The following is a 72089-nucleotide window of genomic DNA, read 5'->3' as shown; positions in this document are numbered from 1 at the left end:
AGAAAAAAATTAAACATGCTGTGAGTTAATCAAAACTTTTCCCCTCGGGCCGAAGAACGGAAGATCAAGTCAGATAATCAGCACACGGCGAACTGAAAATGAGAACGACACGATGCATTGCTGCACTCTGCTGGTCGGACGATGTGTGTTTTCGACACGACCTGTGCGTTTTCTTACAGGAAGCGGGTCGCGACCCAAACCCAAATTTCGGGAAACTGTGTGGTGCGGAGACTTGAGCGGGCACGGAAGCTACGAACTTCGAAAAGAGAGGACTTCATTAGCGACCAGCTCACGTTTGTGGGGGCACATTTCGGTTGTCCTGCGTCGCACAAGTAGCGTAATCCGACCCGTTAAAATATGATCAAGTATATTTCATGCCACGTTTTAATCCTAATTTAATTTATTGGCTGAATGTCGAAGCCACTGCTTATGTTGCAACACCAACAACGGGGTGCTCTAATATGAGGTTCTTGGGTCGGCGGAGAGCAGAAGTGCGCGCTGAATTTGTTGATTCCGGCAACAAACGATCATCGTCGTCGTTAATGGTATAAAGGATAAATTTTAAAATTGTTATTACGCCAGAAGCGCAAAATGCCACGATAATGTTGAACACAATAAGATGACGAAGGGAGTGCCGCACAGAAAAAAAATAAAACAAGTAGTGGAAATTCGACTGCGCGTGAAGAATGTAAATAATGAAACGGACCTAATCATCGAAAAGTCAACAGGCTTGGTATGAGTCTTACATTCGAATCAATATTGATTGCAACATTATAACAAGTTTATTGAATTTTACCTTCAAATCTATGTTCCGAATAAATATAATGGATCTGAATAACTAATAAGGTCTCTGCATTCCCACTGCATGTCAGTCCCGTTGGAGCTATAGACATCACAAATCCTTATCTGCCCTTGCAGCTCACAAGCCACTACGTCGGTTAAAAATATTCGGGAAGCCCTACTTGGATCGCATTTCGGGATAACGATCAGCTTGATGATGCTGATTACGGAATCTGACAAACTACCAAAAGATATGTTCTTGGAAAAATGGTTAAGAAACGCTAATTTGCTGCGTACAGAGTGAACAGTTGAGCAACCGCAACGTAACGAAGATAATGCTCACCGATCGTAACCCTATCCTGCCCAACAGCACAGCAGCAATCATACCGGCGAAATTTGGGCGTTAATTTGATTTACGACCTTTTTGGCGGATCGTAGCTCGTTGTCGCCATCGTCGTCGTTGTCATGCGATTTCCTTCCTCATTCCAGCGAGTTTCATGTGATGACACGCAAATCCCGTTGACCTCCTTGGGACGGGCTTTACGTCTTAATTCGCGGCGAAATTTATTTCGACAAATGTGTATAAATAACTCAGGTAGACAAACAGAGAAACTATACTACTAAATATGGAATAAAAATTGCGGCTTGTGAAACCATTGATTGTTCCTTCTGGTGATGACGTTATTTTTATTATAGTCACTAAATTCCTCGAATGTAACAAAACGTTTGATTCTTGTTGCGTTTCGGCTTGTGCCGATGTATACAGGTGCATATTGAATCTATCACAAATAATTATAAATACCACAAATCGAAGTCTATCATTGGTTAAAAAAGTCATTTTATACGTTACCTTATAATATGTAAAATACAATAAACCAAAGCGACCACGACGCGCTAACACAACACAAATTCCTCCTTCAAAGGTCACGCCTAACGCCTACATTTTAAATGTTTCATTTTAGTCAGCCTAAACGATTCCGAAGCAACTGTCGGATCTACTCGAGCATGACAGCATAGCTTTTGGATCCATAAACTGCAAAGCCCAGAATTCCTCAATAACCGCAAGCGCAATATTTCATTCTTGAACAAAACAAGAACTCTCTTCCCCGGTTTTCCGCACCATAGGCCACAGACGACACACACCACGATCGTGATCCAGCGTCATCCGCAGTGTCAATTTGAATCTCAATTTACACCTTCACCCACCTGTACGATGACTACAACACGGCTTCCAGTTCAAGAACGTCGCCATCGTCGTCGTCAACCCACACAGCACCCATCTAAGTCAAGTACCAAGCGCCAAGTTTAGCAGCGTGAGCTATTTCTCCTCTCGTCATGATGCTCTCTCTCTCGTCGACTTAGATGCTAAACGGCGGAAAATCGAGCAGTTTGGTTGTTTGAGGAGAACTTAGGATTGAGTTCAGTCTGCATGGCAAAATGTAAATACTAATTCACTATAAGTTGCAACTGTAAAAGTAGTTCTGGAATACAATCAAAATACAGTCGAATGTTTCTATAGGTATTACCCAGAGTTGGCGTGTTACGTATTGAATACATTAATTAGGAATACGTGACGAACGAGATATTCAATCTGTGAGACAGCTTGTCGAGCTTGGGTCAAAAAGATGTATTTATTTTAAACGACGAAAAACGGCCAATTTCTTCACCTCCGCTCAACTCTTAAGCGGTGCTTACCCATACCCGACCAATAATGCATAACAAAATTATAACAAGGAGAGTTATTTATTACAGAAAAATATTGTAACAAAATGTGTTATTTGGCTAGTTAGTTGTTAAAAAAAACAAAAATTAGATCAGGAATACCTCTAGCCGTAACACAATAAAAACAGAGGTTATTATAACAAACGTAATATAATTTGTCTGTACAAACATCTATTTTAAAGTTATTGCCTACATCACGGATAGAAATCTGGTACGCTACCGACGGATTTCCATCCATAATGTAAACAATTAAAACTCAAGAAAAATGAGCGAAAAAAGAGCTTTCAGAATGATTTACCACCGGCGGTGTGTCGTCTATCTCTTTCCGTCTTTCAGGAAATTGTTGTTGTGGTAGTGCAACACCGAGAAATAACACAACCAATGGATTTATGTAGTGGTTTGTTGCCAATTTGTGTTCCCCCTTAACATTGTTCCAGCTATGTATTAATATCGAGCGGGTTCAAGTTATATAGAAGGTGATTACCTCCGATTTTTTTCCAATATCTACAAAAAGTGTAGGCAATTATTTTGTGAAAATATACATAACTAATGTTGTTATAATTTTGATATGAAACAAAACTGGCCGAAGACACATTTTGATCGAATTATCTAATTATAACACACCTTGCTTTAAATATCAACATTTGATAGAATTGAGTTATAATTTTGTTATGCATTCCAGATCGGCTTGGGCCCCGCCAAGCTTAAAAGGCCTAAGGGGACGACAATCAAAATCAAAAATGTCGCTATGGTAAATGATCACAAAATATTCTCAAACTCACTGGTTCAAAAGTGATTCAGATTCAAGTGATCAGACTATTTCCTGGGTAATAAACGATTACGCAATCAATTGTTCGACTAGTATCCGAAGAGCTCTTTTCCGTTAATAACTAATACAGGTATCAGAACGTCGGCTCCAGAGGCACGGTTCCCTCAGTTTAGGAGATTTGTGCCATCGCCTCAACTACTGTCTGTTACATAATTTATTTGACGGATAAGGAAAAGAAGAAAAATGATAGAAGAAGAAATTCAAATTGGCAAGGAGTACGGAACAGGCTTCTGGGGAGGAATCCCTAGAAAGGTAATTTTTAACACGCTAAAGGCAAAACACAGAGTAGACCGTAAAAAACGTATACAGTGAAGTAGTTTTAGGGATTTTGTGTGAATTTGAAAAAAAAAATTTAAAAAACTATTCGAAGTCCGAAAACAATTGTATTTGATCCAGTGACATTTCCGATACTATTAAGTTTTTTGTTCGTCTAGGTCCGATAGCGCTCCAATCGGAGTTTCTACGAAAGGCCGAATAACGAAAGGCCGAATTACAGAAGGCCGAAAGCAAAAACGGACCGAAACCACAAAAGGCCGAATGAACACGGCAGAGCAACAATATTGACAGAAGCGAGCACGCGTATTGCTCTGCCGAGTTCATTCGGCCTTTTTTGATTCAAATACGCAATCTTCTATTGCAACGATTAGCTCCGTGTACTCTTAGTATGAGTTAGGTTAAGTATTATCGAAGTTTAATGTACCTCTGACTTTTTTCACAGAAAGCTAGGCAAGGTTATTACAAATGAGCCACGGGGTGTTTTAAAATATTTCACCGGCGATTTTTCGAAAAAGTAATTTTTATTGTTTTTATCTCCCATAGTCGGTATAAAAAGTCAATAGATAACTCAGCAATGGATGAATCAACGTAATTAACCCTCAAAATTAGAAATATAAACATTTGTAGTGTTTCTGCATAGAGAATCAATGTTTAAACAAATCAAAAATGGCAAAATTATCCTGGGTTTTGCAGACGAACTCGAGCTCATTGGAAACTATCGCAGAGGAATGGTGTATTCTTTTGTCTTACTGAAGATTGAAACGGTAAGAATAGACATAACCTTTCACTCTACCAATACGAAGTAGATTATTACGGATAGAAATAGAATAAGAGGATATGTAGGAGATGTGACTGGAGGTGTTAAGATTTTTTTTTACCTTGGAATGCTTGTGAAGTGGGACAATGATCCCTAGGAATATCGTGGTACTTATAATGATTTCATGGCGCAATTGAAGAGTAAATCGTTATCTTCAAGAACATTATAAAGCCATAATTATGACTTGGGATGTTTCCCGTAAAGTTGAAAGACGTATTATTGCTGCTGTTTTCTAAGATGTAAGTAACCATTTTACTGCCCATAAACGCATGAATAACCGCAGATATGGAGCAAATCAAATAATGACTGTCGAGCGTGTAGCAGCAGCTTAGCTTCCGTAGCATAAATGAAATTCGCTCTACATCAAACTTTAGATCAACCGGTAGCTATTTTTGAACATAAATCATGGAAATTATGAGAAGCTTTTGTGGTTTTCAAGCAAAATGTGATGTGTACCACAGAAACTATGAGACTGTGTATCAAGAGGAAAATATTATGAATCCTATAAAATATGACAGACTGGCAATGGGCTGGCTATCTAGTACGAATTTTGGAAGAAAAAAAAATGCAAATACAACATTGAGCAGAGAACTGGATAAAGGCTGGTAATTGATGATAATTGCTGGAAAAAGATTGTGATTTATGCAAAAATAAAAATAAAATGCAACATGATTTTTTGGCATGAATTATCATGTGATGTACATCAGACTGTACCATTTTGGTCCAAATTTGTCATAGTAAAGCCCATTTTTCGTCATTGCAAAAAAATAACGTGTGCAACTCTTTGCAAAACTCGATTTTTTCAGCACTCGTAGTATGTATCCAACTCGGCAAGCCTCGTTGGATGAAGGTACAACTCGTGCTGAAAAAATCAACTTTTTGCAACTAGTTGCACAAACTACTATTTTCAAAAAATCGCCGATGAAATATTTTCAAACACCCCGTGGCTCATTTCAAATGAACTTGCCTAACTTTCTAAGGAAAAAAAACCAGAGGTACATAAAACTTCGATAATAATCTACTTTTTTACACCGCGTTATCGTGAATTATAAAGCTTTTATCTAAAAACAAAATAATTGGAATAGTCGATTTTTCGATTTCAGAATTTGACTTTGACTTTGACTTTCAATACTAATGATGATGATGATTAGTTAAATACAGCAGTTTTCAACCTAGGGTATACGTACACCTGGGGGTACCTTTGCTAGCCTTTGCTAGCTTTGGTACCTCGGACAAAAATGCGTAATGGCGGATGTATTACAATTCCAATCAAAATTTATTGATAAACTGTAATGTTTTCAATTTCAAAACATTATTTATCTTGTATGCATGTCGATCAGTGAATCGAAGCCTGCCTTCCACAACTCGCTCAGTGCATGAAGGGCTGTGGACAACAGATCAAAAGCAAAAACACGTCGAATGAACAAGGCTCGAAAGCCTCCTTTCAATAGGTTTTTAAGACTCCTTTCAAGAGGTTCGGAAGCCTTCTTCCAAGAGGCTCGGGAGCCCCCTTTCAAGAGGTCCGGAAGCCTCCTTTCAAGAGGCCCGGAAGCCTCCTTTCAAGAGGCCTGGGAGCCTCCTTTTAAAAGGCTCGGGAGCCTCCTTTCAAGAGGCTCGGGAGCCTCCCTTCAAGAGGCCCGGAAGCCTCCTTTTAAGAGGTCCGGAAGCCTCCTTTCAAGGGTCCAGAGCCTTCTTTCAAGAGGCCCGAGCCTCCTTTCAAGAGGCCCAAAAGACTCCTTTCAAGAGGCCCAGAAGCCTCCTTTCAAGAGGCCGGAAGACTCCTTTCAAGAGGCCAGAAGCCTCCTTTCAAGAGGCCCAGAGCCTCCTTTCAAAAGGCCAGAAACCTCCTTTCAAGAGGCCCAGAAGCCTCCTCTCAAGAGGCTCGGAAGCCTCCTTTCTAGAGGCCCGGAAGCCTCCTTTCAAGAGGCCCGGAAGTCTCCTTTCTAGTGGCCAGAAAGCCTCCTTTCAAGAGGCCCGGAAGCCTCCTTTCAAGAGGCCAGAAAGCCTTCTTTCAAGAGGCCCGGAAGCCTCCTCCTAAGAGGCGCGGATGCCTTTTTTCAAGAGGCCTGGAAACCTCCTTTCAAGAGGCCACAAAGCCTCCTTTCAAGAGGCCCGGAAGCCTCCTTTCTAGAGGCCAGAAAGCCTCCTTTCAAGAGGCCCGGAAACCTCCTTTCAAGAGGCCACAAAGCCTCCTTTCAAGAGGCCCGGAAGCCTCCTTTCAAGAGGCTCAGAAGCCTCATTTCAAGGGGCTCAAGTGATTCGGAAGCGCCCCTTTCACGAGGCTCAGACTTCTTTCAAGAGGCTCAGAAGCCTCCCCTTCATATGGCTCAGAATTCATCTTACAAGAGGCTTTAAAGCGACATATCAAGATGCTCAGAGGACTTCTTTTAAGTGGCTCAAGCCGGCATTTAAGAGAATCGGAAGCCTTCATTCAAGTGGCTCAGAAGGCTCCAGTAGTCATGAAAATTCTGTAGGAAGCTTGATATATAAACTTACGGGCGATGAAAATTTCAGCCAACATAAATCCCGTTAGGTTTCAGGTCAATTTTTCAAATATTATGAGCTACGCTTTTTTTCATTTAGAGCAAAAATAGGGGTACCTCAATTAATGTAAAAGTTCGAAGGGTACCTCTCAAGAAAAAGGTTGAGTACCGCTGGTTTAATAGATCAGCAAAAGAAAACAAGAGACCATAGATTACTCCGTAACTTAAAAGTGCTAACCTAATATTTATATGTATACAGTGTTCAGCTACGTTCAACTGCAATGAAGATTGATTTTTATTCAATATACGGCAATATATCTGAATTCAAATTGGGCCTGTAAACATCATCATTCATCTTCGGTAGAGCATGCGGTAGAGCAGCGGTTCTCAACCTTTTTCTTGACAGGCTCCCAGGCTTTTAAGTAGGCTTCTAAACCTCTTGAAAGAATAATTCCGATCCCTTTGAAGGGAGGTTTCCGAGCCTCTTGAAAGGAGTTTCCGAATCTCTTGAAAGTTGGCTTCCATGCCTCTTGGTAAAAGGCTTCTGAGCCTCTTGAGGGAGGCTTCTGATCATCTTGAAGGAGGCTTCGAGCCTCTTTAATGGCAGTTTTTGAGCAACTTAAAGGAAGCTTTCTAGAATGTTGAAAGGACGCTTCTGAGACACTCAAAGTGCACTTCAAGCCTCTTGAAAGAAGAATTCCGAGCTTCTTGAAGGAGGTTCCCAGCCTCTTGAAAAGAAGGCTTCCGTCCCTCGTGAAACGAATCGTCTGGGCCTTTTGAAAGGAAGCTCCTGAGTTCCGGGCCTCTTGAAAGGAGGCTTCCGGGCCTCTTGAAAGGAGGCTTCCGGGCCTCTTGAAAGGAGGCTTCCGGGCCTCTTGGAAGGAGGGTGCCGGGCCCCGTGGAAGGAGGCTTCCGGGCCTCTTGAAAGGAGGCTTCCGGGCCTCTTGAAAGGAGGCTTCCGGGCCTCTTGAAAGGAGGCTTCCGGGCCTCTTGAAAGGAGGCTTCCGGGCCTCTTGAAAGGAGGCTTCCGGGCCTCTTGAAAGGAGGCTTCCGGGCCTCTTGAAAGGAGGCTTCCGGGCCTCTTGAAAGGAGGCTTCCGGGCCTCTTGAAAGGAGGCTTCCGGGCCTCTTGAAAGGAGGCTTCCGGGCCTCTTGAAAGGAGGCTTCGGGCCTCTTGAAAGGAGGCTTCCAGGGCCTCTTGAAAGGAGGCTTCAGGCCTCTTGAAAGGAGGCTTCCGGGCCTCTTGAAAGGAGGCTTCCGGGCCTCTTGAAGGAGGCTTCGGGCCTCTTGAAAGGAGGCTTCCGGGCCTCTTGAAAGGAGGCTTCGGGCCTCTTGAAAGGAGGCGTCCGGGCCTCTTGAAAGGAGGCTTCCGGGCCTCTTGAAAGGAGGCTTCAGGCCTCTTGAAAGGAGGCTTCCGGGCCTCTTGGAAGGAGGCTTCCGGGCCTCTTGAAAGGAGGCTTCCGGGCCTCTTGAAAGGAGGCTTCCGGGCCTCTTGAAAGGAGGCTTCCTGGGCCTCTTGAAAGGAGGCTTCCGGGCCTCTTGAAAGGAGGCTTCCGGGCCTCTTGAAAGGAGGCTTCCGGGCCTCTTGAAAGGAGGCTTCCGGGCCTCTTGAAAGGAGGCTTCCGGGCCTCTTGAAAGGAGGCTTCCGGGCCTCTTGAAGAGGGCTTCCGGGCCTCTTGAAGGGGGCTTCCGGGCCTCTTGTAAGGGGGCTTCCGGGCCTCTTGAAAGGAGGCTTCCGGGCCTCTTGAAAGGAGGCTTCCGGGCCTCTTGAAAGGAGGCTTCCGGGCCTCTTGAAAGGAGGCTTCCGGGCCTCTTGAAAGGAGGCTTCCGGGCCTCTTGAAAGGAGGCTTCCGGGCCTCTTGAAAGGAGGCTTCCGGGCCTCTTGAAGAGGCTTCCGGGCCTCTTGAAAGGAGGCTTCCGGGCCTCTTGAAAGGAGGCTTCCGGGCCTCTTGAAAGGAGGCTTCCAGGCCTCTTGAAAGGAGGCTTCCAGGCCTCTTGAAAGGAGGCTTCCGGGCCTCTTGAAAGGAGGCTTCCGGGCCTCTTGAAAGGAGGCTTCCGGGCCTCTTGAAAGGAGGCTTCGGGCCTCTTGAAAGGAGGCTCCCCGGTCTTTTGAAAGGAGGCTTACCGGCCGCTTGTAAGGAGGTTTCCGGGCCTCTTGAAAGAAGGCTTCCAGGCCTCTTGAAAGGAGGCTTCCAGGCCTCTTGAAAGGAGGCTTCCAGGCCTCTTGAAAGGAGGCTTCCGGGCCTCTTGAAAGGAGGCTTCCAGGCCTCTTGAAAGGAGGCTTCCGGGCCTCTTGAAAGGAGGCTTCCGGGCCTCTTGAAAGGAGGCTTCCGGGCCTCTTGAGAGGCTTCCAGGCCTATTCAAAGGAGGCTTCCGAGCCTTTTGAAAGGAGGCTTCCGAGCCTCTTGTAAAAAGGCTTCCGGACCTCTTGAAAATATTTTGGGCCTCTTAAAAAGGAGGCTTCCGAGCCTCTTTAAAGGAGGCTTTCGAGCCTATTGAAAGGAGGCTTCCGAGCTTCTTGAAAGGAGGCTTCCGAGCCTCTTGAAAGGAGGCTTCCGGGCCTCTTGAAAGGAGGCTTCCGGGCGTCTTGAAAGGAGGCTTCCGGGCGTCTTGAAAGAAGGCTTCCGGCCTCTTGAAAGGAGGCTTCCAGGCCTCTTGAAAGGAGGCTTCCAAGCCTCTTGAAAGGAGGCTTCCAGGCCTCTTGAAAGGAGGGTTCCAGGCCTCTTGAAAGGAAAAGAGGCTTCCGGGCCTCTTGAAAGGAGGCTTCTGGGCCTCTTGAAAGGAGGCTTCCGGGCCTCTTGAAAGGAGGCTTCCGGGCCTCTTGAAAGGAGGCTTCCGGGCCTCTTGAAAGGAGGCTTCCGGGCCTCTTGAAAGGAGGCTTCCGGGCCTCTTGAAAGGAGGCTTCCATGCCTCTTGAAAGGAGGCTTCGGATCATCTTGAAAGGAGGCTTCGGAGCCTCTTGAAAGGAGGTGTCCGGGCCTCTTGAAAGAAAACTTTCAGGCCTCTTGAAAAGAGGCTTCCGGGCCTCTTGAAAGTAAGCTTCCGGGCCTATTGAAATGATGCTTTCAGACTTCTTGAAATGAGGCTTCTGGGCCTCTTGAAAGGAGGCTTCCTGGCCTCTTGAAAGGAGGCTTCGGGCCTCTTGAAAGGAGGCTTCCGGGCCTCTTGAAAGGAGGCTTCGGGCCTCTTGAAAGGAGGCTTCCGGGCCTCTTGAAAGGAGGCTTCCGGGCCTCTTGAAAGGAGGCTTCGGGCCTCTTGAAAGGAGGCTTCCGGGCCTCTTGAAAGGAGGCTTCCGGGCCTCTTGAAAGGAGGCTTCCGGGCCTCTTGAAAGGAGGCTTCCGGGCCTCTTGAAAGGAGGCTTCCGGGCCTCTGGAAAGGAGGCCTCCGGGCCTCTTGAAGCGCGGCTGCAGTGCCTCTTGAAAGGAGGCTTCCGGGCCTCTTGAAAGGAGGCTTCCGGGCCTCTTGAAAGGAGGCTTCCGGGCCTCTTGAAAGGAGGCTTCCGGGCCTCTTGAAAGGAGGCTTCCGGGCCTCTTGAAAGGAGGAGTCCGGGCGTCTTGAAAGAGGCTTCCGGGCCTCTTGAAAGGAGGCTTCCAGGCCTCTTGAGAGGAGGCTTCCGGGCCTCTTGAAAAGAGGCTTCCAGACCTCTTGAAAGGAGGCTTCCAGGCCTCTTGAAAGGAGGCTTCAGGCCTCTTGAAAGGAGGCTTCGGGCCTCTTGAAAGGAGGCTTCAGGCCTCTTGAAAGGAGGCTTCAGGGCCTCTTGAAAGGAGGCTTCCGGGCCTCTTGAAGGAGGCTTCGGGCCTCTTGAAAGGAGGCTTCCGGGCCTCTTGAAAGGAGGTCTTCGGGCCTCTTGAAAGGGAGCTTCCGGGCCTCTTGAAAGGAGGCTTCCGGGCCTCTTGAAAGAGGCTTCCGGGCCTCTTGAAAGGAGGCTTCCGGGCCTCTTGAAAGGAGGCTTCCGGGCCTCTTGAAAGGAGGCTTCCAGGCCTCTTGAAAGGAGGCTTCCAGGCCTCTTGAAAGGAGGCTTCCGGGCCTCTTGAAAGGAGGCTTCCGGGCCTCTTGAAAGGAGGCTTCCAGGCCTCTTGAAAGGAGGCTTCCGGGCCTCTTGAAAGGAGGCTTCCGGGCCTCTTGAAAGGAGGCTTCCGGGCCTCTTGAAAGGAGGCTTCCAGGCCTCTTGAAAGGAGGCTTCGGGGCCTCTTGAAAGGAGGCTTCCGGGCCTCTTGAAAGGAGGCTTCCGGGCCTCTTGAAAGGAGGCTTCCGGGCCTCTTGAAAGGAGGCTTCCGGGCCTCTTGAAAGGAGGCTTCCGGGCCTCTTGAAAGGAGGCTTCAGATCCTCTTGAAGGAGGCTTCCGGGCCTCTTGAAAGGAGGCTTCCGGGCCTCTTGAAAGGAGGCTTCCGGGCCTCTTGAAAGGAGGCTTCCGGGCCTCTTGAAAGGAGGCTTCCGGGCCTCTTGAAAGGAGGCTTCCGGGCCTCTTGAAAGGAGGCTTCCGGGCCTCTTGAAAGGAGGCTTCCGGGCCTCTTGAAAGGAGGCTTCCGGGCCTCTTGAAAGGAGGCTTCCGGGCCTCTTGAAAGGAGGCTTCCGGGCCTCTTGAAAGGAGGCTTCCGGGCCTCTTGAAAGGAGGCTTCCGGGCCTCTTGAAAGGAGGCTTCCGGGCCTCTTGAAAGGAGGCTTCCGGGCCTCTTGAAAGGAGGCTTCCGGGCCTCTTGAAAGGAGGCTTCCGGGCCTCTTGAAAGGAGGCTTCCGGGCCTCTTGAAAGGAGGCTTCCGGGCCTCTTGAAAGGCGGCTTCCGGGCCTCTTGAAAGGAGGCTTCCGGGCCTCTTGAAAGGAGGCTTCCGGGCCTCTTGAAAGGAGGCTTCCGGGCCTCATTTCATAAAAAAAACTTAACTTAAGTCGAGTCAAGTACGAGACACTGAAGACGACCTTACTGTTGAGGTCGAAATACGTATCTGTCAAGGTACAATTAAGTGGTGGAATTAAATGGGATTGTACAAACTCGTCATATGACAAGTGAAGACATTCCACTAAAAAGCTCAAAATAATTTTCTTAAGATTTATTGATTGAAGAAGGGAAATCTTTTGAAAAGTACGAGTTTCCGGGAAAGGTTTTTCGGATAGCTTTTTCCGTGAAAATTAAAATTATGTGGTAAAGATAAAATTATGCGTGGAAGAGTTCGTGTTGCAAAGAATTTGATCAGTACCGTACGGGGATTTTGCACTATTACAGCATTAGAATGGTTCTGTAACAGGTGTGCAAGCAGTTACCGTTTTCATGTATTGGCAAAAGCTCTCGTTCCAACCAAATTTTAAGCAAAAATGGTTCCAATCCCTATTTTAAAATACCCGAGTAGACGAGGATTAGAAGTAAATCAATCGTGATTAGATTGCAAAATGAGATATGGGTCTGATTTATATGTAGGATATAAAAGCACAAAATATCAGACAACAATATACAAATTTGCTCTGAAATATCATGAGGTTATTAGTTAATGCTATTTGGAAGAAGTGATTAATATCTCGAGCTATTAGTTTGTTTTTATCCATAATACATCTTGATATTTAAATAACACTTCGGTGCGTTTTTTTTGTTAATATTTTTGCCTGTCCTTTTGAATCTTACATCAAAGTCCATATCATGTTTTATAATTCAGTTCTGTCCGGGTAAGGTAATGAAAAACATGAATAAGAATTGCATTGCAATTGTAAAAACTAAAATAACAGCCGTGGAATATATTACGATCCTTCCCGGTAAATGTGCTCAAAATATACATACCATTATTATCAAGCTGAGGTACACATAAAAAGCCATTTAACACACACTAATTCTTATGCGTTAAGTCCTCAGTGGCAGACCTCTCCTGCCACGCAAAACATGAAGCTAGATTTTGGTTCTGATATGCACTTTTAGAAAATACCCATAAATTACTACACTTTAGAGGAGGAATGGGGATTCAGATAAGTGTGATTTCCTATACACAATTTCGATATACTTCTAAAAAAAAAGTGTGACACAAATAGCTAATCATTGTGTTACATAATTATTGGATTTTCATTTTTCTTTTATATTATACTTCTTTTTGAATGATCGGATTGTCTTAAATCAAAACTTTTGGCGACAATATTTAGAAAACAAACATTATTTTATTGATTCAAAAGAATGTAAACGTTTATCTCCAGTGCTACACCTCAATGGATGAAAGCTTATTTTGTCGAATCATACCGTGGATTTCACAAGAAATGCTTGCTTCAGCAAAAAACGTGCTTATTAATTTTTGATTACAAAATCAGTTATGCCCAAATCATAAAGTAGTCCTGAAATACGACAAAGTAAAACTAAAACCTATGTTGTGCTTAATTAGTAGATTGTGAATGTCGAAAAAATATGAGACAGGTTTTTGCTCCATATTGCTGCAGGTAATGGAGGTACGTTAACTTATGCGATCAAATGATCATTTTTCCAAAAACAATTATTGTCATAACTCGAATGTTTCCGAACAAAACATGAATATTTTTTCATGGAGCATATGTATAATCGTACGAAGAATCCATATCCGCAAAAAAGTGTGTTTTGGTCATTTTGGCTTATACGTCAACTATGTGATCATGGGCAGTACTGCACTCAGTACTTGGTGGCGTGATGAAAAACGCATAAATAACGAGCTATAGCAAGTATACAAAAATGCAAATATTGGTAGGCAGATAAAATACGGCAGATTACAATAAGCTGGACATGTATGCCGGAATAAAGCTATGTTCAGCAGAGAACTTGAAGGAGGACGTCGACACCGCACTCGCTTGTTGTGTACAATCGAAGGAGACACGCGTACGTCCGGTGTTCAGGGAAACAGCCCAAGAACGAGAAACCTGGAGTATCACCAATAGCCTATCGCTTCGATCTACGGGTCTACGACTATCATAGGTAGATATACGTAGGTTCTGTTGCTGTTGCAGTTGCTTAGGAGTAGATAACCAGTCAACCTACAAATTTGTGCATCGGCTCTTTATTTGAAGTTATGTTTTCGACTACTCCGATTTAAATGTTTTAACAAATCAAAACAAATCCAATTTTAATTCATGGTTCGAGAATTGCAATGCAAATCGAACAGATGTTAATTCTAACAATGAGGAACTGCCTACGCATACTGACTTCCAAACACAACCAGCTATGCATAAATGTATCGTGACCTGCTACTATTAAAAGCTTACGATCACAACAGGAATGGGTATTGGTATAGTATAATGCACATACTAAATACCACGATCGCGATCGACAAAACGCTTGGAACGTATGCATGTAATGCACTAACCATAACAAGTTGCGCGTCAGTCTACTATCATCCACTCAACTCACTGTCACTACCAGCCGGCTTGTTTTGGTATTGATTGCGGTTACCACCAGCAAAGGGAGTAGTTAGCTCGCTGGAGCGTGAGGCGGTGAAGGATAAGAACACACGCGGTGGCACTATGACCGTAATGAATGAAGCGTAGAATTCCTTCGGCTCCGTGCCTCCCCCAGCCGGAGTTACAGCCCAACTGTGAACCACCTTGCCCGAAGGTAATAGCAAACCGAAACCGGCAAACGGACAATGAACGACGATCGCGAGCGCGAAACATATGTTTGCAAATGTGGCCACTAGTGCTAGATCTGGCCACCGCACCCGCTCCGAAATGGGACCATTTGGAGTAGATTGGCGTAATTTGCTCGAAACGATCCAATTTGGACGCCATAGCGCGTAACTACGAATCGTATGGAGCATCGCCACTATTATGAAGATTTCTTCGAATTGATCGGATTAAATCATCGTCGTCATCCATCGTGTCGTCGTCATCGATCGTTAAGGCCCAACAAAGCGAGCTGATTGATTGTGTGTGACCGCAATCGGACGAATAGTTAAAAATAATAGTTTTAACAATAAAAATTATTCGATCAAATGTCGACTCCGGTCCGTGTTATGATGTTCGGTCGGCCAATTTAATTATAACCGTGGCACGCGGAAAATCAATCAAAACTTTTCGCCGATCGCATCGCGTTTGTGAATGGGCGGTTGTAGATGGGCGTGAGAGCCTTGCAGCAGCTTTTCATTATAGACGCTGAATGAAAAAAAAAAACGAAGAAGAAATCGATGAGCGTGTACGAGGAGGTACGAAAACGAGGGCGCCACCGGATCGATCGATGGGGAGGAGATGTTTTTTTTTCATTTTGCAGATTTCCAAAGTCATCATGTAGTTTAGTTGATCAGTTGGTGATGATGTTAGCGTGAGTTTATTTCGGTAGGTATTTAGATATTCGTGAGTGGCATTTAAACGGTACAATTAAAACGAATCGATTATGCCAGGGTTAAGACAGGTGAACAATTATTTAGTTGAATTTTATTCGACGGTTAGTTATTAGTGATTAGTAACGATCGTAGGTCCCATGGGGTATTAAATAATGTGAAATATATGGCAAGATCTTTTCATGAGAAATTCGACAACATCTTGGGGTTAAAAACACTTATAATGAAAAGACATTACATAGGCCAGCATTTTTTATTTTGAAGAGTTTTATTTGTTTTCTACTGTTGTGTTTTTTCAAGAATAAACACGCATGTTAGCAACTTCCGAAATTGATGCTTCATTCATTTCTTCAGAGATTCGATTCAGTGAGATGGAGAATGGAACCCTGATTTTGTTGGAAAGCATCGAAACAATGAGTTACAATTATTGGTCATTATCGCCTCTTAATAAAGAGAAAATTTGATTTTTCTCACCTCTGTTCTTTTCCTGTGCAATTAATTGTTTTGGACAGAAACAAATCAATATTTCGGGCAAATTCTTTGAACTTTAATTTTATAAGACAGATGATTTATTAACTATGAAAATGCATACGTCAGGGCGAGGTTCTCCCTCATACAAAAAAGATCGTGGATCCAAGTCCAAGTCTGCTTTTCTGTCCCATTTCCTACTTTTTCTTTCTCAGGAAAAAAAATCAATGCATGTAAATTATGTGTGTTGATTCCGCAAAATGATAGGACCTTAATCACTGACAGTTACATTTTTATCAATCTTATGTTCACTTATATTTCATAAGAAAGGCATCGTAATCTCTGGATGAATTGATTTGGGTCCTATGACGTGTGTTCTGAGGAGGGTAAGAAAAATGTAATGCGAAAAAAAACCAACCTGAAAGTGAGAATGAAATACATTCGAAGGAGAACAAATTGTGAATAGGAGCAATTAATGGATAATTGCACACGGAAGGCGGTTCACACTTTTTTTCTTTTTCATCTTGCAATTTTGTTTAAACGGTTTTTGATGTGCTCCGCAGTTCACGGTTTGCCAAACTTTGGTCGTAGAATTGGATAATTATTGTTTACAAGCATATATGAAGATTGAAGGTACAGATACATATCATATTCGAAATCAGGTCATTTCCATCGGCATACAAGCTGAGTATACAACGAAGCCACAAATCGACCATCTGGAAAGCCACGAGCTTTTTTTGTACTCTTATTTTTTCAAGGGCACGGATCTATAGAACTATTACCCACACAGTATGAAACAATGATAGATCATAAGGTTGCTTCTTACAGTCAATCGATTTAAGATTTACCTAAAAAAAACAACTCTTATATTTTATAATTTTAAATTAGGAGAAAATACGGAAATACTATCCGTCAAAATGAAAGGCAAACATAATGAATATTTACCATGAAACAAATCTCAACTGGTAGACATTTGTATGCTCTTGCTTGATGATTCACAGATAGAAAAATCCACTGAAATTTACGCTAAAAATCATGCACATAAATGGAACGCCATTATTAGCGGAATTCCATACGAGATATAGCCTAAGTGTATACAATATTCGACGTGAATCGTCATTATTGCATACAAGTTGTATGCAATCTTGTTAACAAGAGGACAATTTCAGCGTAGAATAGCGTAAATTTTTGCATGTCAAGTTTTACGCGTTGTTTATTTTTCATTACTTTTTCTGTGTTGATATTCACTAAATATACGAGCTATAACCACAAAATTATTAATATAGAAGTAACATAGCCACCTTTTATTTTATTAGCAATGCAACTTCTATTGTTGATAATGAAATTGCTCTATTTGTCAACCATTCACCAGAGTAACTGTTAATGTATCGGCGCCATTTGTTTATAGTTTTCAGTAGAAAAAATCACGCATATTAAAGCGTTGTACGGTTATCTGGCTCAACTCAAATTTGAGTCAGACAATAAATAAGTTCGTGGTCTTTGTACTTTGAGTCATGTAGGCAGATAGAAAAAAAATTAACACATTTCATAACAAATTCAAAATAGGTATAATGCTACTCGGCTATCACACTTGATTTAATTCAAACGTTTTTTTTTCATGCTATCGTCGACTCATAGTTTGTGCGAAAATCATTTCGAAAATCATTCCGCGTGGTGATGATTGTGCTATATTCTGAAATGTGTTGATGCTAATGAAATCGTTTTTTTTTTGTATTTAACGATTTTATTTTCATAATATGTAGTGAAACAAATATAAGGTACACTGGGGGAAGTGGAAAAGGAAATACCGATAGTGCATGTTTGAATTTCGACATTAAACTGTCTTGGATTATCCCAGAAAATAATTATGTGTTGAGCTGCAAAATTCTTCTTAGTTCTACGGAAAAGATATTTGGAAAATGCACAAGAAATTCTTTGGAATTTCCAAGGATTTTTTTTCGTATTTTAATGAAAAGTTCTTTGGAATTTTCAAGCAAAAGTTTGCTTGGAGTTATTATTAAAAAAAATCGTAGCTTCAACAGAAAATTGTTCAAAATTTCCATGGAAAAAGATTTGAATTTCTTCCGAATTTTTTTCGAGTTTTCATTTGCAGTTTTCATGAAAACTTTACCTCGGCATTCTTCAGAATTTCTTCAGGAAATTTTCTTGAAATTTCGACAGAAAATTGATAGGAATTAGCATGCACATTATTTTTATTGTTATATTCCATAGGAAAAATTTCGCAATGTCCACTTAAATTCTGAAATTATCTATGGAAAATATTTTGAATTTTTATGGAAATTTTCCTGGCACTATAAAATGCTTTGGACTTCAGCAAACTTGGACCGACGTGGAATATTATAGGTCAGTGGTCACACTTGAACGGATTTGAAAAACCGAATTACTTATCAAGTGATTGATCTCTAAATTATTTCGTAAAGCGTCGTTTTGCATAGGGCCCTCCTTAGCCGTGCGGTAAGACGTGCGGCTACAAAGCAAGACCATGCTGAGGGTGGCTGGGTTCGATTCCCGGTGCCGGTCTAGGCAATTTTCGGATTGGAAATTGTCTCGACTTCCCTGGGCATAAAGTATCATCGTGCTAGCCTCATGATATACGAATGCAAAAATGGTAACCTGGCTTAGAAACCTCGCAGTTAACATCTGTGGAAGTGCTTAATGAACACTAAGCTGCGAGGCGGCTCTGTCCCAGTGTGGGGATGTAATGCCAATAAGAAGAAGAAGAAGAAGTCGTTTTGCATAACATATATGACATTTTTTTTTAATAAAAAAAAGTCTACATAGGCCCCAAGAATGGGGGAGGGGGTTTGGAAAAGTCTACGAAAGTCTACCAGGGGGAAGGGGGTTTGAAAAACTGAATATTTGATCTACGTGGTTTGCGCACAGCCTATAATGAGAATTACATAAAGTGTACAGTGAGAAGTGAGGAATGACACGCATTTCAAAAAAGTTAGAATTGAGAAATGAAAAGTGAAAAGTGAGAAGTGCAAAGTGTGAAGTAACAAGTGAGAAGATAAAACTGGGAAGTAATAAATAAGCAGTGAAAAGTGAGGAGTAAGAAGAGGGAGTGAGAATGAAAAGTGAAAAGTAAAAAGTGAACAATGAGAAATGATAAATGAGAAGTGAAAAGAGAAAAATGTGAAGTAAAAATTGAGTGCGAAATGAAAAGTGAAAAACAAGAAGTGAAAAATGAGAAGTGTGAAGTTAGAAGTGACAAGTGAGAAGTAAGAAGTGGAAAGTGAAAGTAATAAGTGAGAAGTAAAAGTTGAAAAGTGAAAACTGAGAAGTAAGAAGTGAAAAGTAAGAAACGAGAAATGGGAAATGAGAATTGAGAAGTGAAAAATGAAAAGTGAAAAGTAAAAAGTAAAAAATGTGAGAAGCGAGAAGTGGGAAGTAATAAGTGAGAAATGGGAAATGAGAAGTGGAAAGTGAGAAGTACGAAATGAGAAATGAGAAGTGAAAAGTAAGAAGTAAGAAATGAAAAGTGAGAAGGGATAAGTGAGGGTAAGGGAGAAACAGTGATGAAAAAATAATTCCCAAAATTCAATTATCGAGCCATCCCGCGAATTCGAAGGAATGTATACGGGCTGTGTTTCTCATGCTAAATCGCATCGTTTCACTCATTTGCCAAACAATTGTTTCGCTCCAAAATGCTTTTAAAACCAATTTAAAGGTATTTTTTTGTTTACACGTACAAAAATATCCAATTAAAAAATTCACTGTTTGTAACATAGAGGAGGGTACTATATACACTGAGATAATTTCGCATCTAAAATATATGTGCACTGCACATATATTTTTGCAATCAAGCTTTGCATATGTACTTTATTAATGCTGCACATAAAATTAGAAATTCTGCTACCCTTATATTTTATGTGCAAGCATAAATATAATTTAAATGCATGTGAAATATTTTTCATTGGCTCCTTTTAATATATTTTATGTGCGGCAGCCAATATTAATCATTAGACCTGTTATTAAAACCGTTTCAAGCTGACTTTGTTTTTTTTCTCGAATTTTACAAAAATAAGAATTGCGCAGAGATGAAAATATTTATTTTAGATATTCGCAGTGTTGCAGTTTGGGAAACAAGATGTTTTTAACAAATTTTAATTTAAACCACTCTCTGGAACCTTCCATTTACTGGGCGAAATACGACAAGGAAACCTTCTGGCTCAACGAGATAGTTGATGATTTTTCCGCTGCAGGAACCCGATGAAGACGAAGATGCTGCGCGATTATTCGCGTTTTTGAATTATGTTGCAAAAACCAGCCAATCCGTTGCTATTTTCAGTGATGGCCATCGTAGAAACATGCCCCTTTACTCTTGATATTGGCAACGTTTTTGGGCACCAAACACTATTTCGAATACTTTAAACTGAACCTATTCAACGGCTTCCGGAGATCCGAAGCTTCAAGCAGTAATTTCGAATCGGACCAACCACAATCGTGAAGCTTCAATATGATTCTTCATCTCATCTCGAATCATTTAGTTTGTTCTCACGATTCGGTGTTGATAATCCGAGAGCGAAAGTTAGCGAAGCGACAACAGCTGCCGAAGGAGGATAACTCTTCCGGCAGCTGTTGTTGCTTCGCTAATTTGCGCTCTCGGATTATCAGCACCGAAAAACCAATGTTTGCTTTATTGGAAATTCTGGGTCCTCTGTGCTGAATGAGTGGATTGAAGAAGATGTCTATTGCCATTCGTCGACAGATCTTCCAGCCGGTGTTGACTGCTGCGGAAACATGCGGCGTTTCGCGTAGAACTGAAGTTCGCAGAGGTTGCAGCCCAAATAAGCTATTCATTACCAGCAACCAGCAAGCGGAATACGCGGCATATGTAATTTAGAGTTCTATAATCAAAAAAATATTTATAGAAAATTGGATAACATGTTTGTTTTTTAGCTTACGTTTTTTGTCCAGTCCTTATAAGTGGATACAATACATGATTGATCGCTGCCCAACTCTTATGCACAATTTTGTGGCAATGTTTTCAATAACTTTATAAGTAAAATAAACATGAATAAGGAAACATTACCTCTAATTAACTACACTTAAATGCAAAGAATGCAAGACAACTTTCTAATTCGCTCCTCCGCCATTTCGGTGATTAATAATAATAATAATCATTTATTGAAACGCTTTTGATTTTTATGTGTGCGGATTGATAGCTGGTCACCTATGGGTAAATACATTTAAAAATTATCCTCAAATCTAATAAATCATAAATGCTTGACATCCGTTTTTCATATGTTTCCTTTTAAATTCTATTGGCAATGAATAGACTTTAAATGCTGCACATAAAATTGAGTTTAGGAGAGCAGATTTGCTTCTATATGTTTCACGCACATAAAAAATATTGTGGATTTGATTTCAGTGTATGTCATAGACTCATAGGTATGAGGTGTCTTTGGCAAAGTGGCTTGAAATACCATCCGCAGAGGCGCGGCCACGTTCCGAGACGTGGGTAATTCCAAATCTGGATTATCAAATCTGTAGAAAACTTTTATGGAATTTCAGCGACTTTCCGGAGATCCTCTCGGATTTCAGCAGATTTTTTCGGTCATCCTCAGATAAGTTATAAAACTCCCTATGACTATTAGGACAATCCTTGCATTCCCCCTGTTTATAGAACATTTCTAAAAAGCATGTTGTAGCGAGCAGAAGTAATACACGTCTTATTTGTTTGACGGTTTATTCAGAATGATCTCACCTATTGTCTGTCATGTTACAACTGTAAATTTATTTATTTATTTATTAATTTCGTCAACCGTCGTAGACTAGTACATATAAATATATATAATTTTTCATTTCTTAATGCTAATATACATAAATTGTGAAATATTTAACATATATTTATAATAAAAATTAACTAGAGATTAAATAGTACAGATAAAAAATGTTATATCTTTTGTCTTATGTGTTGCGATTTCGAATTCTATTAAAATATGTTTTAAGATTCTGCCGAGACATTGTGAAGTCAATAGCTTCGCAGTGTTGGTTGTAAATGTCCATTATTCGATTTAAAGGTCCAAATTTGGCATAATTTGTTCGATGATAGTTTGTTATAAATAAGGTACGATTACGAAGTTGCCTTGAAGGAATATAAAAATTTAATTTTGATTAGATTTCAGGTGAATCTCAACACGTTGCGAAACGATATCATTCACGAAAGAAAACAATGCTATTTCACGCCGCTCTTTCAAAGTCTGTATGTCAATAAGCATGCAGCGTGCTTTGTATGATGGGAGTGGAAATGATGTCCAGCCTAATTTACGAAGCGCAAATAGTAAAAATTGCTTTTGTACAGATTCTAATTTCTCTTCGTGCGTGATTGAGAAAGGAGACCATACAATACTGCAATATTCCATTGTTGATCTAACATAAGCTACATAAAGTGTTTTAATTATATATGGGTCATGAAAGTTATAGCAGAAACGCTTTATGAACCCTAGCATGTTATTAGCCCTGTGAATGATTGTGTTGTAGTGGTCTACGAAAGAAAGTCCTTTACTTTTTCACATTTTTCCACATTCTGATTCCCTAATGCGATTGAAATGTTTGGTATTATTCTTTATCTGCAAAATGATATTAAGCTGCATTTCTTTACATTCAGTTCTAATAGGCTTTTCTCGCACCATATGTAGATTTTGTCTATTTCATTGCGGAATACATTGATGTCGACTTCATTTCTTATTTCAAATGTTTCATGTCAATGACATTTTTACCAATTCCCAGTAGTGATTATGAATTCCTGTAAATTTTCTAAAATATTGGATGATTTCAAGCAATTATAACTAACTTCTAAGAATTTGAACCTTCAGAAATCTTCAAAAATTTCACTACGATCTACCAGTAAAGCTTATGATCGTCTAAGAATCTTTAAGGGTGTTCAGTACTATTTACGGGTTTTCAGAAATCTCAAGAACAATGTTACTCTGAATTTCAGACTTTTTTCTTTCTTACTTCTAAAATTTCTTGCAAACGTTAGAATATTTGTGATTCCTATAGATTGCAATAAACTCTAGAAGTTTTCAGAATTCTTCTTCTCATAGGCCTGCTACCGACATCCGGATGTACCACAATAATCATAAACTGCTTCATATTCGCATATTTCTGCGATTGTTCCATCATATCTTTGTCTAGTTTCTCAACGTTTGGAGATGAGCTCAGGAGTCTAGTGACTACCGCTTCTGTTTTATAGACAGGAGGTCTGATATAACTTTTCAAAATGAATGAATGAAAAGAATTTCTCAAAGACTCTGAGAAGCCTTTCAGAATAGATTTCTCCTTCACAATCCCTGGAAACCTTCATGATTGTCAGTTTAACCTCTTATAAACTTTCAAACCCCTGATTAACTTTGAAACGTTTAAATGATATCTTTATAGATCTAGAAATTGAAATAGTATTGATAGTATTAGATCTTTTAGTCTTCCATATGGTATGTTCTTACAATAATCATGGGTAGGACAATGCTTCGACTGTCCTACCCAGGTATTTTCATGCGTAGGACATGCCCTACTTGTCCCACCCACTCCCGGCGCTACTGACCATCCGCTACAACTTTCCTGAAGACACTAGGCTCGTATCTGGTTTCGATGGGTTAGCAAAATTTTTATATCACTTTTAGGTGGATTAATAATTTTACAGATTTTCTAAAAAAATAAGCGTGTTTACCCATTAAGGCCTTAAAGGCCAGGTATTTATCAGTTGAGTTGATATCCGTTACTCAAACCACTCGGACGTGTATTATTATGATTCCAGTTGAAAATCGAATTTCAAAGTCGCGAAACCCGAACGCGATTATTCGCGTTCATCTTGTAGCGCATCATTGCACAACTGGTGCACATTGTTCGCGACCAGATGCGGTATATAGCGCACAAGATGCGCAGTAATGAAACTTGCGACTAATAGGAGAAAAATTGATTGTCGTGGGTTCAAAAATTCAGTTTTGAGCTGCACATATAATACCTTCATCTCGTATTTCGGCGTGCTTTAGGATGAGTGTTAGAAAGAATACTCTGGTGGAAGACTTTGGCGTTCTTCTAGTGCGGCATGATGTAGCACAAGTGCAAAAGTTTTTGGAGAGCGAAATCCGCTTGAACCTCACGGATGTTAAAAGCATTCAGTTGCACAACACACGCAACTGTGTTTTTATTGAAATGTTTGAAAACGCCATACAAAAAAAAACGCATAATACAAAACTCGTTTTTGTTTGTAGAGAGAGACATTTCAAGATCCCTGTATATGTGAAGAATAGCGAGGCAGTGACTGTCCGAATACAAGACCTCCAACCGTTCACTCCTCACGCGAATGTAGGTGAATTTATGCAGCAGTTTGTTGATCAATTATTTAGCTCTTTTTTAGTAGAATGTTTTCACTGTCATAAGACGAGTTTAGTACAATTCCATTTAATTCCACCACCTCGTATTATTTTTACATATACATATTTCGACCTCAACTGTAAGGTCGTCTTCAGTATTTCGTACTTGACTCGACTTCGAGTTATTTCTATCCAAAGCGAGAAATGGAAACATTATTTTTTTGGAGTTTCTAACGGAGTGCCAGGACTCAAGCATTTCATACCATCATTCATAGCCATCGGAAAGGTCATCTGCTTAGTGACTCACCTAAATCAGCCTAAAACTTGTAGGTGGTGTACTAAGCCAATACATCTCCAACAAAAATGCCTAAAAGCCACGAATGCAACCATGTCGGAGAGCCTCGAAACTACAGCAGCAAGAACAAATCCACATCCATCCTCAGCAAGTAAAACAAATTTCACCGGAGGCAAATTTCCACCTCCGATGAACAACAAACAATCACACATCGATAAGTACAGAGATGCCCAAATGCACTCACTAAGACCAAAACGAGGCCGACTACAAATGTTGCTCCCATGTGTTTTCAAATAGGCGAGATTTATAGGACTTATGGAAAATTTAATGTTTGAGCCCATTTAAAATATATGGGTACAAAAATCTGTAAAGCTGTAAACTTTTCTTTAAATTGGTCAGGCTTTTTTCACTTATCGCGAAGAAATTGCATACATCCCGCCTTTTTGGAAGTACATGAGACCAAAATCAGTGGACAAGATTTACTTTCAATATCTTTCTTTCTTTTATTTAGTTAACATCTAAACAGATAACACTGAATCAACAATTTGACGCCACAATGCACGGTTCGAGGCCGCATCTCTCCATCCTCGAATACGCCCTACACTCGCTAAGTCGTTCTGCACCTGGTCTGCCCATCTCGCTCGCTGCGCTCCACGTCGTCTCGTACCTGCCGGATCGGAAGCGAACACCATCTTTGCAGGGTTGCTGTCCGGCATTCTTGCAACATGTCCTGCCCATCGTACCCTTCCGGCTTTAGCTACCTTCTGGATACTGGGTTCGCCGTAGAGTTGGGCGAGCTCATGGTTCATTCTTCGCCGCCACACACCATCTTCTTGCACACCGCCAAAGATGGTCCTAAGCACCGTCTCTCGAATACTCCGAGTGCTTGCAAGTCCTCCTCGAGCATTGTCCATGTTTCATGTCCGTAGAGGACAACCGGTCTTATAAGCGTCTTGTACATGACACATTTGGTGCGGTGGCGAATCTTTTTCGACCGCAGTTTCGTCTGGAGCCCGTAGTAGGCCCGACTTCCACAGATGATGCGCCTTCGTATTTCACGACTAACGTTGTTGTCAGCCGTTAGCAAGGATCCAAAGTAGACGAATTCCTCGACCACCTCGAAGGTATCCCCGTCTATCGCAACACTGCTTCCTAGACGGGCCCTGTCGTGCTCGGTACTTTGTCTTTGACGCATTCACCACCAGTCCAACTTTTGTTGCTTCACGTTTCAGGCGGGTGTACAGTTCTGCCACCTTTGCAAATGTTCGGCCGACAATGTCCATGTCATCCGCGGAGCAAATAAATTGACTGGATCTGTTGAAAATCGAACCCCGGCTGTAACACCCGGCTCTCCGCATGACACCTTCTAGCGGAATGTTGAACAACAGGCACGAAAGTCCATCACCTTGTCTTAGTCCCCGGCGCGATTCGAACGAACTGGAGTGTTCGCCCGAAATCTTCACACAGTTTTGCACACCATCCACCGTTGCTTTGATCAGTATGGTAAGTTTCCCATCGAAGATGTTCTCGTCCATAGTTTTCCATAGCTCTGCGCGGTCTATACTGTCGTTTGCCGCCTTGAAATCAACGAACAGATGGTGCGTTGGGACCTGGTATTTACGGCATTTTTGAAGGATTTGCCGTACAGTAAAGATCTGGTCCGTTGTCGAGCGGCCGTCAACGAAGCCGGCTTGATAACTTCCCACGAACTCGTTCACTAATGGTTACAGACGACGGAAGATGATCTGTGATATCACTTTGTAGGCGACATTAAGGATGGTGATCGCTCGAAAGTTCTCACACTCCAGTTTGTCGCCTTTCTTGTAGATGGGGCATATAACCCCTTCCTTCCACTCCTCCGGTAGCTGTTCGGTTTCCCAGATTCTGACTATCAGTTTGTGCAGGCAAGTGGCCAAGTTTTCCGGGGCCATCTTGATGAGCTCAGCTCCGATACCATCCTTTCCAGCTGCTTTATTGGTCTTTAGCTGTTGGATGGCATCCTTAACTTCCCTCAAGGTGAGGGCTGGTTGGCTTCCATCGTCCGCTGAACTGACGTAGTCATCTCCTCCGCTGCCTTGACTTTCACTGCCTGTACTCTCAGCGCCATTCAGATGTTCCTCGTAGTGCTGCTTCCACCTTTCGATCATCACCACACGTTCGTCCGTCAAGATGCTCCCATCCTTATCCCGGCACATTTCGGCTCGCGGCACGAAGCCTTTGCGGGAAGCGTTGAGGTTCTGACAGAACTTGCGTGTTTCTTGACACCGGTACTCGCACTCCGCTTCTTCCAGGCGGCATCTCTTCTCCTGAAAAAGCCAGGTCTGCTCTCTCCGCTTCCGTCTATAACGTTTCGCGTTCTGCGGGGTATCTTGCTGCAGCGCGACCGCCCACGCCGCGTCCTTCTCCTCCAGAATCTGTCTGCACTCTTCGTCGAACCAATCGTTCCGTCGACTTCGACCCATATACCCGACGTTGTTCTCCGCTGCGTCGTTAATGGCTGCTTTGACTGTATTCCAGCAGTCCTCAAGAGGGGCCCCATCGAGCTCACCCTCTTCCGGCAACGATGCCTCGAATTGCCTCGAATTGCCTCAGAATTGAATAAGTTTTTCATCTTGGTCAATAATAGAATCTTTAATGTATGTTTGAGTGGATAACAATGAAATTTCCAAACACTATTTTTAATATTGAAAAATACGTAATATTATGTTCCTTCGTGTTTTTGTCTGTGTACCTTTGAAAGGTGAAGTATTCGAAGTATAGTATGTTTCCACAACTATAAAAGGTTATGGTGGTGGTGATTTACTCTAAAATATTTCTCTACCTTCTTCACGGCAAATGAAAATTAAGCTGTGCGAGTGTGTTTCTCCCGTTTTTCACCGAAATGTCAGCCTAGCTATCGACATGTAGTTCAACAGAATGCATTGAAGCGACGATCAAAAGGCGGCTGTCGAAACGCATAGTAAATTTGAAAAAAAAGAAGGTTTGCGCTGATAAGTGTGCTCGAACCCATCGATTTCTGGAAACGGATCTAATTCTCAATAATTATGAAATTGTAACATGAGGTGCTTGGCTCCGTTATGCCTTTTAACGCTTGAGCCTATAAATACATATACAATATAAAAAACCAGGTGTCTCTTGGATGGCCAAGAATATATGTATACTGTGAACGAATTATATTTTTTGCATCACTAGAGAAGGTTGACTACAAAGCCAAAGAATACTTTTGGAAAACCCTACCGCAACAGTTGAGTTTGACAAAAAAAGGCGCACCAAAATACAACAAATCTCTCAAGGGACAAAATACTCAACAATAACTGCTCCCTAGCGCCGCCTATTGGAAGTAGTACTCATTATACTAAGCACCGCCTTGTGATCCTGGATATCCTAGACAACTTGGCCGAATACAACTTGAGTACAAGGATCTAAGGCTAAGGCAATATTTAACACATATAGGAATAATGCAAGCCCACTAGCGCCACCTACCGTGGACCCCCGGTAATATGACCGTTTTTAATCTGAACACTTTTAAATTTGACCCCCGTTGGTTTGAACATTCTTCAAATTAAAAATGGTTCAAACGTCATTTAGAATCGAGAAAAGAAAAATGGAACATCATGTAATGGTACGCAGAATCGAAACAAACCAGCAAAGAAAGCCAGAAACAAGTTTTTCTAATGTTCATAGAGTAACCAGAAGTCCAAATTAAAATGAACCTCGTTAATTTGAATGAGGTACCGTCCAAATTATCGGGGGTCCACGATTTTTGTAAAAAACCTTATTACTTTTCCACCTGCCGAACTTGCTAAAGTTTTAATCTATGCAAATCCCAATTTTTTTACAATGTAGAATATTCCATACATTGCGTAGTCTAAAATGATGATTTGAAGCATACCACCACCTAGCGACCAAATTCTAAACTAATCAATGTCTCAAGTCAACGCCTTCCTGCACAAGAGGTGCAGTTTAAATAGGTTAGGATTCTCATATCTAAGTAACATAGGCATGAAATATTATTGATTTCGTACTCTGTTTACGAAAATCCCTCCGGCTTAACGGGTAACGGCTTAAAAGACGATTGATTTTTTTCCTATACATCCCAAAAAGTCCAATATTGGTCAAATTAAACAAAAAGTTATATGTAACAATTTCAATTTGAGGTAAATATGACTCCAGAGCAGTTTTTTGATAAAAGTACTCTACAGCGCATTTTTTTCAAGATTTTTCAAGCGAGTTTGTACCAAGAAGGCAGATCTCGACAAGTTCAACCAAACTATCAAAAATTAGGATAATTATTGGTTTAATTTTTTTCATATTACCACAGAGCACAGACAAAAGGTTAAACAACTTAACACATTGATAATCGATCGGTAGTTTCTGTGAAACGCTCAATGCTGCATGCCGGTCAGTGCAATGGTGCTGCATGAACTTAGTACCATATGATATTAACCAAGGAGCTTTCCTGCACGCGACTTACAAACCGACAGCCGATCAACCTTGAAGCGGTCTCAAAGACTCAATACGGACGCATATAACGCCATATGTGCGAAAAAAAACTGCAATTCGCCAACAGGACAAGTTGTTCTGTATGCAAAGGCAGCTAGTCATGGCAATTAAATAGTGAGCTTGTTTATCACAAGAAAGCACTATCAATGATATTTATAAAGTGAATAGGGGAAGGTGGGTAGACTTGATCCCCGGGGAGACTTGATCACCCCCTGTTTTATCGAAAACTAAAGTAGTTTTGTTCTAGCGTATTTTTTAGTATAGATCTTCTAGGCAAATGACCTTTATGTGGTGAGTTATTTTTTGGATTGATAGCCTTATTAATTCTGCAGGGCGGTTTGTATGTTTGGACCTTCCTGAAGATATTTTTATTGGCCACGCAAATATTGAACAACTTTTCATAACAATGACCAAATTCTTTCATTTTTTCACAGCAACAAGCCATAAATACGCTAATTGATCTGTACTGATAAAAATGTCAACATTCCATCAAAGTTTTAGGATATTTGAATTTGAAGTTATTGCCTCAATATGGGGACACTTGATCCCCCGTTAGTCACCCATACAAAAATTTGGCGAAAAAATTCAAAAAAATTAAAAACCTTTCTTAGGCTTCTAATTTTTTGTAGATTTGACGGATTTGATGAAGGGTTGGGTGGAAAAATTATTTGTTGCGTAGATCTCATAGAAATGGGATCAAGTCTCCCCAAATTTTAAAATTGCATGTGCTGTCGAATTCAATAACAAAAATCGTTCAAGTATACGCACAGCAATTCGATAATTCCGCGTATTTTGAAAGGAAAATATTTAAAAATCTGAGGGCACCTTTCTAATTTTATTAAAGCAAGTTCTTGGAGAGGGATCAATTTCCCCCAAATATTTTCAAAGTCGATTTTTGACAGCACTCCAAAAAATCGATTATGTATCAATAACAACAATAATTTAAGGACTGTCATACATCAGTAAAGTTAAATACTATATTTTAGGAGTCTGTGTGGAAATCGCGTATGTTTATTTATTTTTGGTTGTGATACATCGGAAATCAGAAAAGGGGATCAAGTCTATACACAGTCTCCCCTACCTACAATGGATCAGCATAGATTGAAAATATTGAACTAATATTCACGTTGTACTTTAAAAATATAATTAGATGTCATTGCTCATTCATGTACAGTACCTATACATATCTACTAACTCCAAGCTAACGCCAAATCCATTCCAAATTCGCTTGTACCCACCACATGCTGTATGTATGTAAGTAGCACGTAGTTGAGGGCAATCAAATCTAAAGACAGTAGGGACACGGCAGGTATTTCCGTCCATCGTCGTAGGGGCTAAAACCAACGAAAGCAACGTACATTTGCTAGAACTGCACTATAGCAGAACTTTTCTCCTGAGCTTACGATTTGGTACGTATGAGTTTTACAAAAAAGCGTCTTCTTTATTGGTTTTCGAGACTATGACGAACAAACGAAAATACCTGCCGTGTCCCTATAACAGAAAACGAAAAACAAAAAATAGGAAGCTTTGCCACCAAGGTAGATCAGCTGTATAAGCAAAGGTTCCACGTACCAATCCAATCAGCGTGTATTCATTCATAAACTCAAACATCGAGAGCCTCTTCAAATCAAAAAGGAAGGCCATTCGCATTGTTTTGCAGCGAGCAGAGGAATCCTCTGGCGTTGCAGTTGGCTTACCGCTTTCAATGCCATGCTCCATTAGCGCCCGTTTCGGAGGTACTGTGCCGACCATCGTGGAGGGTGGTGTGGTGAATATGGTCTGCCGCTCACGATCTCTCGCGTATCAACGGGAGCGTATGTTTGTGGTGAATAAGCTGATAACACGCGGCAACCAGCTCCACACTAATTTGGGGGTCGTTGTGCGCACTCTTTACGCATTGTTTGTTTTGATTTTCTTCGTCATCATCAGTACGAAATCAAATTACTAGATGGTAAATCCCCAGAGATTGCAAGGTAGCACCTATCTATCTACTTCTGTGATGTGAAATCGTGTCGTCTGTTGTGTTTGTTGTCTACGTTCAGTCAATGAATGATAACCGATCGGGCTGGAAACGAACCATGCCGAACTGCGCATGACGTGGAATCGGAAGTGGGTGGAAATTTGCCACTTCTAAGCAGAACTTTTCGGTGAAACAAGTGTGTCATGGAAGGAAAAGTTGGAATCTGATTGTTTTCCCAAATAATGAAATTCAAGTTAAAATAGTGAAATATGTTCATAGTTTGTAAGATAATTTAATAGTGTTAGATGTGTTATTCTAAAATCATTGGGCTTCTAACAAATTCAGAATCGAATTCTGTTTTCTAATATTGAAGTCTACCTAAACTTTATAAATAGACCAATCCTAATTAAATTTGCATTCTTTTTTCCATCGTATGCTTAATACAAGTGATCTAATCAATAGTCTAAATATGTAAATTAAATAAATACAACGCTTTTAAAACAAAATTCATCCAGAATAAGTAATTCTCAATCAATCTAAAAGGCTCATAAAGTGCAACGATCTCAAAACAGAAATAAAAATGTCGATGATAAGATGCTGCTTCGAACCAGTGGAGATGCCAGAATTTCTGGATTCGTTTGTGAAAAAGTGCACCGAAGGATGTAAGTTAACTACTCTTTGCTTATCGTTGAACTTCTTTCCCATGAAGCTTATCGGTTCGTCCTTGAGCCCGAAATTACGTAACTTTCCAAAACAAATCAGTGCATACGCATAACAATCGAGAGTCATTGGAAGGAGAAGCGTACGAACGTTTGAGACGCTGTTATTCCACACAATTGTTGTGATCTTGTGGTAACCACATTTATAGATGTAAATATATTGAAACTCTTATCCAAATTGTGCCACACGACGGTTTGCTTGCTTTTGATTAGTAATCAAAAACAGCAATAATTGTGCCCCATCTCTTATTAAGACCAATGCACTAAGGTCCAGGATACAGTTTTACGCGAAAAGATGCATTTTACGCCAAAACTATTTTTTTAGAAATAGAAATAGTAAGGCCATCATTATGGTGCAATAAAAAAAAGGGGTGGCCCATCATATAAAAAAATGAAAATATTTCTTTTATATCTCAGAATACTGACATGTTATTATGTTTAACAAAGTTTTTTTTTACTAAAAAGCTTTTTCTGTAGCTCTTAAGTTGGCTGATTTAGAGCAATTTTACCTTATTAAATTAAGGTGTTCCTAAAAAACAGTATTTTTGGTCTACTTTTTTTGTTTTAGATTTCTCAAAAAGGTCGTCTTCGGGTGACTTTCAGAGCTCAAATTGCAACTTTTGGTGGGTCAATATGCTCAATATCTTTTTCCGATAAAAAGTTAAGGTACCCCGGGGCAAGTGGGATCAAAAAAACGATAGTTCAGGAAAATCTTCAAACGGGGCAAATGGGACCTATTCTGCTTTATACAAGGGCCTCATACGCCTGTCACTGGCGAACAAAGCTAGTGTTCTCTGCATCGAAGCTTAGAACCGGTGTTAGGGCGCAATCGTTAATGCGAACATTTTTATATTCGGTTAGTTATTGCAAATAAATTCTTTTTCGAGTCCCTCTAATCAAGCAGGTATCTCAAGCATACCATATCGTTATATTGCTGCATGATTGAGTGTTTAATTTTGATAAAATATCAAAAACAAAAGTGTGCATAAAAATTGCCTCGCCATAACAAAAAGGTGATAGAGAATTAACACTGTTGTTTACAGTTTAGAACCAAATCCAGATGTCACACATGTTGGGGTAGGGATTCAGTGCTCCGCCTTCTCCCCCTGGCTTTATACTGTCGAACGAAACTAATTTGAAGAATTTAGATATAATGTTCATGTAATATCTGAGTCGTAGTATTTCAGATCATGGATGAAGGTTTAGTGCTTATCAGACTATTGTTTTTGCAAAAAAGAAAGGGATTGTAAAGAGATTGTTAGCAAATATAAAAACAAGACAACAGCCGGTTTACTGTTTAATTGGATATTGTCTGGCTTTCCATTAGCTTACTTTCTTACCAAATGTGTTAGATGGAAGCGATGAGCAAATCTTTGTTCATTTTTCGCTTTTTAGAACACAAATTATTACATAAATTAGAACTTCAAAAGGAACGTTTTTATTCAGGCGATGCGCAGTGTTATAACTTTGTAATAGAACGAAATGGCGAATTTATGTCTTAAGCACTTTATTTATCTGAAAATCTGTTAATCTGATGCGATGTTTAAAAATAACAAAACACAAGAAAAAACCTGTTGATCTATTGTAGAATAAATAGATTGTCCATTGCTCTATTTCATGCAGGAGATTATTTTTAGAATGAAAAATAAACATTTGTTAATTATCTGTACATTACTATTTAACAACGAAACCAACGATATCAACTGCATTTGATTCAGATCCATATGATAGGGTAAAAGACCCAATAGTGGAGGAACTAAGCACATTCCGACACTAATTTTTCGATAACTTCTAATCTATATTTCATTTCCCTTACCTTGAAAGTGCATCCGAAAGCTCATTATTTCAATTTTATCCAGAGCGTGTCATAATTGTACCAAAATCCTATTTTGTTACCTGAAATCAATCTTCCAATTATTGGTGCACTGTTCCAATAGTTGCGGTATTTTGTTATTCGTGTTCCTATAGTTGCGAATCACATAGGTTTTATATGGGATTCGCAAGTATTGGAACACTACCGTAACTATTGGCGCAAAGGAGAGAAAAAAAAAGTATTTTAAAGATACTTTACCGGTTTAAATGGAATTCCAATGTTGTTTTTGTCTCTATCGTGTTATGACAGGTCAACTAATTGACTGGTAATGTGGCCTACTGCGTTTAATTTGTTGATTCCCTGCAAACCGTACTACCGCAACTATAGGAACACCCACGACTATCGGAACTTTTACCCTATATGAGTGTCGAAGTTATTTTTACTAGAAAACAATCTAAAAACAGGCTCTATAGAAAATGTTTTTCAAATATGTTCCACTTGCCCCATGTATGTTAAAACTGGCAAGTGAAAATTGCAAATTTTGGCTTTTTTTTTGTCATAGATTTTGCCGGTAGTTTGAAGTCATGATTAAACAATATCATTAGTATGGTGCCGCAAATGGTTTTGATTCCAATTTTTTGTGTCAGGCGAATTCGTTGATTATTTTGCTTTATCTTTCTAGAACATTGTTACCATTAAAAAGGTTAACCGATTAGTCGGCAGCCATAGTACCCACTTACCCCGTATTTTCACTTGCCCCGGGGTACCTTATATGCGTTTTTCCGTCCAATTTTTATTTTTATTTTTGTCAAAAGTTGTTGTCTCCGGTTAGGGCAGACAAAAAAAAATATGTTTACATGACATTTAAAAAAGCAATTCATATTCTTTATTATGCCAAAAAAATGGAGATATCAAGCTCTATCTGGAATAAGGGCGAATGTCGCAAGAGAGAATTCTGTTCGCCGACTTCACCTCTTTTACATTAAAGTGATAAGCAGATGATTTCTTTGCGGTACTGAATAATATGATTCAAACCGCACTAGCAAAACACCGCAGGGCACTTGACGCAACCGTTGACAGTTAAGGGCCGATGCACACGTAGCGTCTTTTCAACGCCACGTGCGCGCAGCGGTAAAATAACGCAGGTGTGCATCGGTCCGGCGACGCGGCGTTACCACTTTTTCCCGATGCACACCTGCGTTTTTTTAACACTGAGTTCACACTGCGTTCAAATGACGCTACGTGTGCATCGGCCCTGAAATATGGGCCTGGCGTTTTGGGCTGATGGTTCATTCATTCTGATATGTTGCCTTTCCAGCAACAAACGTTCAGCCCAAAACATGTCTTGAAATGCTTCAAACACAAAAATAGTCGAGTCAAGTACGAGACACTGAAGACGACCTTACTGTTGAGGTCGAAATACTTATCTGTCAAGGTACAATTAGGTGGCGGAATTAAATGGGATTGTACAAACTCGTCTTATGACAAGTGAAGACATTCCACTAAAAAGCTCAAAATAATTTTCTTAACAAAAATATGATTTTTACTGACATAGACTATTATCAGAATTTTTCTAATACGGTTCATGCATTCTTGACCAATGTACTATCGTTTGCAACCATAAACGATGTAGAACTTTAGGACCCAATCGCTGTATGGAATTTTCATCGACTATTATTCGGCGAATAGAGTCAACACATTGATTTGGCAGGCTGTTCGGACGTTTCGGTCGATTCACTGGCCTACGACCATCTTCTGCGGACACTAAAAATTACATACATATATTATTAATAAATATATGTAATTTTTACTGCAGTACTCAAATTAATTCATGAAAAAAATGTTACTTAGGTCCTTTTGAAAAGTTAAGCGAGATTTCTAAAAATTTCTTCCTAGGGATATGGAAGGGATTTCTAGAGGAATTAGTAGGAGAATTTGTATGACAAAAAAAAAACAGACATATTTGCTGATGCAATTCCTTAAGGTGGTTATACAACAAAGCCGCAAATCGGCCATCTTGGAAACCACGTGCTTTTCCTAGTGATTTTTCAAGAGCATGAATTTAGAGAGCCACAACGTCCATGGGTATGAAACATCCGTAGATCGTTTGTATACTTATGCTAAACAATCGACTTTAATTTCAGCATTGTACGATATAAACTAGATATAAACTTTTGATAATAGAAGTAGAAAAGCGTGTGGTGAATTTAAAATTCACCACATGGCTTGATTGTATAATCACCTTAAAAAAACTCTAAAGGGTTCCTAATTCAATTTCCGTAGGAATTTCTAAGGCAATTTCCAAAGGAATTCAAAAAATAATAAAAAAAAGGAATTCTCCTGAAATTTTTTTCGTTCGAATTCAAAACAAATTTCCAATTAGGGTCTCGCCGACATTTCTCACCAACACGAACGCAGGTTCGTGGTTGCAAACAATCCCATTTGATTTTGCCGTGACAGCTGCTCGTGGTTGCAAACAAACCGAGTAAAAGTGTGAGTGAAACGTGCGTGTACGTACACGATCGCTGAAAGCCTAATGGAAGTTACAAAATAATTTCCGAGGATATTTTGAAAGGTAGGTATTTCCGAAGACAAATTGAAAAAAAAAAATTACGAAGTACGAAATTGGATATTGCATTGGATATTCCTCATAATATTCCATCGAAAATTCAAAGATTGGAATAATACGAAAATTTCTAAAGTCATGCCGAATTTTCTTTACGAAATATTTTCGGAAAATGTTTTAAGAATTCTGTCAGTACTTTCTCAAGAAATCCCTCCGGAACTCTAGGGAGAATTTCTTGGAGTTGCTTCGAAATTTTCCTCAGGAATTTCTTCAAATTCACAGGAATTTTATTGAAAATTCTTAAAGAAATTTCTTCGCTCATTCATCCGGATTTTTTTAGCAACTCTTCCAGGAATAATTTTAGACCTTCGAAATTTCTTCGGATTTTCCTTTGAGCATTATTTCAGGAATCCTTTCGAAAAATCCGAAAAAAAAACTTTCAGGAATCCTTCGAAAATTTGATTTAGAAAACCTTTTGAGAATTTCTTCGAAATTTTTTTAGAAATTTCTTACGAAATTCCATCAGGAGATCGTTTTGAATTTCCTTCAAAAACTCCGCTGGATATTCCTTTAGGACTTCATATTTTATTCTTCAATAATGTTTCCGTTAGAATTCTTCCAACAAAATTTCCGGAATAATTCCTGCAGAAATTTTGAAAGGAATATTACATTGTTTTACTAAAGGAATCTCTTAAGAAATTTACAAAGGGGAGGGTTTACAGGAGAATTCCTGGAGGAGCATCCAATTGAGCTCTTGGAGGAATTTTGTAAACTATTCCTGGAAGAGTTCTCGAAAGAATATCTGGACGGTTTTCTGGTAAAATTTTAAAATAAATAAAATAAATGTATTTCATTACCCATACCTATAGGCGAATTTGAGTAAAGCTCATCGATCATTTCGACATCTGGTGGTCGTCACAAGAACCACGAAAAAAGTGTCGTTGGCCAAAAAAGTGCATTGGCAGCATACGGAGGGAGTACGGTTTTCGCGTTTTCTGATTAATCCAATCATTTATGAAAGCTGAAATAGTCGCAAATTGGAAGAAAATTTTGTTTTCTTTGGGATGAGCTTCCATCCGGTGTGTGTTTGCATATGATTTTTCCGATTAAACAGTCCATCTCTTGCAGTGCCTCCACCGCACAATCTTGGTTATGAATTCCCGGATTTTTAATTCGCGGCTTACTTGGGTGGGATTTGTTTTCAACAGCTGCTTAAAGACTTTAAGAAGCCATTGCCAGTGGAAAACATGAGACTATATACCAAAAAGCGAAGTAAATTTGATGGAGAAAATTTGATTTTGAATGTAAATAATCGTTCTGACGACTTTTCTCCCAAACTCTCGCAGCGCACTCTACCACTGGATCCTTCTCGAATCCACCTATTGGAATTTTCATATAAATTCTTAAGGTGGTTATACAATCAAGCCATGTGGTGAATTTTAAATTCACCACACGGTTTTCTACTTCTATTATCAAAAGTTCATATCTAGCGTAATAATTTTCGTACAATGCTGAAATTAAAGTCGATTGTTTAGCATAATTATGCAAACGATATACGGATGTTTCATACCCATGGACGTTGTGGTTCTCTCAATTCGTGCTTTTGAAAAATCACTAGGAAAATCACGTGGTTTCCAAGATGGCCGATTTGCGGCTTTGTTGTATAACCACCTTAAATCTCTACAGGAATTCATTCGGAAATTATTTCAGAAACTCCTGCAAGAATTTCTTCAGCAATATATAAAGGAATCCCTTCGGGAATTCTTCTTGGAATTTATTCGGGAATTCCTTTGAAAATTCCGACAGTAGTAAGATAAAACACTGTTTTGAACCTGGAATTAAGACTTCATGCCGAAAAGAAATACCCAAAAAAAATCGGTATTACAGTCGATCCATCATAATACTTTTTCGGATATTCTCAAGAATTCCTTAGGAATTTAATTCAGGAGGTGCTTCGGAAATTTTATCCAGGAGATATTTCATAAATTTTTCCAAAGTTCGTCCGGAAAATATTTTTTTCGTTATAAATTCCTCCAGGATTAATTTCAGTTAGTCATCAAGTCATCTTTCAGGCATACTTTCAAAAGCTCCTCCAGGAATTCCGTCGTAAATTTCTCCACATACTACATTCTACGCTACATCGGAGATTCATTAATAAATTACTCCGCAAATAAATTTAGAAATACTTTCAGAAATTCTTTTAGGAATTCTTTTGAAAATTTCTTTAAATATCAAATTTTTTTTTTGAAGCTCCTTTGGATTTTTTTCAGGAGTTCCTTTAGCAAATTTTCAGAAATTCAAAAACATCTTCCAGGTTTTCCATTCCTTCGGCTCCCGTAATTCCACCGGAATTCCTTTATTTTTTTTTTTCAAAACTCTTCGATTCAATCGCAATGTATGCCGCAAAACAGTTTATCAAATTTCTAACCAACTTTTTGATATAAACAGAGCCGTAGCGTGGATTCCCAGCGCCTTTGGCGAAACATTTATTGAGAGCCCCCCTTTTCTAAGGGAAATAAAATGCATAAATTTTACATTTGGAGAACAATTTGAATCTTTCCAAAAAGATGTAATATGGGTTTGTTTAGTAGTTTAAAGATGCTTCAAATATCATTCGAAGTCCATGTGGATTGCAGAAAAAATCTTTTTTTTCTGTGTCGAATTTTGATGCAATTAATGCAAGGAACCTTGTAGAGTCGCGTTGGAAGTTCTTAAACATACTTAAAGTTCTTTACAGCCATCTTATTATTTCAAAAAATCATAATTTTTTGCATGACAAAGTGGATCCAAAATTTTTAGTGCAATAAGGACGCTCGTTTTGTTATACACCCAACCGGCGGTTGTTAGATTTTCTAACAATTCTGTATAAGAATCTACCAAAACCTGTATAAGAACTGGGCATATGCGAAATTGTTAGCTTCTTATACAAAAAATGTAAGAAAAGCTTGCAATATTGTTAGATTCTTATACAATATTTGTATAAGAATCTAGCAATTTCGCATATGCCCAGTTTTCATACAAGTTTTGGTAGGTTCTTATACAGAATTGTTAGAAAATCTAACAACCGCCGGTTGGGTGTAGATACTCATTTTAAAAGTGCTAGAAAATTTAACAGAAGACACGAGTCTAAGAAACCGAATCTCTTAACTCACGCACTGCGAGATCAATAAAATCCAACTCTAAAATTAATCAATCAATGCTCTGAACAACTATCGGACCTATTCAGATCAAGAAATATTAAACACTGAGGTGGGTCTGACGATGATTTGGAACCACTACTTGCTGAAATTGCTATCGGACCTCTTCGAATAATAAAAAAAAACTTAAGAAAATTATTTTGAGCTTTTAAGTGGAATATCTTCACTTGTCATAAGAAGAGTTTGTACAATCCCATTGAATTCCACCACAGCTCACGCACACCAGTGAACATGTCCAGCTGGAACTCGGCTGGAAATCGCTCACGCACTGTTCGTGTCACTTTCCCGAATTTCGACATAACTGAAGAAAGGTCGTGATCTGTTGCCTCCGGAGGCAAGTCGTACACCTGCATGTATCGAGTATTTCCTCCCGCCACGGACATGTGCACTAGAACCTTCCTCCCATTGGTGTAATGGAAAGGAAGCTGCTTGCAATTATTTTCCAAGGAAAACATCATTGCTTCTTCGGTTTTAAACCGGATAAATACGAATAAATTTCCAAAACAAAAGTGTGCATAAAAATTGCCTAGCCATAACAAGATAGGCGAATTTGAGTAAAGCTCATCGATCATTTCGACATCTGGTGGTCGTCACAAGAACTACGAAAAAAGTGTCGTTGGTCAAAAAAGTGCATTGGCAGCATACGGAGGGAGTACGATTTTCGCGTTTTCTGGTTAATCCAACCATTTATGAAAGCTGAAATAGTCGCAAATTGGAAGAAAATATTGTTTTCTTTGGGATGAGCTTCCATCCGGTGGGCGCTTGCATATGATTTTTCCGATTAAATAGCAGATCTCTTGCAGTGCCTCCACCGCACTAACTTGGTTATGAATTCCCGGATTTTTAATTCGGGGCTTATTTGGGTGGGATTCGTCTTCAACAGCTGCTTAAAGACTGTAAGAAGCCATTGCCAGTGGAAAATATGTGACAATATACCAAAAAGTGAAGTAAATTGGATGGAGAAAATTTGATTTTGAATGTAAATAATCGCTTCTGACGACTTTTCTCCCAAACTCTCGCAGCGCACTCTACCACTGGATCCTTCTCGAATTTGCCTATAGGCATCTAAGGCTCGATTTCTCAAAATTAAGCATCATCATCGAAAAAATATTTGGTAAGCGTAGTTGCAGACACCTTCACTGCCAAAAATATCTATATAAGATATATGTGTCGCCGTTAAGTTTTGCAATAACTCCACCCTAATATAATCGATATGGAACCCCACATAAATTAAATAATTGCTAATTCGAGACCACACATAAAGTTTATTTGGATATATATTTTATTAGTAGTTCGCGTGGAGAATGGTCATGTGTGCGCTGATATACATCATAAGTTAAATCTATGGATTTTTGCCAATAAATATGTGTGGATTTTTAGTAGTGGTCCTTCATAACCGGTACCAAATACTTTCTCATGAAAAGTTTAAAATTTTGAGAAAACCCGCGTTAGATGTCTTTCGCCATACTAATTTCTGGCGGATAACTCATGCTGGCTATTTGGGCATATATGATAGCGCCTTGATTATGGCAGCGGCGGGTTGAAAACTGCCACTGCCAATAATTCATTTAAACCAACCTTCACCTTAAGCTTGACTTGAATCATCACCCACCCCTGCATTCGTCGCCTGTTTAGCTTTATTCCAGCCCTGCTGGTTCCAAACAGCTGATTTTGTTATGTTCCACTTTTCTATTCGTTCCGTATACGATGTCGTTTTGGCATATTTTGTGACGGATGTAAAATGCAAATATGAGTAATTTTTTGTATTAAAGTTTTGTCGTCAAAGTGCTGCAGGAAAAATGTTTTAAATTGCCCAAATACCATCAAAATTATACGTTTAGTGTTTCTATTCCTGCATTTGTGATATTCTTCCTTTGAAAACAATCAAATTGTAGGATTGACACCGCAAAATGATGGGTTCGTATGAGATATAAAAAGTGTTGATTTTTTTTTCTTCAGACTGCCTCGGCCATGTTGGCATTATGAACGATACGGAAATATTATTTAGAAAACAGTACTTATTCGATTGTACATATAATGTTATTATATTACAATCGTAAAATTAAAAAAAAAAACATGTTGGGTGGCAGATGGGTTTTGCAAGTTTAGTTCCTTTGACAACGAACGTAGACCAATTTTCAAATCCACTAGTAAATATATTGCTCTTAGGTCTTAAGCTTGGAGATCTTTTAAACTTTAAAAAAATATACGCTGCTTAAGTCATCTTCTCCACTTCATTGCTAATCTATCGTCCCTAATCTACTTTGCCTCCAGGTTGTTGCGGTTGCTGTTCGGCCTTGCGGCCTCGCTACAAACGACTGGTGGACAACATTTTTCCGGTCAACCCGGAGGACGGTCTGGTCAAGTCCAATATGGAAAAGTTGACGTTTTACTCGCTCCGATCGCCGGAGAAGCTGGACCGAATCGGGGAGTACCTGTATCAGCGGGCTTCGAAGGATATCAACCGAAAGCGGTACAAGTTTGTGGAGATCGCAATGGAAGCGATGGACCTACTGCTGATGGCTTGTCACGCACAGATTTTGAATCTTTTCGTGGAGAGTTTTCTCCGGATGGTGCAGAAGCTGATGGAGGACATGAACCCAACGTTGCAAATCATGGCGACGAATTCGTTTGTGCGGTTTGCAAATATCGAGGAGGATACGCCTTCCTACCATAGGCGGTACGATTTCTTCATTTCAAAGTTCAGTTCAATGTGCTACGGAAACAGCGATGACTTAGAGCTGAGGGACAGTATTCGGATGGCTGGAATTAAGGGACTGCAGGGTGTGATCAGAAAAACGGTGTCGGACGATTTGGTTGAGAATATTTGGGAGAAGCAACATATGGAAAAAATCGTTCCGTCGCTGCTGTTCAATATGCAATCAGTGAGTGGAAGTAAACTGGTGGATCAGGAGGCGACTCCTTCAACGCCTCCGGTTTTAGCAGAAGCAGTGCTAAGGGAGTTAGTTTCTAGGGCTTCATTTGGACATATTAGAGCAGTACTGAAGCCGCTTTTGACGCATTTGGATAATCACAAGCTGTGGGTGCCGAATCGATTCGCGATCGACACCTTCCGGATTGTAATGATCTCGATTCAGCCACAGTATTCCTACACGGTCGTAGAGACGTTGATGTCCCATCTGGATCAGAATTTGGCATCATCTCCAAAGACACGAACTTCATTGGCGGTTGTTCTCTCCAAGATCATCGCCATCGCGGCCGGTGAAAGTGTTGGACCATCCGCCTTGGATATCATCAACAATCTCTTGACGCATCTAAAAACATCGGTTAGCACACAACACGAATCTTCTCCCGAGGAGACCCAATACCAGGAAGCTCTCATCAATGCACTCGGAGAGTTTGCTAATCATCATCCCGATTATCAAAAGATCGAAATTATGCTTTTCATCATGAATACCGTTCCGGATCCGTCTAAGAAGAATAAAGGCGATCAACTCCTACAAAACATTCTCCTGAAATCTCTACTGAAAGTCGGAACTCAATACCGAACGGTATCGTTCGAAAAAGCGTTCCCCGTATCATTCCTTCAACCGCTACTCAAAATGGCTCGCGCTTCTTCCGTTGCTATTCGGGTTATTGTAATGCAAATATTTCAGCAGCTGCTTGATCGCCATCAGAATCAGCATCTGCTCAATGTGATCTCGGTCAGCAAGTATCCCACCTTTACTGTGGAACAAGCATCGCGCTCGGACATTCTCTTCACGCACAAATACGGATCGAACATACTGCAGGCAATTTTGGATGGAATGTCCCAGGAGAATAACGTGGAAGTGCTGAAGTCTTCGTATAATACAGCGGGCTTGATGGTAGTGGAGATGGCATGTAACGAAACGGTGCAGGAGTTCCTGCTGTTTGTACTGAGGTAAAATTGTTTTCATCTATGACCACTGTCTGATTAATAAAAACCGTATCTCTTTATGTTTCCCAGTGTCCAGCAGGTGGCTATTACCGAAGTAGAGCTTTCACCCAAACATCGCTGCAATCTGCACAGCATTGCCATTTCAGTACTGGCCCTGATTGGTCGTTGCACCGGTATTGGGCCACTCGTCGAATACGCCGAGAAAGTTATCCAAGCTCGTATGGAGGACGCCACCTATCTGTTGCCTCCCTTGATGGACAACGACAAACCGGCTCCGAGCACTCTCAACACGAACCAACCGCACTTGATGATAGATAAGCTCGCCGTGGCGGAATGCCTCCAGCAGGCTGGTTTAGAGCATAACCGTGTCCAGACGGGAACTCCCTATGCACTGAATCAAACCGATATGTCCGCGCATCGCCACTCGTGGGTCGACACCAGTAAGTACCTTACGCCAACAGTGCCATTTTCCAACACTCCCAACAACTTCGTTCGTGTTTCAGGTGCCGCCCGCAACAGCATCGTGGAAGCTAACTACAACGACGTGGAATCGGTTAGCAGCTCGCCCGGGGTGCAGAAGCGTAGCCTCCCGGTTGATTTCAATTTCGAATCTATGAAGCGGGTCCTAGCGGAACCGACAGAGGCCAACAAGAGGGAAGCCCGAGAAAAGCAGGCAGCCATCGTACGAACGTTCCGCGAAACGGCGTTCGAGGATTTGGTCCGCCGAACGGAACCACAGCACGACGTCCTGCAGAACAAGCTAAACGAGATCTTCAACTCGTTGTCCGCCGAGCGGCAAATCAGCTGCAGCAGCCAGTTGATGGTGGCTGGGTCGTCGGTGGTGGATGGTGCAAACAGCAAGATGAACCAGCAGCGACCGATTTACGAGAATAATTTCCCGGAATTGTTCTTCTACTAGAAGGTGGGAGTTGGTGGTTAGTTCTGTTGATCTTGTTTCGTGTATTTATTGATGTTAGCTAGTCGGGTAGGGCATAGGTTTGGAATCGACGGGATGGTGAGATATTTTTGCAGATCAGTTTCATCTTTTGACGTTGGAAATGTCATTTAGGGAGTCCGGTTATATTTACTATAATAAAGTTTACTTATATCTAACTAACTATTTCTGTGCTAGATTTTATGGAAAGATCTGTTGAAACTTTACTTTAAGTCCCAAAATCGATCATTTTCGTTATACTCAACGCATCCCCGGGCCGAGGCGAATCTTCGTTGTATGACACTAGGCAATACGTTTACACTTCTGACTTAAATTTTCAACGTGACGATTACTATATCGGACTCATGAAATCAATGTAAACTAGACTCGTGGAAAACTTATCCCAGGTTATCCAAGGGTTGTGATAGACCCTTTATTACAACGGACCTTCCCATCCACTGACTGGTAGGCTCGAGCTTCAAACTCTAAGGGGTTCAAACAGTTCTGTTTCAGGGTGTAAAACTTGTGAGAGCACGGCGGCTTAGAGGAAGGGTGATCTCTAATGACTATTTTGTGGAGAAAACCAGTGAGGTAGGTGAAAATATGTTTGCCGTTTATGTTGTGATAGGCTTTAAGCCGCCCTGATCCAGCGATTGTCGGCGGAAGGAGTATCGGCTGAGTATCGCCAGAAGCTCGATGAACTGATAAGTGCAATCAACGTTAGCGACAACATCAACGATCTATGGGAATCGATCCATGGAGCGGTGAGCACAACAGCACGAGAAGTGGTAGGCACTGCACAGAGGCGACCCAGGACGGGTTGGTTCGATGTGGAGTGTCAGAGAGTGACAGACGAGAAGAACGTTGCCACAAGCCGGATGTTGGTGTCGGATACCCGATCGAATAGAGATCGGTACAAGAAAGCAAGAGCAGCCGAAAAACGAACCCACCGCAGGAAGAAAAAAGAGTACGAAGAACAAGTTATTAGTGAGGCGCAGGAAAAAATGGAGCAGAACGATATGCGGAGATTTTATGAGTCTGTCAATGGCGTGCGGAGAAAGACAGCGTCATCTCCCGTCATGTGCAACGACCAACAAGGGAATTTGCTGACAGATAAAACCGAAGTGGCTGCCAGGTGAAAGCAACACTTCGAGACTTTGTTGAATAGTGGAAGTGACGGTGTATCGATGAACAGAATGAATATTAGCGATGATGGACAAGCTGTGGAATCGCCTACTTTGGATGAGTAGGCCAACGAATTATTGGCAGTGGATGATTTTCTACCCACCGCTGTTAAATCCAGGCGCTATTGTATATGCGCAAAATAGCCAGCATGAGTTACCCGCCAGAAATTTGTATAGCGAAAGGCATCTAACGGAGGTTTTCTCAACAGCATGAACTTTTCACGAAAATCTATTTGGTACCAGTTATGTAGGACAGTGTCCGCTACTACGCCTACCGAATATTTTTTTGATTAGGTTGCTTATTTTTGAGATATTAAACCTTAGATCACAGACAAACAGACATAACACTCGTCGAATTCCCATCGTTCACTGATTTACCGGTCGATTCAAATAGTCATTAGTTGGCCAATCGATCACTCGTGGCGCGAGCATCGGATTTGCTCGAGTTTGAGGTTTGCTCACTACCGCCATCTGGTTCGCTATTTGCCCAACCAACTGAAATCAACAGATGTCGTTAGTGTTTCAACGACGATGTATATGATGAGTAAATGTTCAATGTGTTATGTCTGTTTGTCTGTGCTTAGATGCTTTTCGCAGGCGATTCATTACCGAGGAATAACCCTCCTTAATTCGGCGTACACAATTATGACCGCTTGAAGAGTCCTTCGTCGGCGAATACCAAGTAGGTTCTCGTGAGGGCCGATCAACGACGGATCAAATGTCAAATGAGACTGAGACTGAGACAAATCCTTGATCAATTCCGGGAGTACAACTTGCCGACACATCATCTGTTTTTGATTTCAAAGCGGCGTACGTTTCAGTGAAACGGAATGAATTATGGCAAAATATATAATATTTGTCCCGTGACAGGGCATGAAAGTGTGCAATATTTGCTTTATTTTTGTGTTCATTATCACTTTAAACTTGGTGAATTAAAGAAATATAATCAATTCATCGACTAGTCATTATTCTTTACATACGTCTATTAAAATAATTTAGAAATTAAAATTTTGTAATAACGCACAACATACTTTCATGACTGCTTTTTATGCGAAATTGATCAAAGAACACACGATTCTTTCATTTGGTCGCCTGAAATAGAAAAAGGCGATTTGCTCTCTGTCTTATGACGATCACGACTTATTCCAGTACTGATTGAGGTACCCCCTATGTTTTGCTGTAAATGAAAATAAGCGTAACTGAAAATGGACCTGAAAACTAACGGCATATACCATAGTTAACTAACAGTGTATATCCCTAACGGCTATCCATAAAGTGGACTGAAATGTTTATTATTCCGTGCAACTTTCCAATTCACATTAAGTTTAACCATCAAGCTTCCTACAGGATTATTGGAGGTTTCTGAGCCTCTTGAAAGCAGGCTTACGAGCTTTTTCAAAGGAGGTTTCCGAGCCCCTTGGAAGAAGGCATTCGATCCCCTTGAAATGAGGCTACCGATCCACCTTAAAGAAGGTTTCCGAGCTTCTGGAAAGGACACTTCCAAAGCTCTTGAAAGGAGGCTTCTGAGCCTCTTGAAGGGCGGCTTCCGAGCCTCTTGAAAGGAAGTTTGCGAGCCTCTTGAAAGGAGGCTTCGAGCCTCTTGAAAGGAAGCTTCCGAGCCTCTTGAAAGGAGGCTTCCAGGCCTCTTGAAAGGAGGCTTCCGTGCCTCTTGAAAGGAGGCTTCTGAGCCTCTTGAAAGGAGGCTTCCAGGCCTCTTGAAAGGAGGCTTCCTGAGCCTCTTGAAGGAGGCTTCCAGGCCTCTTGAAAGGAGGCTTCCGAGCCTCTTGAAGGAAGCTTCCAGGCCTCTTGAAAGAGGCTTCCAGGCCTCTTGAAGGAGGCTTCCAGGCCTCTTGAAGGAGGCTTCCAGGCCTCTTGAAAGGAGGCTGAGCCTCTTGAAGGAGGCTTCCAGGCCTCTTGAAAGGAGGCTTCCAGGCCTCTTGAAGAGGCTTCCAGGCCTCTTGAAAGGAGGCTTCCGAGCCTCTTGAAAGGAGGCTTCCTGAGCCTCTTGAAAGGAGGCTTCTGAGCCTCTTGAAAGGAGGCTTCTGAGCCTCTTGAAAGGAGGCTTCCAGGCCTCTTGAAAGGAGGCTTCGAGCCTCTTGAAAGGAGGCTGGGCCTCTTGAAGGAGGCTTCCAGGCCTCTTGAAGGAGGCTTCCGGGCCTCTTGAAAGGAGGCTGAGGCCTCTTGAAAGGAGGCTTCTGAGCCTCTTGAAAGGAGGCTTCCGGGCCTCTTGAAAGGAGGCTTCGGAGCCTCTTGAAGGGAGGCTTCCGGGCCTCTTGAAGGAGGCTTCTTAGTTTCTTGAAAGGAAGCTCCTGAGCTTCTTGAAAGGAGACTTCTAAGGCGCTTGAAAGGAGGCTTCAGAGACTCTTAAAAGGAGGCTTCCTGAGCCTCTTGAAGGAGGCTTCCAGGCCTCTTGAAAGGAGGCTTCTGAGCCTCTTGAAAGGAGGCTTCTGAGCCTCTTGAAGGAGGCTTCTGAGCCTCTTGAAAGGAGGCTTCCGGGCCTCTTGAAAGGAGGCTTCCGAGCCTCTTGAAGGAGGCTTCCGGGCCTCTTGAAAGGAGGCTTCTGAGCCTCTTGAAAGGAGGCTTCCGAGCCTCTTGAAAGGAGGCTTGAGCCTCTTGAAAGGAGGCTTCCAGGCCTCTTGAAAGGAGGCTCTGAGCCTCTTGAAAGGAGGCTTCCAGGCCTCTTGAAAGGAGGCTGAGCCTCTTGAAAGGAGGCTTCCAGGCCTCTTGAAAGGAGGCTTCCGAGCCTCTTGAAAGGAGGCTTCCGAGCCTCTTGAAAGGAGGCTTCCGAGCCTCTTGAAAGGAGGCTTCCGAGCCTCTTGAAAGGATGGTTCCGAGCCTCTTGAAAGGATGGTTCCGAGCCTCTTGAAAGGATGGTTCCGAGCCTCTTGAAATGAGGCTTCCGACCCTCTTGAAAGGAGGCTTTCAAGGCTTTTCGAGCTTTTCGAGCCTCTTGGAAGGAGGCATCCGATCCTCTTGAAAGGAGGTATCTGAGGCTTTTGAAAGGAGGCTTCCGAGCCTCTTGAAAAGAGGCTTCCGAGTCTTTTAAATGGAACCTGCCTCTTAAAAAGAGCCTTTTGAACTTTTTGCAAGGAGGCTTTAAACCTCTTAAAAGGAGGCTCCCAAGCCTCTTGAAAAAAGGCGGCCAAGCCACTTAAAACGAGGCTTCCGGGCCACTTGAAAATCGTTTCCGAACCTCTTGCAGGGAGGGGCCCCAAGCCTCTTGAAGGAAATCTTCCGAGCATCGTGAAAGGAGGCTTCTTCAGAGCCTCTTGAAAGGCGGCTTCCAAGCCTCTTGAAAGGAAGCTTCCAAGCCTCTTGGAAGGTAGCCTCCAAGCTTCTTAATAGGAGGCTTCCAAGCCTCTTGATAGGACTGCCGTAATCTGGCAAAGTAACGTATACGCCATTTTCCAAAAATGGTGTTAACGAGTAGCACTTATCGTACTCTTTAACAGCAAAATGGAAAACAAGTATTTTGTAAAATGGCGCATACGCCACTTTTTCAGATTACGGCAGAGGAGGCGTCCGGGCCCCTTAAAACGAGGGTTCCGGGCCTCTTCAAAGGAGGCTTCTGGGCCTCTTGGGCCTTTTGAAAGCAACCTTCTGATCCCGCTTAGAACGAGGCTTCTAGATTTCTTGAAAGGAGTCGTCCAAGCCTCTTGAAAGGTGACTTTCGAACATCTTGGAACAACGCTTCCGAGAAGCGTAGAAAAATGCTTCTAATCCTCTTTCTTACAACGAAACAGCCGAGCTTTTCGAAAAAAGCCTTCATCCTTTCAAACGAAGGCTTCCGAACCGAATGATTTTAGTTAAGAAGCATATTCTTTATTCTTCAACATTTTGTTTCGATCAGGTAGACCGTATAGTTTTTTTTTTTTTAATTTGTTCATTCGTTCAATTTTTTGTTACGGTAGCCCTTGGTTGTAGAATTCAGGATTCTGTTGGTTTTGATTTACTGATCTGCATAGCGTGTTTATGTACAAGACAAAGTTTTGAATAAAAAAATACGAAATTATCAAAACATTATCAATATGTGGATGGATTAAAGCAGGGTGATGCACTCTCGAACCTACTGTTGAATATAGCGATTAGGAGAGCTGGGGTGACATTGCGCATCTCGATTCGAACGTATTTCTATCGATTTAGTCGAACATGAAAAACGACTCAAGTCGAATGAAAAACACTCGTCACCTTTATTGCTTTCGAATGTTGTTCGAGAGTCATTTCTTGCTCAAAGTTTTTCATGATATTTGGTATTATTTCTCTACGGGAAGAGAATAAATGTTTCATTATTGTATGTTGAAGGAGAGCGTGTCATTAGTACCCCCGCTGATCCGACAAATGTATGGCCGAACTATCGAGGTTTCTCTCGTTAATCCGACTGTCAAATCCATACAAATGAACCAAAACAAAATCACAGCACAAATTTAAAACTAGCAGCATAATGTGTTTAAATGGGGGTTGGTACTTTTTTATCCGGAAAATTTCGAATTTGCGAGATCCGGACTAACCAGTCGTCGGATTAGTGAGATCCGGATAAGCAGGGGATACTGTACCTAATTTTAAAGTTTACAGACAATATGCAATCTCTAATTATCCCAAAATCTGCGTAAAAACGTGTATACTTCAAAATCTACGTAAAATAGTTGAGTTAAATAAAACTAACGAGCCTGGATTAAAAACAAAGAGACGCAATGCTCCTACCTTTAACAACCTTGTGCTCGATTGGAACAACCGATTTGACAGCAAATGCGCTGTTCCAATTTTGACACTTCATCTCTTTGTTATGAGAGCAGCCTCTTTAAATAAAACAAAAAAAAAAAACGCGCAAAAGATGACCCAAGTGCATTTAACTAAAACACATGGAAACATCAAAGAAATTTATTATCGAATCCTTCTTTAGCTTTAGATTATTTAACTCAACATTGGATTTGTGGCATAAGCTCGAATAAACATAAAACTTATAATTTGTGTCGTGACAATATCTCAATTCACAAAACAATTTGCAACTGCTCAATAAATAATATTACTTTTTATAGTCATTGAGCACAATTTGCTTGTTTATAAATTAACTGCCAATTCATGCCCTGAAGGATGCCTCTCCAACAGTCCAACAGGCAACATGCTACACGCAGTGGCATAGCCAAAATATTGTTCGAGGGGGGGGGGGCGTGGTTCCCGTACATATTTTTTTTCAAAAAAAAAATTTCTTCCAAAAAATTTGTCTCTGGGGGGGGTTTTATACCCAAAACCACCCCCGTGGCTACGCCACTGGCTACACGCTATAGGAATGGGCGATACCGATACGATATATGGGGAATTGATATTTTGGTTCCTATTAATCGATATTTTGTATCGATTTTTTCATGTTCGATATTTGACCGTATCGATTTTTTTGTAGCTGATATCGGATTTCGATTTTTTCAAAGTAAAAAAATAGCATATTAGGCACAATCTGTCAAAAACAGCGAATCTTTTATGTGTGATTTGATGATCTGAAATGGAAAAGCTATTTTTTTTTTTGCCGGGCTCTTAATTTTTCGGGCGTATCGATATATCGGAATATCGATGTTTTAACGCCGATATTTTTTGGCATCGATATTTCGGTAATAAAAACATCGATTCGGCAGTATCGATATTTTTCCGAAAAACGCCCATTCCTATACACGCATATGAAATTACTCTTATGCTCTCTGTTTACTCACATTCGCCATGCGCTGAAGATTATCTCTCCAGCGGGCTGCATATATTATCAATTCGGTGCAAAACCGAATTATAGCCGCTAATAAAGTTGGCTTTTTCTCACAATCCTTACGTTAAACCTAACTTCGGAAGTGGTGCGCTGTTTTCATTTGGTGATGTGCTATACAGCGCACTACTTCCGAAATTAGGTTTAACGTATGGATTGTGAGAAAAATCCAATTTCGATAGCGGCTATAATTCGGTTTTCTACTGAATTTATAATACTAAACACGGAGATACCTGTCTTTTATTCTCTCTGTTTACATTTCGTTGGACAGAACGGACAGAACATACTCGATTGAGCTAGTACAGCACCATTCGAAATCTTGTACTGCGACTGAATGAAGTCGAAACACGAAACACATAATAATGCCGCAATTTTTTCGAAACGAATGTAAAAACGTACAAATCGAGTGATTCGATTCGAGATGCGCAATGTGACCCCTGGTCTGCAAAGAAGCGGTACCATTATCACAAGATCGCATATTCTACTGGGATTTGCGGACTATATCGATTATCGGGATTGATCGCTGTGCCGTGGAAGAGGCTGTTGTACCTTTTAAGAGGGGGAAAGCGAGGATTGGACTCATGATCAATACCAGCAAAACGAAGTACATGGTCGCTGGCAATCAACGTAGGTTCATCAGTGATGGTGATAGTGAAATGGTTATTATTATTATTACCAGACTAAGGCCAGAGGGGCTTGTGTAATACATAAAGGTCTTCTCCATTCAGCTCGGTCCATGGCACATCGCCAACCACGCGGTCTGCGGAGGGTCCGCAAATCGTCCTCCACCTGATCGATCCACCTTGCCCGCTGTGCCCCTCGCCTTCTTGTTCCCTTTGGATCGTTGTCGAGAACCATTTTCACCGGATTACTGTTCGACATTCTGGCTACAGCTGATGCAACTCGTGGTACATTCGCTTCCTCCACGTACCGTTCACCATTCTGCCCCCCACCAAAAATGGTACGCAGCACTTTCCTTTCGAATACTTCCAGTGGGCGTTGGTCCTCCACGCGCATCGTCCAGGTCTCGTGTCCGTAGAGAACTACCGGTTGAAGCGTTTTGTAGATGGTACGGCGACGAACTGTATTCGATCGAAGCGTTTTGCGGAGTCCAAAGTACGTACGATTTCCTGTCATGATGCGTCTCCGAATTTCCCTGCTGGTATCGTTATCGGCGATCACCAGTGAGCCCAAGTACACGAATTCTTCAACCACCTCGATTTCGTCACCACCAATATAAACTCGTAGTGGGTGGCTTATATTAACCTCTCTTGAGCCTCTTCCTATCATGTACTTCGTCTTCGACGTGTTGATGACTAGTTCAATCCGTTTAGCTTCGCTTTTCTGTCTGATGTAGGCTTCCTCCATCCTCTCAAAGTTACGTGCCATAATATCAATGTCGTCGGCGAAGCCAAATTACTGGACGTACTTCGTGAAAATCCAACCACTCGGGTCGATCCCTGCCCTTCGTATTCAGGGTGTCGACTCAAATTTGAGAATAAAATTCCCTGACTTTCCCTGACTTTCCAGCCCATTCCTCGAAAAAATCCAGGTATGAAAAATGTTTTTTTCCTAGAAGCGCATGAAAATTTCTGCATGTATAAACCCTTGAAGTCCATTATGAGTTTCTGAGCTACTGGAAGCCTAATCACCTCTAGAAACAGAAAATTGAGAATTTGGAGAATATCGTAGGCAAATCTGGTCGTTCATAAAGATTCAAGTTAATGCGCAGAACTCCTGAAAATTTTTCATAATTCACATGTTTCCAAAATTGGCTCCAATTAATGTTATAAGTTTTCTAGTGCCTTCATCCACCATTGGGAATTCTCACGGACTCCCTGGTGTCGCAATAGACCTCCAATACTACTGACGGACTTCTTCAAATCGTTTTCATTATCTTTCTGGAAATTTGTGTGAAATCTTGTATCTTTTGACACGACTTTTGAACTCTTTCCAAACCATCGTGGATGCTTTTAGAAATCCTTCTAGAGCCGTTAAAAAAATTTACGGATTAGGTGAGCATCGAGAAACCTCCATGGCTCTCAAGTATACTTACGAAGTAAGTACCTATTCTTATTCACTCTCTGTGGAGTTTATGGACTTCTAAAAATAGTTAAGGACTGCTTACAATCTTCCAGACAATCATGAATGCAATCCCTACAAGCTCACATAAATCTTTGCAGCACTTATAGTAGGCCTAGCAAAATATCCTAACCACTGCAATACTTTAAATAACTTGGTTTGAACACAGTCAGGTAGTTAAATTTTTGTCGATTGTGGCCTTCGGTTTAAATAAAGTAATCTGCCGTGTCAAGCATATCTGTCCCATGTCAAAAAATATGCAACTGAGAAAAATGCGATTGAAGTTGGAAACATATTTTTTAGTTTGTAGCTAAATTGCCCCATGAAATTTTGATTAATAAACGTATATCGATGAAAATAGTGTGTTTCTAATGACTTAGTATGTTTCAAAAGATAAACACTGTTTTTTTAGTGGAATTTATTCAGTGGGACATTTATGCTGCGAAATTGAAGACAAAATTGATAATTCCAAGCATATTTGTCCCAGTGCTAAAGTATCATCAGATTACTTTGCGCTTAGCAAAAGTTTAGTTGGGTCTGGATAACAACCTGTTTCAAATTAGATGCATTAAATCTTTTCAAAGCGTATTGTAGTAAAGGGCCGTACACTAATAACGTAAGCTTTTGGGGGAGGGGGCTTACGCTCCATAGAAAAAAATATGTATTAAAAAGCTGACATGGGGACGAGTGTGTCTGAAAACCCCAGAGATATTATATCTTACATAAGTATAAGGACAGTGAGAATTGGTTCCTATACATAATTTAATCCTGAAATAAGTTCTGGTCAGTGGCGTAGCCATGGGGGTGGTTTTGGACATGAACCCCCCCCCCTCAGAGACAAAATTTTTAGAAGAATTTTTTTTTTCGAAGAAAAAAAGTTCGGAAAACTCCCCCCCCCCATTTTCTGGCAACGCCACTGGTTCAGGTGAATTATGTTTCAGCGCAGATGGATTTTTGGAAGAAGCATCAAAATCAGATTACGTGGTAACTCAATACCGCAATACTGCGAAGGTGTTTGATGATTCCTATAAAATTTATTTCAGATTTAGCATCTGATGTGTCGAGTGGAAACTTCCACTTGTGTGTGGTGCGTGTGTGAACATTTGTAAACACATGTTAAGGACCATTTATTCGTAATAAGTTGTACTCGACGGGAAATTCGGCCCCATTGTTTGCTATTGAAAATCGATTAGTCACTTTCGAAGCTATTGGAAAAATCTTGTATATATGTAAATTAATTGGGCCTACCTTATAGCCATGCGATTAGAAGCACGACTACAAAGCGATGATGCTTAGGTGGCTTGGTTGGACTCACGATCAAAGGAATTTTCGGGTTCAATTAGGCATAAAAAGTATTATCGTGTTAGCCTCATCATATACGAATGCAAAATGGTAATGCTAACAAGAAAAGAAGAAAAAGTCTAAATGAATACAAAGAATGCGAATAAAAATGAGAGACTATTCTCACTCAAATTTTAATATAAATAATCTTAATATGCTTCAATTATTACTTTTCAATTTTCATAATGCACAAGAAAGGCATCAACGATGTTAGGTGGATTAACCTTTTTACCCATTGAAACTATACCACAACCCATATTCTTTCTCTGAATGATTTGATAATGAAAATTGGCCTCTTCGAAGTAATTTAATACATGTTATATGAATTTGTTTCAATGGGACAGTTATGCTTGGAAATTCTATAATGGGACAAAATGACCCGATGTTTTTTCGCCAAGTTTTCGAACAAACTATATGTATTTATTTGTTCACAATAAAATATACATTAATTTAGAACGTTTGGTGCATAAAACTCAAAAATGATAAAAATCGACATGGGACAGATATGCTTGGGACGGCAGATTTAATGGTCCCATAGAAAAATATCCAAAAAATAAGTGTTTTTTTTTAAAGGGGCATAACTAGTCTCAAATCACTTGTCATAAGACGAGTTTGTACAATCCCATTGAATTCCACCACTTAATTGTATCTTGACAGATACGTATTTCGACCTCAACAGTAAGGCCGTCTTCAGTGTCTCGTACTTGACTCGACTTAGTCGAGTCAAGTACGAGTCAAGTACGAGTCAAGTACGAGTCAAGTACGAGTCAAGTACGAGACACTGAAGACGGCCTTACTGTTGAGGTCGAAATACGTATCTGTCAAGATACAATTAAGTGGTGGAATTCAATGGGATTGTACAAACTCGTATTATGACAAGTGAAGACATTCCACAAAAAGCTCAAAATAATTTTCTTAATAGTCTCAAATGCTAAGGGGAGTTACACCTACTGTATTTATTTTATCGATTTTTAGTTGTTTTTCAAAAATGGTCTTGGAGTTCCAGCAATGTTTTATTTATAGAGAGTTGCAACAAGCAATGAAACGTAATAAGGAACATCTAACAGAGTTTTTTAAAGAACTCAAACTGTTAGAAGATTCCTTTGCATATTTTTTATATGAATCCCTTCACGAAGACATTCTATTCAAATTTGAGTAAATACCATACCAAGTTTTTGAGGCGAAGCTCTTGAAAAAAATTTTTTTTTTATGTTTCAGTGAGAATTCTGTAGTAATTTCTGGACAAAATTCTTAAAGATCAACCAGAATACTTGATAAAATTGTTTTATAAAAATCAAAAGCAGTGAATGTAAAACTGAAACATTACCATTGACAACAACATCATCCTCCTCTTGCGGCCGAGCATAATTATATAATATCGAGTAACATTTAATGTGATTTAATTGAGACCATCGCCACCTACGTACATGAGGTAGTCCATATGATGCTTTTATCCACTATCATTTTCTCTACATGACCAACCTAAGGACGTGAGGATCGACCAATGACTTTATAAGCCCATCATCATATGGAAGTTCACGGAATGTTTTTAAAATATTACCCTCAGAATCATGTTAGGAGATGAGGCCGATGCTGTAAAGTGCCGTCACAGGTCAACCAAGATACTATTCGGGGTTTTCGTTTAACAAGCTTCCAAATATCTAGCTGTTGATTGTAGGTTGAACATGTTTGATGATTTTTTGTTGAACTGTTCTGAACTATGGCCTATTTCAGCCATTTGATTCAGTTTCGACTGTTTTCACTAGATAATTTTTTGGGCGTTACATTTTTATCAAAAGGAAATGTACTATATTAGATTTTTCATTAGAGTTAGTAGAGTTCATTAGAGCTTTAAATGAAATTTTGCTTTATCATATGTACATCAAATTATTTTATAAGGAATGACTCTTGCGATTGATAATCATCATCAAAGTATTTGAACGAACTTTCAGAACTTCTTTTGTTTGATGGGAACATGACTCAAACGCTACTAATAAGGAAACTGCAAAAAAATTAAATTGACTCCGATACAAAACCATTCTAACTAAATAATCTAAAATATTAAAAAGGACTTTAAAAAACTATTTGGATCAGGTCTCAACAGTGACCATTTGAGCAACATGGCTTTGGAACCTCTGTTATTGTTTAGTGATTAATAGAAACAAACTCGATTACCATGGGGAACATGAAAAGGGCCCGGAGTAGACTTTTGGTCTAGAGACTGCCAACGGCCACACAAAAAAAGCTTTATAGCTTGATAGTGGAGGTGGTTGTCGACTGTAACTGCCTCGGAGTATTGTTTATCGGCTATGCAGTCTGATGACCAGCAGTTATATTAATTCCGATCCGACGTTTCAGTACCTTTATTGGTCCTTTTTCAATGGATTAAAATTGGTTCAGAATTTCATTGTCATAAGTGTCCTTAGTTTAGTATATTGCTCGAATTAAAAAAAATCACTATAAATTTGCAATATTGGCTTTTGTGATTTTTTTCCCTGACCTCAATGAAATTTCCCTGACTTTCCCTGACATTCCAGGTCCAAAATGAAATTCCCTGACTTTCCCTGACTTTCCAGGTTTTTCCAGGTAGTCGACACCCTGGTATTACTCCCTCCAAAGCGATGTTGAAGAACCGACACGAAAGACCATCACCTTGCCGTAACCCTCTGCGCGTTTCGAAGGGACTCGAGAATGCCCCTGAAACTCGAACTACGCACATCGTCGCCTTTATCAACCGTATCAGTTTATCCGGAAATCCGTTTTCGTGCATTAGCAATCCCGATCGATTGTATCATATGCGGTTTGGAAGTCGATAAATAGATGATGTGTGTGGGCACGTTGTATTCGCGGCATTTCTGCAATATGATGTACGGAGTTCCAGGTCACAGCTTCTCATTCCGTGGCCGTACTGGTGGCAGCGTGAGCACTAGACAATGTAGAATTTCTTTTTCAAATAATAGCTCCACCTGACAATGACGTTGAACAGGGCATTTATTTTTTGGAGATCCTGCAGTTTGGCTGCTCTAAATTGGTTTCCGTGGACCTGTTTATACTTTCGTACCATCAAATCAATTTTTTGTTTTTTTTTTTTTAGGGTTCGGACACGAGAATGCCGATTTCGATAATTGTCGAATAGTTATAACGGAAAGTTTTTTTCGCGACTGAGACAAATCCGTTGAAATTTATCTTTGCATCGACTTAGGCGAGGGCCAAAGGCACATAATAATCCCGATTGCCAAATGCTAAACGCACGTGCAATGTGCATTTCTTATGGGAGTTCAACATTAGACAAAAATTTTAACCGATCAACATTGACTTTATGTATACTCGTTTCAAAACCATCATCAAACTGACATGATATTTCGCTTGTCATAAGACGAGTTAATACAATCCCATTGAATTTCACCACTTAATTGTATCTTGACAGATACGTATTTCGACCTCAACAGTAAGGCCGTCTTCAGTGTCTCGTACTTGACTCGACTAAGTCACGAGACACTGAAGACGGCCTTACTGTTGACGCCGAAATACGTATCTGTCAAGATACAATTAAGTGGTGGAATTCAATGGGATTGTATTAACTCGTCTTATGACAAGTGAAGACATTCCACTAAAAAGCTCAAAATAATTTTCTTATGATATTTCGGATCATCTACAAGTGCAACATTTGTTCATCTCAATGTATTTATTTGTGGTATCAGATAGTATGAATGTTGACTCCATTATTTTTTGTTCAATCTGCTATCAATCATAAATGTCCTGAACCTTGGATTAGAATCCGGTGAGGAGAAACATGCCAAGGGATCACGTTTAAATGGCGTTGCTAAAATTTATTCGAATGCTATCGATATTTTTGGAATATATGTACTTTTTAGTGTTTTTAAATACGAGTTGATTAAATGCTGATGCATGATAGCACAGAGTTTAAATTTGTGATTCACCATTAAACTTTTAGATGTATAATATTTTAATAATTTTCCTTATGCGACATTATATCCGAATTGCTACCGGAGCAAAAACTGTATTTTATCGTGTTCAATAACTACTAACTCCGTGAAGGTTTGTGTTGGTTTTAAAAGTGTTTTGGTTTTTCTAAAGTTAATATTCATCTCCCGAATCTATGTGATGAGCAAAAAAGATTATTTAGGACATCATCAATCCTGTTTTAGTGCAATGTTTAGCTACGATTGTAGATGGAATTTCCAGATAGGAATAACTGCTCCCAAGAGGCAGCCCGAATAAAATGGAAGTAGATCGCTACACATAAATGCATTGTTTGCTTATTTGTTTAGCTAGTTGAATGTCGTTTGAAAACCTGTTGTGAGAGCGTGTAACTCAATGAACGATTACCGCGTCAAAACGACTTGATTATCGATCGTTGAATACAGCGATTGTAGGTTGGTTGATGCTTGACGCATAAATAACATTTAAAGAACTGATGATTACCATGCTTCCTTATCAGACCTGGATTCTAGGATTGCTTCATTATTTCCTGTTTGTGTTGATGGTTTTTACTTTTCGCCTTTCGTGGTATGTTGGTTGCTGTTTCCTTCCGGTTTCTTGATTCATTGCTGTATTTGCTATTGTTTTAGATAAAATGATATCTCATCTGCACATTTACTCAACCCTCAACAGTTCAACGTCGAAGGTAAGGGTGGCATTTGGTGGGATGACACCTGGATGGCCACGGCTGCCGTAGGCATAATCCGGAGAGCAAACCAATTTGGCACGTTGTCCAACGGACATCTGGAAAGAAATGATAAATTTAGTTATGGGTTTTGTAGTATAATAGATTGAGTGGTTGTAAATAATGGAATATTGGTAAAAATATAATCGGTTTGATTTCATGAAAATGACAAAAATATATAAAATAATCGATTATAAAACACGGTATCCTTCAGTTACTACAACAAGAAACTAGGCGATAATAAAAAATTGGTAATTAAAATTGCAATTTGTTTTCCCATTCTACCCCACATTCTCCTATTCATTTATAATAACCCCTCGTTGAAAAAAAAAATTGAAAGGTGAATGGACCGAAGAAGTCTCATTCAAGAACCATTCAAATTTAGATTCAATCGACATCACGACATCGACTAGGGGAACACTCACCTGGGCAACACCCTCATCCCATCCGCGGATGACCTCGCCGCGACCAACAGTAAACCGGAACGGTTTGCCACGGGTGCGGGAGGAATCGAACACTTTTCCATCGGCCAACGTTCCGGTGTAGTGCACTACGGCAACCTGTCCGGTCTTTGGGTACGTAGCCTCTGCGGGATGACAAAAAAAAAAAACTATTGAATGAAATTTCTTGCGGCAGGAACACGCCATTGAAGGTTTGTTAATGCTTGCGGAAAAAATGAACTTACCATCTCCGGCAGCTAGCGTAACTACTTGCACACCCATTTCTGATTTTATTGCTTCGACTGTTGATGTAGCTGAAAAATCACAGAATAAAGTACCGAAATAAGTCCTTTTTCCACGGAAAAACACAAAAAAATGTCACGCTTTAAAAGGCAAAACCGAATACTCACTTGCAGGAAGAAAAGTAAAATGCCGGATGATATCCCCTGCAAGAAGACAAGACACTCTTTTCACCAGAAGAGGTCTGGCGCTGGGGATATTTTGTCTCTCTCCACCCTCTGTTGAATATACACAACAGTGCGATTGACGTCATATCAGAACTTCCCTTTGAAGCAGGAAGTAAAACAAGGCCAACAAGTTTCCGTCGTAAGACCTTCGTTCATGGTCATTGCGTCTCACTCAGTTTCGATGAATGATGAGAAAGTGCTGCCAGCAAAAGCTATGAAAAGCCTTTTCGTTGATTCGAAGTTCTACACACTCAGTTGGAACAGCGCAATTCTAACCCGATTATACACAAATGTTACACTGTTCGGAAAAAGAACCTTATTTCAGGAACAATTATTTCAAGATGAATACACAGCCAGGTGTTTCAATGTGCTCAATTTATGGACGAGAAGAAGGCGGGGGTGAAAAATTCATTTTCGGTGCAAAACATAAACAAACCGGCTGGCTCTCCCATACTAAAATCCAAGATGGCTGAATCGTGAATTTGGCAGATTGGAACACCTAGTGGTGTATTCATCTTGAATCATTTCTCGAGTCATTTCTTGCAAAATGGTGGGTTCACTCTTAACTCATTTCACCGTATTCGGTAAATTTTACCGAAATCTCAACAGCAGAACTGTTCAGTAATTTATTTTACAGATTTTTGTAATTTTCTCCATTGCTCAACTGTCAAAATCACCGAAAATCAGTTAAATTATTTTCCAAACAGTTCTGCTGTTGAGATTTCGGTAAAATTTTACCGAATTCGGCGATTTATTTTAAGTGTGTTGACATCAAGGAAGGAGCGCCCAACAGAGCTCTGGTCCCCACAAGTCCCTATCCCACGCTTCCACGGGTCGTCCGATGACAAAAGACCGCCAGCTAAGGGTTGTGTACTTAGCTGGTAGTGCAGCCTGGGCACTGTTGTCCTTCTGACATCAGCTAGAGTGAGAAGGTACGCCTCGAGCGTCTGTTCACCAGGAGGTGCGGCTCAAACAGCGTCTGCCTGGTACCCAGCGGCTGATTAACGAAATGCTGTATCGCGTCAGCTATATCTAAGGTGGCAGCCCCATCATCGCGATGTAGGTAACGCGACCCCGGTAAGGTAGCTTACTGAAGCCTCTCAAATACCAGGAAAAATGGAGATAGAAGAAAAAGAGAACGTTATTTTTGGCAACCGACCCGGCAACGAAATAAGGACTATGATTGGAAACTCGGTACCTGGAATGTCAGGACCCTAAATGAACCTGGACGAGTGAACCTTCTGGCACGTGAACTGCAGAAGGTTGGAGTGAACGTGGCTGGTATTCAAGAAGTCCGATGGCCTAGATCCGGAGAACGTGAATTCCGAGCCGTGGACCCCATGACCAACACTGCATTCAAGTATAACATCTATCACAGCGGCAGTGGAAAAGCAGAGCATGGAGTTGGTTTCGTAGTGATGGGCAAGCAGATGAAGCGAATGATGCGGTGGAAACCCATTAGCGAACAAATCTGTGTGATGAGGATACGGGGCAAATTCTTCAATTACAGCCTAATCAACGTTTACGCACCGACAAACGATAAATCCGACGACGTGAAGGACGCGTTTTTCGAATGTCTTGATAAAGCCTATGGAGAGTGCCTATGGAGCATGACGTGAAAATTGTTATCGGAGACGCTAACGCTCAGATCGGTAGAGAGGACTTTTTCCGTCCTAATCGGTAGGGAGAGCCTTCACTCCGCTACCAATGACAACGGCCTACGGCTAGTAAATTTTGCTACTGCCAGAGGGATGGCTATCAGTAGCACCTACTTTGCACGAAAGAACATCCGAAAGCACACCTGGAGACACCCAAATGGTGAAACTTGCAACCAGATAGACCATGTTCTGGTGGATGGGTGCCATTTCTCGGATGTTATCGATGTGCGGACACTCATAGGTCCGAACATTGACTCTGATCACTACCTCGTTGTCAGTAAAATTCGATCACGGTTGTCAACTGTATCGAACGAAAGATCACAGCGAACGATGCGTTACAATATCCAGCGATTGTCGGCGGAAGGAGTATCGGCTGAGTACCGCCAGAAGCTCGACGAACGGATAAGTGCAATCAACGTTAGCGACAACATCAACTATCTATGGAAGTCGATCCATGGAGCGGTGAGCACAACAGCACGAGAAGTGGTAGGCACTGCACAGAGACGACCCAGGACGGGTTGGTTCGATGTGGAGTGTCAGAGAGTGACAGACGAGAAGAACGTTGCCAGAAGCCCGATGTTGGTGTCGGGTACCCGATCGAATAGAGATCGGTACAAGGAAGAAAGAGCAGCCGAAAAACGAACCCACGTCAGGAAGAAAAAAGAGTACGATGAACAAGTTTTTAGTGAGGCGCAGGAAAAAATGGAGCAGAACAATATGCGGAGGTTTTATGAGTCTGTCAATGGCGTGCGGAGAAAGACAGCGCCATCTCCCGTCATGTGCAACGACCAACAAGGGAATTTGCTGACAGATAAAACTGAAGTGGCTGCCAGGTGGAAGCAACACTTCGAGACTTTGTTGAATGGAGGAAGTGACGGTGCATCGGTGAACAGAATAAATATTAGCGACGATGGACAAGCTGTGGAGTCACCTACACTAGATGAGGTTAAAAAAGCTGTTAAAGAGCTGAAAAACAATAAGGCTGCGGGAAGGACCAGCTCCCGGCTGAACTTCTCAAACATGGCAGTGAGCAGCTTTATGAAGTTCTGCACCATATTATGTCAAAAATATGGGAAGACGAGGAAATGCCTGCTAGCTGGTTGGACGGCCTCATTTGCCCTCTCTTTAAGAAAGGGCACAGACTGGAGTGTGCCAATTACCGAGGAATAACCCTCCTTAATTCGGCGTACAAAATTATGTCCCGTATTCTGTTCAACAGATTGAGACCGCTTGAAGAGTCCTTCGTCGGCGAATACCAAGCAGGTTTTCGTGAGGGCCGATCAACGACGGATCAAATGTTTACCCTGAGACAAATCCTTGATAAATTCTGGGAGTACAACTTGCAGACACATCATCTGTTTATTGATTTCAAGGCGGCGTACGATTCAGTGAAGCGGAATGAATTATGGCAAATTATGCTTGAACATGGTTTTCCGGCGAAACTGATACGGCTGATTCGTATAACGTTGGACGGATCGAAATCAAGTGTAAGAGTTGCGGATGAAATATCGACGTCATTTGTTACCTTAGATGGATTAAAGCAGGGTGATGCACTCTCGAATCTACTGTTCAATACAGCGCTCGAGGGAGCGATTAGGAGAGCTGGTGTGCAAAGAAGCGGTACCATTATCACAAAATCGCATATGCTCCTGGGATTTGCGGACGATATAGATATTATCGGAATTGATCGCCGTGCCGTGGAAGAGGCTTTTGTGCCTTTTAAGAGGGAGACAGCGAGGATTGGACTCGTCACGATCAATACCAGCAAAACGAAGTACATGGTCGCTGGCAATCAACGTGGGTTCATTAGTGGTGGTGGTAGCGAAATGGTACTGGATGGTGAAAAATTTGAAGTGGTAGAAGAACTTGTGTATCTTGGAACATTAGTGACGTGCGATAATGATGTTACCCGGTGAAAAGGCGTATTGTAGCTGCAAATAGGGCTTATTACGGACTTCGTAACCAGCTTGAGTCCCGTAGTCTGCAAACGAAAACAAAACTCGCGCTGTATACTACTCTGATTCTTCCGCTGGCTTTATACGGCCATGAGACATGGACGTTAAAGGAGGCTGATCGGAGAGCTCTCGGAGTGTTTGAGCGTAAGGTGCTGCGGACAATACTCGGCGGTAAACAGGAGAACGGTATCTGGCGGCGCCGCATGAATCACGAATTGTACCAGGTGTATAAAGGGCTGGATATTATTAAGCTTATACAACACGGCAGACTACGGTGGGCTGGTCGCATTGTTCGTATGCCGGAAGAACGTTTAGCGAAGATAATATTTAGTAGAGAACCCGGAAGAGGCCGCAGGCTTCGTGGAAGGCCGCGTACACGATGGCTTTTTGCAGTTGAAGAGGACCAGAGGGCGCTCAATGTTCAGGGCGACTGGAAGCGATTGGCCCAGGATCGAGTCCAGTGGAGAAGGATACTCCATTCGGCGTAGGTTCATCGAAGAGCTGTAGCCCATCAAGTATCAAGTAAGTATTTCTTGCATTATTCATATACAAATTTTAAGAGAGACAATTTTTGCAATAACAATTTACAAAATATATTTTAGTTACAAGATAAAGATTGTCGCTTCGGTTCCCTTTGTTCTGCTGTCCGAAACATGTTGGGTACCGAACTGTCAAATCATATGTATTTTTCCTTCATTGACATTTAGCACCCCATCCTCACCAGCAAAATATGTTCCGGGCAGCGGCGACAATCTTTATCTTGTAACTAAAATATCTTTTCAATTTACGGTAATGTCGTTTATGAACTATGCAGTTTATAGATTCGATGGCAAGGGGTTATAAACTCTGACACATCAAATTGAGTTTGACTGTGCTTTTGTGTGTTTCTGCAAGTAAAAAAAACCAAGGTACCATCTGACAAACACTTCATCTTCAATAATTTCTGCATTTTATTGTTACCACGAACTTTCACCACATAACGGGCACCATCCATCTCCGAACGCGAATCTTCATAATTCCCCACAGCATTTTTAACTCCTCCAACCAGAAATGGTGATATCCCCACTATAGCGACGGATTTTCTTCATCGACACGTTCAATCACAGTGAAATAAACCCCTTGGTTATCACTTGCGATAGACCCAAGAAGCGGGAATTCGCCACCTCCGCGAAATGATCCCCGGCCTCCGCGGAATGTTTCTGTGCCCAGCATCTCGCTGGACACAGGACAGGGAAACGAAAGTTCCAATCGGGGCATATTTTATGTTTACGTATGGATTTATTATCCATTGTTTTAAGTAAAGAAAGTTATTCCGATTAATTTAACGTAGAAGAACACGCAGAAATCACGCAACGATGCAAATCAAGACAAAATTTTCAAAACGACTTATCTGCTTTTTTAAACAAAGATTCAAACGACGATTAGACGAATCCGATTTCCGCTACCTGTTGATGGTGTTGGTTTGCGTGGGAGAGCTATCAGATTCGTCAAATCGTCGTTTGAATCTTTGTTTACAAAAGCAGATAAGTCGTTTTGAAAATTTTGTCTTGAAATCACGAGTCGAATCATGGACGATTCTCTGGGCCATGAGTCGGGTGGGTTTTGTCTCGCGCTTGATTTGAATCGTGGATGAGATTTGAAAATTTGTATTTTTACCAACACTGCTCATGCTTATTTATTTTAAGTGCGTCTTAGTTATGTGCGCACATTAAAATCTTAAAACTAAATCAAATTATTTGTGGATTTCCGCCAATAATCGGCGGTTTGAAGTTAAATAAAATAAAATCAATATCATGTACCACCCTGTATCAATGTCCGAAGCCGATCCGACTGCGCCATCAACGACCGGTACCGAACGCCAACGGAGCAACGGTTTCCATTCTCAATCGCATCGCGAACGCTGAGCCGAGTGGACGTGTTTTCGTTGATTGAAAGCGAACGGTACCAATCGTGAGTGAAGTGCATTACCGCGCCCGCCTCCCCCACTGACCCGGGCCCGGTTTATTCGATTTTCGTTGCGTTTGTGTTCGTGCGTATTTTTGTATCCTTGTATCTATCTTGTTTCCCCGCTTGGGGTTTGGTCCGCGGTGAGCTCACCTGCCCTCTCGGTCGCACCGCTGTGTTGTCTTGTTTTGAGTTTTGGGGTGTGGAGTCGACGGTGAAGAGAATCGCGTGAAAGTCGAACGGTTCAAAACAACGAGAGCCAAATTTTTCGGTGAATTTGATTCGGGAGAAAAAAAGTTCTGCGTGGAACGCACAAAGGAACATCGTTGCGTGAAAATTCATTCATTAGTGCACTGTTTTTATTGGGGCAAAAGGTAGACTGACGCCAATGTAGCACAGGCACCAAGTTCGAGCGTCTGTGCACATCATCAATCGAGTTATTAATCATCATCGTCGCGAACGAAGAAAAAGAAGAACAGGAATTATTCGCGGTTCGCGACGCTCGGAACACACTGGTGCAAAATGGGAAAAGTGTAGGAACTGGAATTGAATAAGTTTTCAATTAACTTTCTTCATTATATTTGTTTTTATCAATGGAAATTCAACTTTTGAACAGAACAAGAAAGTTATGGCTAAATAACTTTTTTCCGCAAAAGTCCCTCCTTAGTTAAAAATATTTCAAAATCAAAAAAATTACTGCAATCCATTTTTATGAATGCAAATAAATTGATAGTTATAATGGAATGTATCTACCTGGATCGTTCGTTCGACTTTTCTAATATGTTTTTTTCATCATCTCGGTCAGGTGGATTATTAAGGGTTTTTCAACGTAATCCTGCCCGTTTAATATGAACAGTATTTTTTTAAATCACATACATAAAGGCAACAAGTTTTGTCTAAAATTTTCATGTCCCGTTCCGTAGGTACTCTTGTCCCATTGTGTGAAAACCTCAAAATTCGCTTCATACGTGGTAAAGGCGCAGATCTGCCCACAAAAAAGAAACAAGTTAAACAGCCAAAAAAAGAAGATCGAAGCGTACGTTTTGGTTTCAATAATTGTGCTGCGAATGTCCAGGTGCTAAAAGAAATGAAGAAAATGCAGTGATTACTTTTTGTTTGAATCAAGGTGCATTTATGCTCTAATGGAATTGAAAACAATTTAACAATGTAGCATTTTGTAATTGGCCTTCGCAATTCAAGTGAATGACTGAACGGAACAATCAACAATCAAAAGGTGTTGTTATTAAATTTTCTTCATTAGGCAATTTTTGTTTTTCCCTATAAACGTTCTAGATTCTAATAAGAAAACGACAAGTGAGGAGCAAATTTATTACAATTTAGTGCGGAAAAGTGCGCCTTTTCCTTTCCTGAAACGTAGCAGCGCTCCATTCAAATAGTGAGTGTTGTTGGTGTTGGTGAGCGCTTTAGTGCTGGAATAAAAGTGTGACACCGAAGAGAAAAAAAAGGGAAAAAAATAATCACCTTCGCCGTCGTCATTGAAGAAAAGGTGTGTGTGGCGCGAGTAGCAGCAGCAGATACCCATCGTGCTTTGTGGTTTGACGAAGAACGCAGCAGCAACCAGCAACCAGCAGTGGCTCCCCGCCGGAATAGCTAATAAGGTGCAGTAAACACAAACATTGGGATATGGATACGGGGATGGGTCCCTCCTGATACCACTACAACATAACTACTTTTGGGGGAACTTTTTTGAAATTTGTTGAGCTTATTGATATTAATTGATTCAAAGTAGTTTCATGGAGAACGTTATGCAAATTCTAAATGTTGATTGCAAGAATGGGTTGAGAATAATCGAAATCCTCCTAGCTACTCGTGAAATTCTTATATGTTAGTCCTAATTATCTTATCCTATAAACTAAATAACTCCACCCAATAGAAAAATAGTTTAGTTTATTTTAGTTTATTCCTTTAAATTTTATCAAAATAAATGCAAATCCAATCTGAATCTGATAAAATCAGAAATTTGATGAAAAAAACTTGGAATTTTATTTAAATTAAACCCAAGTATGATTTATGTAAATATGAATTACATTTGTATTTTAATTGAGTAATTTAAGTTTAATTTACTTTTTTCCAATATTGGTTCAGCCGCTCAAAACCGTGATCCTTGATATTGGGATTATTTTTTTTTGCACCGATACCGCCGTCAACAATGAATCTCCGAATCTGAAGGACTACCAAAGTATAAGGTTCATTTGGTTTGATTTTTGCCTTTCTCGTATACAAAGTATACGTAAAGGCTATATGTTCGCTCCAAAAACGAACTTTTTATAGGAGGCCTGGAGACCCATAGTGTTATATACCGATCGATTCAGCTCGACGAATTCGAGTGATGTCTGTGTGTGTGTATGCGTGTGTATGTGTGTGTGCGCAAAAAGTCTAGCTCATTTTTCAGGCACTTATCCCTAACCGATTTGGTCGCAACCAATTGCATTCGACGCAGAATCTTGTTTCCTATTGAAAATTGACCCGATCGGACTATGGGCTTAGAAGTTATGACCAAAATACTTTTTTTCATACCACAAGTGCGAAGAAATTACTCACTCGCAAGAAACGAGAAAGGCACTATCACCGCTAGGTGGATTAATCTGGGTTTTTAATTTTAGCTTTTCACGATTTGGTCAACCTTATTCGTGATTTTTGCATGAGGAAATATCATATAAACCCGTCGGAAACGATAACGAACATATTTGCTGAAGGGATGAAGAAAATCCATTCAGCCGTTTTCGAGTTATGCGGATACGAACACAGACCATTTCGTTTTTATTAATATAGATTGCGAAAGAAGATCCGGCTACCTGTTGGGTAGAGAGAAGAGGTGTGAAATTTTGCCAAAGCAGATTTGATAGATAAGGGGAATTGACTGATATCCCATCGTTATTAGCTGGTTATGGAACAACTTCTCGCAAGGGCAGCTGTTTTATAATTGGTAATACGTCCGTGTACTTAATGGAATAGTGTGGGTTCAAGTCCCACCGGCAGCTGAATCTTTTTTTCGCAATATCTCATAAAAACACCTTAAAATGGCAAACTTAACTATGTGTATCAAAATTAAACATTTTTTCCACAAAAAAAAGTAAAAATCTGACTTCCCTCACAAGCCATCAATCAAGAAATTTTTTTTGGTATTTTACCTCTTATGCAAGGCTAGTTCATGACAGAGTATGGTATTAATAACAGAATTAGATATTATTGAGTTATTTTTTTCTGCTCGGATTGGGCTGCTTTTCAACTTATTCTATTATTCTATTAGCATTTCCTCTGTTATTAATTGAAAACTATGTAGAGATTTTGGCTATCTCAGTCTTATAAAACCATTAAACTATTAGCGTTTTACTCTGCCCAACGTTTCGACCATTGGATGTGGTCTTTTTCAAGCGTAAAAAATGGTCAATACGATCAATTTTTTTTTTCCTTGAAAAAGACCAGATCCAATGGCCGAAACATCGGGCAAGGTCTATTGGCCTTCGGCCTAATGACCCATCCTCACTGCAATTTTACAAGTCGTTGAAGCCCGGTGGCGTGCCGTTAGTTGTGTCATTTGTTGTTACGTGGTAGTCGATGTACGAGAAAGGCATTACCACTTCTAGGTGGATTAATATGGGTGTTTTCTTGTCGGAATTACATATTTTTAACAAGCCAATTCGCCAGACTAGAATTTCCCGGATGAAATGCTTAAGGGTTTTCAGTGTGAATTTTCGTGAGGAATACCTGGAGAAACGTTCAAGGAACCTCTGGTAGGATTTTTTTCTGGAAGGTCGAGTTTGTTAGATAGTTTTGGGAGGAATTTCCGAAGGCGTTCTAGAAGAATTTTTCGGAAGAAGCTTCCTGAGAAATAACCTGAACAATGTCCAATGGAATTCATTTAGAAATTTCAAGAATAACTCCTGAAGGAACTTCCAAAGAATTCCTGAAAGATTTTCCAAGAATTCATGGAGGAATTTTCAAGGAGAAAGCCTGAGGCATTCCCGGAAGATTTGCCTAGAGGTTTTTGTGAATTTATAAAGAAATTCAGATGTAATTCTTTTATAGTTTTCTAAATAATATAGTTCATGGGGGATTTTTTAAGAAATTACTGTAAATCCGTAAAAAAATAATTTGATTGGGAATTTCTGGAAAAATTCTTTAAGTTACTTGTCCTAAAACGAGTTTGTATAATCCCATTGAAATTCCACCACTTAATTGTATCTTGACAGATACGTATTTCGACCTCAACAGTAAGGCCGTCTTCAGTGTCTTGTACTTGACTCGACTTTCGAAGTTGAGTCAAATACGAGACACTGAAGACGGCCTTACTGTTGAGGTCGAAATACGTATCTGTCAAGATACAATTAAGTGGTGGAATTTCAATGGGATTGTACAAACTCGTCTTATGACAAGTGAAGACATTCCACTAAAAAGCTCAAAATAATTTTCTTAACTTTAAGTTACTCCAAATTTGTGGACTCCAGAAAGATTGCGAAAGAGGAATGAACTCCCGGAAAAAATCCTAGAGGATCTTCCGGAGAAATTCTTTGGAGGAACTTTCAGAGGAATTCCAGGGGCTTCCCCCCTGACGGAACTTACCGCGGAAATCCTGGAGGAACTTCTGTTGGAACCTCCGGAGAAATTTCTGGAATAACTTCCCGAGGAACTTTCGGAGGAATTACTGGGGGAAGTCCTGAAGAAGTCCTGCGGAGGAAGCCCTGAAAGAACTTCCGTAGGAATTCCTGAAGGAACTTCCTGAAAAATTCCTGGAGGAACTTCCGGAGGGATTCCTGGAGAAACTTATGGAGATATTTCTGGAGGAACTTCCAAAAAAAAATCTGGGGGAATTTCTGGAGGAACTTCCTGGAGCAACTTCCGCAGGAATTCCTGGAGGACCTTCCGGAAGAATTCCTGGTGGAACTTCCTGAGGAATTCCCGGAGGAACTTCCAAATGAATTCCTGTAGGAATTTTATTCCTCCGGAATTGGAATTTTTGGTTGAACTTCCGGAAATATTCTGAATGAATTCTTCGAAGAATTTCTGGAGGAACTTCCGGAGAAATTTCTGGAGGAACTTACAGAGGTTTTTTTTTAATCTTTATTAAGGTGTTTTTTTAAACTACAGACTAAGTTCAACACCGAGTGAACTTACAGAGGGCTTTCTGGAGGATTCCGGAGGAATTTCTGAAGGAACTTTCCGAGGAATTCCTGGAGGATTTTCCGGAGGAATTCCTGGAGGAATTTCCGGAGAAATTTCCAGAGGGACTTTCGGAGGAATTCCTGGAGGATGTCATCCCTAGGAAGTCATGGAGAAACTTCTGGAGGAATTTCTGGTGAAGCTCCCAGAGGAATTTCTGAAGAAACTTCTGCAGAAATTCCTGGGGGAACTTCCGCAGGAATTCTTAGAATTTCGGGAGGAATTCCTGGAGAAACTTCTGTATGAATTTCTGGAGGAACTTCCCGAGGAATTCGTGGAGGAACTTTCCGAGGAATTGCTGGAGGAAATTACGGTGGAAATTCTGAAGGAACTTCCGGAGTACCTGGAGGAATTTTTGATGGAACTTCCGGAGGAATTCCTGGTGGAATTTCCTGAGGAATTCCTGGAGGAGCTTCCGAACGAATTCCTGTAGGAATTTTATTCCTCCGGAGGTGGAATTTTTGGTTGAACTTCCGGAAATATTCTGAATGAATTCTTGGAAGAATTTCTGGAGGAACTTCCTGAGGAACTTAAGGAGGGCTTTCTGGAGGATTCCGGAGGTCCTCCGGAGGAAGTCATGGGGAAACTTCTGGAGGAATTTCTGGTGAAGCTCCCAGAGGAATTTCTGAAGAAACTTCTACAGGAATTCCTGGAGAAACTTCCGTAGGAATTTCTGGAGGAACTAACGGAGGAATTTCTGGAGGAACTTCCGGTGGAATTTCTTGAGGAACTTCCTGGAGGGGCTTCCCGAAGAATTTCTGGAGGAACTTCTGGTGGAATACCTGGAGGAACTTCCGGAAGAAATTTCTGGAGCAACTTCCCGAGGAATTCGTGGAGGAACTTTAGGAGGGATTCCTGGAGGAACTTACGGAGGAATTGCTTGAGGATCTTCTGGTGGAAAACCTGGAGAAACTTCCGGAGGAATTCTTGGAGGATTTTTCGTTGGAAATGCTGGAAGAACTTCCGGAGAAATTCCTGGAACATCTTACGGTGGAATTTCCTTCTTCCGGAGGTGGAATTTTTGTTTAAACTTCCGGAAATATTCTTATTGAATTTTTGGAAGAATTCCAGGTGGAACTTCCCGGAAGAACTTCCTGAGGAATTCGTGGTGGAACATCCTGAGGAACTTCTGGAGGAACTTTCGAAGGGACTTCATTCCTCCGGAGATCGATTGGGAGATGAAAAATATTTTGAATGAATTCTTAGAGGAATTTCTGAAGAAAACTTCCAGAGGAATTCCTCGAGGAACTTATTATGGTTAAAACTCAATTATGGTTAAAACTCCTGGAAATATTCTGAATGAATTCTTGAAAGAATTTCTGGAGGAGCTACAGAAGAAATTCGCAGCCGATTCGATTTTTGACATAGGACGTCTGTGTTTCATATATCATGGTACGCTTTTTATTTGCAAAAATCAAAGAGCGTCACGAAAATATTATCGACTTTGAACGTTGATATCTCAACCGTTTCTCGATGAATTTTCAATTGTTTTGGATCATTCAATCAAAAACGAGTCAACGCTTCTACATAGTTTTCTTATAGTATTGATTTTTAA

The 72089-nt window shown here is 40.8% G+C and overlaps 2 protein-coding genes and 1 long non-coding RNA gene across 5 annotated transcripts; 2 read left to right on the top strand and 1 right to left on the bottom strand.

Annotated features, from left to right (window-relative positions):
- Positions 1–31180: 31180 nt before the first annotated feature.
- On the top strand, positions 31181–44032 carry LOC134202747 (protein EFR3 homolog cmp44E-like). Of its 2 annotated transcripts, none has more exons than XM_062677745.1 (4): positions 31181–31402; positions 41310–42918; positions 42985–43355; positions 43419–44032. In XM_062677745.1, exons 1-4 carry the CDS (start codon positions 31321–31323, stop codon positions 43832–43834), a joined length of 2478 nt encoding a protein of 825 aa, XP_062533729.1. In that variant the 5' UTR covers positions 31181–31320; the 3' UTR covers positions 43835–44032. The 2 variants fall into 2 exon arrangements, with proteins under 2 accessions (XP_062533729.1, XP_062533730.1); XM_062677746.1 differs by lacking the exon at positions 31181–31402 and adding an exon at positions 40773–40952.
- Positions 44033–57868: 13836 nt separating this feature from the next.
- On the bottom strand, positions 57869–59821 carry LOC134202750 (peptidyl-prolyl cis-trans isomerase Fkbp12-like). The gene is made up of 4 exons (XM_062677748.1): positions 59740–59821; positions 59575–59643; positions 59315–59475; positions 57869–58948 (listed from the first exon to the last, which is right to left on the bottom strand). Exons 2-4 carry the CDS (start codon positions 59609–59611, stop codon positions 58820–58822), a joined length of 327 nt encoding a protein of 108 aa, XP_062533732.1. The 5' UTR covers positions 59612–59643; positions 59740–59821; the 3' UTR covers positions 57869–58819.
- Positions 59822–65307: 5486 nt separating this feature from the next.
- On the top strand, positions 65308–66859 carry LOC134202748 (uncharacterized). 2 transcript variants are annotated; one of them, XR_009977325.1, is made up of 2 exons: positions 65308–65496; positions 66647–66859. It is a non-coding gene; the product is annotated as an uncharacterized LOC134202748 (long non-coding RNA). The 2 variants fall into 2 exon arrangements; XR_009977326.1 differs by having other exon boundaries at positions 66615–66859.
- Positions 66860–72089: the final 5230 nt, after the last annotated feature.

Source organism: Armigeres subalbatus, unplaced genomic scaffold, assembly GCF_024139115.2.
Source record: "Armigeres subalbatus isolate Guangzhou_Male unplaced genomic scaffold, GZ_Asu_2 Contig1400, whole genome shotgun sequence".
In the NCBI taxonomy this organism is placed as follows: Eukaryota; Metazoa; Arthropoda; class Insecta; order Diptera; family Culicidae; genus Armigeres; species Armigeres subalbatus.
Note: the sequence above shows the minus strand (reverse complement) of the source record. Positions and strands in the feature narration are given on the sequence as shown.

Bases quoted from the DNA above. Each gene is read 5' to 3' on its own strand.
- LOC134202747 (XM_062677745.1), top strand. From the start codon at position 31,321: ATGTCGATGATAAGATGCTGCTTCGAACCAGTGGAGATGCCAGAATTT. The intron at 42,919-42,984 runs GTAAAATTGTTT...TATGTTTCCCAG, and splicing joins TTCCTGCTGTTTGTACTGAG to TGTCCAGCAGGTGGCTATTA. The intron at 43,356-43,418 runs GTAAGTACCTTA...TTCGTGTTTCAG, and splicing joins CCACTCGTGGGTCGACACCA to GTGCCGCCCGCAACAGCATC.
- LOC134202750 (XM_062677748.1), bottom strand. From the start codon at position 59,611: ATGGGTGTGCAAGTAGTTACGCTAGCTGCCGGAGATG. The intron at 59,476-59,574 runs GTAAGTTCATTT...GTCATCCCGCAG, and splicing joins TACGCTAGCTGCCGGAGATG to AGGCTACGTACCCAAAGACC. The intron at 58,949-59,314 runs GTGAGTGTTCCC...ATTTCTTTCCAG, and splicing joins GGGATGAGGGTGTTGCCCAG to ATGTCCGTTGGACAACGTGC.